This window comes from Apus apus, chromosome 1 (assembly GCF_020740795.1).
Source record: "Apus apus isolate bApuApu2 chromosome 1, bApuApu2.pri.cur, whole genome shotgun sequence".
Classification (NCBI taxonomy): Eukaryota; Metazoa; Chordata; class Aves; order Apodiformes; family Apodidae; genus Apus; species Apus apus.
Genome location: NC_067282.1, coordinates 99,524,966 through 99,596,728, shown reverse-complemented (window position 1 = coordinate 99,596,728; position 71,763 = coordinate 99,524,966). Strand labels below are relative to the sequence as shown.

Genomic DNA, 71,763 nt, shown 5'->3' with positions numbered 1-71,763 from the left:
GTGCAGCTGTAATCGCCTGCATCCTGGTTTCCATGACAAAGCCCCAGGAATGTGGGCTGAAAAGGACCTGTGACATCTCCTGATGTAGCTGGTCTGGGGCACCAGGGTGCAGCCCTGTGGGCTGGAGACATAGTATTACTCACTTTGCAACCAGCCTTGCTTTTTAAACCAAGAATGCTGGCCACCTTGGTGATAATACTGCCTCTGTTCTATTTACAATTGTTAAAATTCGGGTAGAGTGATTCTTGCTGGTGTCTCAACACTCACACATACCGGTTAATAGGCTCAATTCTCAGGAAAGTGAAAATGGCAAACCCTGTTAACTCACAAGTACTTGTCCATGTGTGCAGCACTGGCTTGGAGAAGGGGAGTAGTCTCAAGTCGCAGGCAATCCTTCCATCTTATGAAAGCAAACATGCATTAGAGCATCTGGCATTTCTTGACTTTCCAGTTTTAGGCACCTCAATTCAAGAGAGATATCGAGGTGCTGGAGCGAGTACAGAGGAGGGAAACAAAGCTGGTGAAGGGCCTAGAGAATAAATCTTATGAAGAACGCTTGAAGGAGCTGGGAATGTTTAGTTTGAGGAAGAGGAGGCTGAGGAGAGACCTCATCAGTCTCTACAACTACCTGAAAGGTCATTGTAGCTCTCTACAATGGTGCTGGTCTCCTCTCACAGGTAATTAGGGACAGAACAAGAGGGAATGGCTTTAAACTGCAACAGGGCAGGTTTAGACTGGACATTAGGAAAAATTTCTTCACAGAAAGAGTGGCTAGACACTGGAATAGGCTGCCTAGGGAGGTGGTTGAGTCACCATCCCTGGACGTGTTTAAGGGTCATTTGGATGTGGTGTTGGTGGATATGGTTTAGGGGAGAACTTTGCAGAGTAGGGATGATGGTTGGACTCAGTGATCCCAAGGGTCTTTTACAACCTGAATAGTTCTATGATTCTATGACTTTCCTCTTTTGTCTATTGAGGAAAAAACTCTTTTTCTCCAGCTCTATGTTAGCAATTTTTTAATAATCTGTTCTCTAAAGCACTTGCGATACCTGGCAGGTCCCCAGCTTGATTTCCTGAAGGTCTCCCAGCAGTGCAAACCCATTGCCTCTCCCTGCTCCCTTCTGGGTGTGGAGGAAGCTCAGCCACAAGATTTTCTTTCCATTGCTGCATCAGTTCCTTGGCACAGGCCCTGCAATGTAGTGGCACAGACAATCCTATGTCCTGATTTTGCTAAGACGGCTTTGCATGCATCACCTTCTCAGGTGACTTCTCCCTGCCAGGAGTGAACAGGACCTTGGGTATTGCTGTGCCCTGTGCCATGGTACAGTGTGCTCCCAGATGCCTATGGAGAGCCTTGGCTGCACTCTCTTCCGTGGCAACTTCTCTGCTTGATTTTCAGGCTCCTTCGCTCTCTGCTTTCCATTTTCCACCTCTTCCCTTAATTTCTTACTCCCCTCCCATTTCCATAATCTAGTTATCTCTTCCTAGGCCTTCTTTTAAAGTATCAATGTTAAGCCAAGTGTACCTGAGCACTTTGCAGTCTTACCCTAGGCACTGCTGCATGCAATATGGAGCACATCACACATATATAACCACAGGGACCCCAACTAGCTGCTAACAACACATGCAGTCAGAGTGCTGGATCCCTGGTATAGAGCTTCTGGGAAATCCCATCTATAAAAGCTGTTTTCATAAGGCTATGGAAGAAATTAGCAGACCTGACTGGAACTTTCAAGACCTGATGAGAAAAAAAATAAAGTTAACTGTGTCTGGAGTCACCCGCTAGATCATTCAGCAGGATGATAGCCAAGAAGTGGAAAAGTCAATTCCCTCTACTGTACAAAGTTGGCTCATGCTCTTGGCAGGAAAGACTGAGCGGGGGCTGCAGCCCGTGCTCCCAGATGCGAGGGAAGCATTATATGGCTTGACTGGAAGAAAACCGCCTGGCATTTTATGTGGTGCAGGAAAGTGAAGTTACTTCAGATGCCTGTTTTGGGAGACTGCCATCTGAGCAGCTCAGAGCTGTTTAGTGACTCACCATAAATCAGCTATTTCCATCTTTCTGACAAGCAGACCTCAGACACCCTTAAGTCTTGGCAATCTGAAGATTAATGAAGGGTTGGTCCTACCGGTGCCAGCCCGGCTTAATGTATTCCATGTTATTTCATGAGATGTGGGACCTGGGGGGCATCTGTGCACTTTTGCGCCTGGGCTAAAGACCTGATGTGGGCAGAGCAGGAGGCAATCACCACTGCATCTGTGACTCAACCCTGGGTGCCTCCTCGTTGACACACTGCTGCACATCCCCTCCTTAGGACACTGACCCACCATCACATCAGCAGGAATGGCTACGAAAGGTTTCACCACTTGGGGTGGCTTTTCAGTAAGCCAAGTGCATTGGAAAAGCTCAGGCCCTGTGTGGGAGATCTCACCTCAACTGCATCAGGGTGCTGAGCCATCCCACATAAACTATAGCATTACCTAGAAAGGTTGGACCAGATGATCCTTGAGGTCCCTTCCAACCTGGCATTTTATGGTTCACAGCTGTGTCCCGTAAAAGTCAGAGATAGCCACGTGCATTCCTGGGGGTCAGCATACAGGGACTTTGCATAGCTCTTTGCAGTACCTAAAAAATTAGACCTCGTATTTTAAAATTACTTTTTGAAGTAGAGACCTTTATAGATAGCTAGATAATATCTAAAATGTGTGAGATTTTTTTGTAACATACAAATTTTCTCATATTTGTTCTGTTTGCAGAGATCATCCAGTCCTTTTTCCATTAATGGGCAGAAGCACATGTCCTCAATAAAAGGTTGAGGAGTCTCATCTTTTCGGGTGGGAGGCCAGAACAGAGCTACAGATACTGTGCAAAAAGGATGGAAAAAGCCTCAAGTAGCATTGAAAATGCCCCGTTCACTCCACCAGAATACTGAAGGCTGCCTGAAATAGGGAAATTTTTAACTGTTCTTGCAGTTTCCGAAACCACGTTGAGGTGAGTGATGCTTTTCCCTGAGAGCGTTACCTAGACAATCACCCACCACCCATCTCTCTCCATTAGCATAGTCTCCCTTTCTGAAATTCATAGGTCATGACTGAAGAAACTCAAAGAATTGGAGAGGAAATCATTAGCATCTGCTTTCAAACAACAGATTTGTGCTTTTTCTTTTTACTTGTCTCCTGTTTTCTGAACCTGATTGTTTATCCAGGGCACGTACATCAGCTTTCCTCTACAACTTTGAAAGTGAGAAACTTTCACTAAGGAACAAAATGGAACTGAGATTTCTATGCAATAAGAAGACTCTATTTCCTGAGGAAAATAGTAAATATAATAAATTAACGGTATGGCCAAGAGAAGGGGCAGCGCTGAAGTATTACAGAAAATGAAATGGAAGTAGCTTGGGTGTGGGGAGAGTGTCTCACACAAAACCTGATTTTTTTTTTTAATTTTTTTTTTTTTCAAGTATTTTTCACTACCCTTCCTCCATTCTCCACTGGACTTTGCCCTGCGCAGCCCAAGTTTTCACCACGGTGCTGGGGCTCAGCCTGTAACTCCCTGCCCCTCCTGCACCTTTGCCTTCTTCAATGTGGCCTCAGGCCAACCCTGAGACCAGTAACACTGGTTTTGAGATGTGAATATTCAAGGCCAAGGTACTGCATAGCGATAAAGAAAAGAAGGTTAAGCCAGTGCTTGCCTTCCCAGCTCCGCAGGGAAGGGCCCAACATCACCATGTTGAGGCTAGCTCTACAGCATGTATTTAGCCTCAAAACTGAGGAGAGCACCATCATGAGGGACAACAACCCTTACAGCTGTTCCCAGGGCTCCTGGAATGACAGGTCCTGGCTTTTAGAGGGAAGCTTCTTCCAGAGGGGCTTTGTTAGTGGCTGGATCCCCACCCACAACACAGCTAAAGCCATGTCTCCTTCCTAGTCTTTCATCCTGCTCTTCCTCCTTTCTTTCTTCTTTTTCCTTCTTTGAATGGATTTCACTTGATTCACCTGGATTATGTTTTTTTTAAATCCTTATCCTCCCATGTTCAGCTGCTTCCACACAGCCTGGATGTTGGATGTGAAAGTTTTCTCTTCCTTGGATCAATCTCTCAAGTAACTAATGATAGGACAAGAGGAAATTAAGGGGGTTTAAGTTGTGCCAGGAGAGGTTTAGGTTGGATATCAGGACACAATTCTTTACTGAAAGAGTGGTGAGGCATTGGAACGGGCTGCCTAGGGCGGTGGTGGAGCCACCATTCCTGGAAGTGTTCAAGAAGTGTTTCGATGTGGCACTTGGGGACATAGTTTAGTGGTTGTGATAGTTGGATTATAGTTGGACTCTATGATCTTGAAGGTCTCTTCCAACCTTAATGATTCTATGATTTTATGAAAAAGCATGGTTGGCTCTTAGCCACTATCTAAAAACTTCCCATAGGCAGCAAACAAGATTTTGGACATAAAACTGAGAAGATTGAAGAGAGCATACAGAAATAAACACACAGAAATAAAGTAAAAACCCAGCAGCTCACAACTAAAATGGGCACAATATTGTGCTCACCTCTTCCCTCCAATCTCACACCTTTTCCCTACATTGTTCTCTTTTTTAGTTTCTTCTGTTGCTCTTTCATCATCATCTCCTCTGACCATTGCTCTGCTCCCCACTGCCCCTGTCTCCTCACCCACCACAACTGAAGGGGCTCCACACTTTTCCCCCCACCCCACTTGATCTGAGGGGCACAGCCTCCCTGCCCTTTGCCATCTGGCTGTCCTGCCACCAGTGCAACGAGCTCTGAGCCGTCCCTCTGCCCAAGGAATGGTGCCCACGAGCAGCAGAAAAGCTACAAAGCCAGAAGCACTTACCAATAAAACAGGTTTCCTGCAGAGATGCCAAGTTCTGCTTGCTTTGGAGCATGCAAGTGCTTAACCTTCATGCTTGCTAGGGACAGGGCCAAATGCAACACACTACTTTGTTTCTCTTAATAAAATGCTGCTTTTGGTCTATTTGTCTGCTACGCAACCCTCTCCCCTCCTCCTCCCCAAATGTGCCATGTTCCCAGAGTGAGCAACTGAGACCAGAGTTTTATTTGAAGCACTGTGTGTGTTGCTGAAGAGCTGCTCTTCAGAGTCATGTCTGCTTCTTGTGCACGTCTGTGTGCACATACTTGTCTGTGGATGTATCTATAAATCTTTAAAGGCATCACATGCATTATGAACATGCCTCCCCCCTTGTACACCACTGCCCCCTGCACCTCAAGACGTGTGGTGGCTATCACGATTAAATATTGCTAGAGTGCTATAGCATCATATTGCAATATGCAGAACATCCCAATTGCTAGCTGTTTCTGCATCGCTGAATATTGTTTGTAGGAATGTTCAGGGAGTCCATGAGGATATCCAAATGTCTTATAAGTATGAGACATCCCTCCACTACCTGAGATGAGCTGCATGCTCTTCTCACACCTTTGGAGCTCCATTTCTCCCCAGCGCTGCTGCCCTCTGGGTGCATCTGCTCCGTTGCTTCCTTGGACACCATGACTTGAGAGCCTGTCAGCTTCAGCAAACAGCTGTGCTTCATCTTCTACAGGTGAAGAGGTTTCAGCTCTGCTGAGTCCTCCCAGGACACAAAATCCATCACCATAGATCACTTTCTGAAAGCATCCTGCCCTGGCATCCTGGTTCAGTCACCACATCCCTCTGGAAGTTGCCACAGACAGCCTGAATACCTGCAGGGACAGAGCCCACCAAAGGCTGCACACTGAAACAATCCAGGATTTGATTCTGGATTAATTGAACTGTAAGTCACTAAGTAATTGCTTGGACAAACTTGCTTGAAAATAGCCATGTCACAGAATACTAAACTTGCTGGAAAGTCAAACAGCACCCAAGTGCTTGCTTGATCCTTTTTTTGGCCTAAAAATTAAGACTAGCAGTTGGCGGTTGTTGTTCTCAGCAGAAGACATTGGCCAGTTTTGACAATGCTTGAAAACAGAGACAGCAAAAACAACTTGGAATGCAGTTCCTGGTGTCCACAGGGATGCATAAGGTGAATGTACTGGAGCTGCTAATCACTTACTCTGCTTTTATGGGCCTGGGAAGGCTGAAAAAACCTTATATAGCAGCCAGTCTGCACTTAGGAATAATACTTTCTTTCTGATGATACACAGAAATTACATTTAGATGTTGCTTCAACAGATGCATTATTTTATTAGAGGATTTCAAGCAGACAAATACAGGAGGAGCTTTGTTTTCCCTGCTACTGTATGACTTACATAGTCTGTAACCTTTCTACCAAGAGGTCTGATTTCAAATGACAAAGATGTGAAAATTGTTCTGAGAACTGGATGTGTTTGTTCTGCTTCAGATGTTCAGGTGATTTAATACACTCACCATTTATTTCTAGGTGTTTTGCTGGAGAGGGATTTCATCCTCCTGAGCAAATTATTTGCTGAAATCTGGAATAAGTTTATAGTGATTTTCCTGACAGCAAAGCATATGGCAAATTTGTCTAATGTAGCTGTAACACAGATACCAGGCCTAAAATGCACATTCTCAGGCTTTTCTGCCTGCACCCCAGATTTGTCAGTCAGGTTAGTTCTGCCTTGTTGGTTCCTGCACTAGGGTCACAACAACCCCCCACAACACTACAGGAAAATGCTGGGGAAAAGTGGCTGGAAACCTGTCCAGCTGAAAAGGACCTGGGGGTGTTGGTCGACAGTGGCTGCATATGAACCAGCAGTGTGCCCAGGTGGCCAAGAAGGCCAACAGCATCCTGGCCTGCATCGGGAATATTGCAGAAGTGACTGTCTCCCTGTACTTGGCAGTGGTGAGGCTGCATCTCAAGTACTGTGTTCAGTTGTGGGCCTCTCACGACAAGGAGGACATTGAGGGGTTGGGGTGAGTCCAGAGAAGGGCAACAAAGCTGGTGAAAAGGTCTGGAGAACAAGTATTACAAGGCGTGTTTGAGGGAACTGGGGTTGTTTAGCCTGGAGAAAAGGTGGCTGAAGGGAGACCTCGCCCTCTACAGCTACCTGAAAGGAGGTTGTAGTGAGGTGGGGGTTGGTCTCTTCTCCCAAATAAAAAGCAACAGGACAAGAAGAAATGGCCTCAAGTTGCACCAGGGGAGGTTTAGATTAGATATTAGACAGAATTCCTTCACTGAAAGCGTTATTAAACGCTGTAACAGGCTGTCCGGGGAGGTGATTCAATCACCATCCCTGGTGGTGTTTAGAAGATGTGTAGATGTGGTGCTTGGCACTGGATATGATAGAATTAGGTTAATGGTTGGACTCAATGATCTCAAAGGCCTTTTCCAACCGGAACAATTCTGTGATTCTTTCTGGGCTGGTGACCCCTATTTTGAGAATTGTCAGTGTAAAAATTTGAGCAAGAAAACCAGAAGGTTTTTCACTATTTCTCTGCACTTTCAGGAACCACACCATTTTGCAAGCAGACACCCAGACAGCTGTGGCAGTGGGTTCCCTTCAGTGCCAAGCAAGCTGCAAACTGTACTTCCAAATCCCTAACACAGCCAAGAAGAAAGCGAAGTGCTGGCACAGAGCTGAATGTATGGATGCTTGGCTGGGGTGATGACCACACCAGAACTGGCAACCCTGCACCATGTTTTGGCTCTTTCTTCTATTTGGGAGAAAGAATGTGCTTTTGATACATTTCTGTGACCTCTTCCATTCTTAGGTAACATGCTTTCTCCCTTTCATGTAATTGGAAAGCTGCAGCCAGAGGAAAAGGTGGAGGAAGCTTTATAAAGACTTCTAACAATGATGGCTAAATTGAATCCCCTTGTTACAGCTATCAGTGTGAAACCAAACCTGCCACAGAACGACACAACATTCAGCTGTTTCCTACCAGATGATAGAGCCATTTAATAATAGATTCAAAACCTGCTGTACTTATTAAGCTGAAGTCCCACATGGCCTGTGGCAAAACTGGGTGATTCAGATTAAAACATAATACTCTTGTCCTCTGCAGCAGAAATAACATCACTGTGTTTGGCGGAAGATCCAGAAGAAACCCACTCCTCCCACAAGTTTTGCCTGTACGTCACTCAGCTACAATGGGCGGCCTACACTGACTTGTATCACAAAAGGAGAAGGTGAGAACTCAGAAATCATTTATCATTTTGTTGCCTCGCTTTTGAGCTGGACTCCTCCTCTCTATCGGGCAGTGAAATCCAGCCCTTTCAACTTGTTCTGAATTTGTGCAGCAACTCGTGTGTGTGTGTATACACACACAAACACATCTGTACCCCTCTTGACTTAGAAGATGAACTCGAGACTGCTGCTTTGAGTTCTGACCTCATGGCAGGGAGATGCTGCTGGTTTCTGAATAACCCAAGAAATTCCAGCCACTTGTTAAGGATTTGGGTACCAGATAAACTAAATAACTTTAGTGACCAAGATGGCAAGGACCTAAATAAAAAGGTTTTGGATTCTCCAAGTGCTTGCTCCTGAGCCACACAAGCAAAAGGGCAACCAGTTCCTAGGAGCACTCAGTTCCTGCACCTTCACTGCAGCCTGTGAATACTGTTGCCAAAGTGCCCACAGTTGGGAAAGATTAAACAACTTACCTCACCCCACTTTGCCACAGTTCAACTATCCAATACTGCCTCACCAAGGTTTTGCCTTCTGTGAACGTTCAAGTGAAGAAAACAAAAAAATAACTTGGCCATAAATGGCAGGCCACAAAAAGCCAATTTTCTAACATATATAAAATCTGCATCCTGCAATACTGTGAGAATCCCTACAAATGCAAGGCCAGCTTTATTCAAGAAAGTGATCTGTAGGGTTGAAGAAAAATGAGAACTAAGGTTTAGCTCAAATTTTTCTGTTGTATTCTCAAAAACTCAATATAATGAGAGCAGGAGATTTTATTAGTATGACAGTAATTAAATGCAAATACCAGAGTAATTCAGGTTCTAAGCTGTTTACTTTTGAAGCACTAACTGTAGCACCAGGCCTAGATTCAAATAACTAGAGTAATCTGAAGATGATGAAAGTAATTCAAATTGGGCTGCACAGGGACAAGCCTGCACCTTGCCTAAAAGGATATCCAAAATTTTAGCCCTGTTCAGGTTTTCTACTAGCTGGTCATCCAACCTGCCATCACACAAACAAAGGAACATGCTGATGCCAAAAAGTGAAAAATTAACCCAGTGCTACTGGATGCACAGTCTGCAATGGCTCCTCAGGGACCTCCAGAAGCCCTCAGTCACTACAGCACTGAGAAAGGGTAACACCCCAGCCCTCACCGGTGTTTCTTACAAGCACAGCAACCAATTAGTTCCTGGAGGGAAAAAAATAAAAATAACAATTACAGATGTGAGCACAAAAATGCCAAACTTTACCTGAACCCTCTAGCAACTGAAAAATCGGAAGGCTGTTCAGGCCAAAGCGACTGGTTACCTTACAGGTTATGTGCGCCTAAATAGCACATGGGAAGGGACTCAGCAACTGAGCAGCTCCACACCAGCCACAGCAGGCCCCTCCCCTCAGGATATGTTGCTTTGGGGTCCCAGGCCCTTCTGAGGCCAAGCCTGGTGCCCAGCAGAGAGAACAGCCCGCCTGTTCCAAACTGCAAGCACTGCTCAGCACGCAGGAGCTTTGGGGTGAGGCGGCTCATTCCCTCTCCCTTTTATTATCCCAACACCAGATTTTCGCCTCTCTTGCTAGATTCCAAGTCAATTCAGTCTTTTATGCTTTTCCTTCTTTGCCTTTTTACCACAACTCCCTCCCACATTTCTGTAGCACCCCAATTACACCCAGCATTTTAATTATGCACCATCAGTTGATGTCTTCCTCTTTCTTCTCGTTTCCAAAATGGAACCATCCTTTTTGTCTTTGCACTTCCTTCCTCCACCCATTGCCAGTTTTTCATACACAAAGGCCCTTGCTCTTTTTCAGATGCAATCTGTTATGGCTCTTGACTGCAGCCTTCTGTTGACTTAGGCTATCAGGTACTTTAATTCCCTTTACCTTCTTTGTTTGCTTTAAAACCTCACTTACATGTAGATATGCCTCTTCATGAGGTACCAAAAAAAAAAAAAAAAGAGAAAAAAAAGTCAGACTCATCTGTATTTATTTCCATCTGATTAGTTATTTAACAGCCACAAGCAAGGATGTTCTATGGATGTCTGTAATTACCCTTATTGTATGGCACAGAATACACACATAAATTCACCACCAGAAAGACAGTTCCTTACAATGTGAAGCTGTGGTGCTAAAACATTCATGAGAAGAGCTCTTAGTTGTCTGGTGTATTTAAGTGTTCCAGTGTTTACACTTAGGTGTCAGTAGACATGAAGTCAGTTTAGTGTTCTCTGCCTGAAAGAAACAACTGGACCAAAGAGAGCATTGTGGAAATGTGGTTAAGTATTTGCCAGCTGCTTTTCTAAGAGAACGAGGAAGAGAAACTGTGCCCCCAATATCATCACGAGGTGAAGAAAGCACCCTCAAAATTCTCTAGTTAAGGACAGCATCAAAAGGGACTTTCAACACATATTTCACAGCTAATCTCCTGATGCAGGAAATTAACTGCTTCCTGGAAACATGCTTACAGAAAGTTTGGCTCTTGCAGTCACAATTTACAGAGCTGTGAAAGTTTAATTGCAGCAGAAGGGTAACTGGTATACTACACCAAGAGAGAAATACAGAGGGAAAAAGAAAAAAAAAAAAAGAAAAATAAACCCGAAGTATATGCTGGTGACATTAACTACTTGTCTCCTTTTTGCTAAGTGGAAACTAACCCAAAGAAGGGACCAAAACAGGGAAAACCCAACATTTTACAGCAACTGAGTTTAATAAACACTGAGGCAGCACTGCACATAACACAATGTTTGGGTCACTGAACATGAAGCTGAAGTACACCAGCAGTTAAATCCTCTCCTTTCCCCTCCCCAGCTTTAAAGGATGGCAGCCAGGTTCTTAACTGAGCATAGCAGAAAATGTTACGTCAAGGTTACCAAAGCCCCAGAAGATGCAGAGGCAGACCTCCCACCAAACTGTCTACAGTCCTTCCACAGGCACAGCAAGCTGCACAAGAACCCCAGAGAACGCCACCATTACCAATTCTGCGCCTCGTAATTTGATGGGATTGCAAACAATCCTCAAATCCATTCCATTTGAAGACCAGTAGCCTCCAACAGCTCTGAAAATCCTATGATTTAATTTCTACCACCTTACACCCACCTAATTTTGAGCAGCATTTCTCATTTTAAAAACTCCATGCATTAGTCACTGGAGAATCCTACCAGCAGCAACCAGATTCCCAAGCATAAACATGAGGGCAGCCAAAGCCTGAGGCAGTGTGACTTTGGTACAAACACACATGGAGGATTCCCATTGTTATTCTAAGGGAATTATGCCAGAAACACATGGAACAACCTCCCAAAGCAGACGGCAGAATTCCTTCTGAGATTTCATAACTGGAAAAAAACATACAGGAGTTGGTGTATCTTAGTGCATGGAGCAGGTTAGCAATTTAATTTCCAGACAAAAGAAAATAACCCTGTGAATATGGCACTAACTTCCTTACTACTTATTTCTCACCCTATAAACTCTTCCTACAGACAATGGAGACAAACTTCCACTGCAGCATGTCTGGCAACATGCCCATGAGGGTACAAGTATTCTGCTGGAGGCTTCCGTTCCAAATTGAGCGCAACAAGAACTTGGATCTGAGCCCCTCTTCTTTTATAAGATGCCGCACCTATTATTTGCCTGTTCCTGGGAGGCACATTTTGATCAGAAATTCTGTCCAAGACCCTCAGCCACCTTCTTCTAACTGGAAATTGTCTTCCTTTACAAGCAGTTTTTCCCCAGTCCATCTGTTGTTTTGGACCTTGTCTCTGGTAGAGGCACACAAGCCCCAACAAACATCATAACAGAATCAAGACAGTAAGTGTTCAAGATGATTAGAGGTAGATAGGAAAGACAAAGCTTTTCAATTTCAACTTCACATAAATTGAAGGATGAGTGAAGCAGACAACAAAGAAAGTCAACTTAAAACTCTGCTGTAGGAGCTGGACTCAGTCCCTAACTCAGGTAAGCGACCTCCTTTCCTACTAGACTGAAATAAAGAGGCAGAATATACCCAGCTGATGCAGCTGGTGAGAAATACTGATGATGTACAACCCACAATCCCACAAAATAAAAAAAAAATTACATGTTTAAGTTGCAAAGAGCAGAGTTTTCAAAACAAAAGGTTTTAATTTATTCTCCTAACGAATAATTTTCACTACCCTCACCAGAGACAGGAGCACCGCCCCAGCAGGGACGCCTATCCTGCCAACCAATAAATGGAGCATTTCTTTATGGAGATATAAAAAGATGAATAAACCATTGTTTCTCATTTTAAAGAAGAATGTATTTTTATTCAACACAGGACAGTAAATGAGTAAAATTCACAATAACCCGCATTTAAAAAAAAAACAACTCTCCAGTTATATTTAAATTTGGCTCTACCTACTGGTCACTCACATTTCTACATAAAAAATGTCATCAGTCTGGCTCATTTCCAGACTAATTAATATTGACACTCAATGCTAACAAAACACAGTTTATTCACAACTCAGAGGACCTTTAGGGTTGTTACTAAAGAAAAGCAAATCCTGTTTCCTTCTGTCCAACTAATTTGTAGCTGGGAAGAACCGAAATGCTGCACATCAGCTTGGATGGAGACATCTGCACACCCTGAGTCCTAACTCTCTCCTGCAACTGATGGAAGGAAGGACTCAGGCCTGACACCTCCAACAGTGTCATCACCCCATACCCGAGTCAATGCAGTACAAAAGCTACTCAAATAAATAAATAAATAACAGCAGCAGCCCCAACAAGTAAAACAAAATTCAAAACACAAATATCTTTACAACCTGTAACTGTTAAATACAACTGAAAGCGTTTTAACCTAAGACTTCAGCCCATAAGGAACTGCCTCTCAAAATTTGAGCACAGCAGAGCTTAAGAGTTTTCATTGTTTTGATAAACTAATATGCAGCTCTACATACCTTTTTGTGGGGAAGGGATCAACATCTTCAGCTAAACAAGTCCTACATTCCTCCCTCCTCACACAACCAGTGAAGTTGTGCCAGTACAGCTGTTTTGGGGTTGCAATGCTACTATCCCCCCATCAAAAGCTAGATCAGTCCCTTGGTCCAGCTAACAGTCCTCCAGAGAGTCAGCCTGGCTGAGTGAGGGGCAGTGTGCGCCACGCCACTGGGATGGGAGCCCTTTCAAGTAACACTGCTGCAAAATTCTGTCACATTTAACTACAGCCTGAAGCCCAAACGCAGCACCGATTCACAAAAGCACATGTTGAGTATCCCCGCTGGTCTCAACAGGTTTACTCAAAATGTGTGAAGTTAACCATTCCTCGGGGTAACTGCAGGTTCAGGTCCTACCCAGTCATTTGCAAGGACTTTGGTACCTTCCTTAAGTCTGTGTGGGACTGAGGCCTTCCCTGTATCTTTGTTCAGCAAAACAGTTAAAAATAAAGACATTCTTGTACTGTTCATGTCAAGCATAAAGCATGTGCTGAATCAAACCAGTGAAATAACGATCAAAGGCTGAGCAATTACAAAACAGCTCTGGAAATTAAGAGTTGTGCCAGCACACAGAACACACCACCAGCAGCCAATGAGACATTTATCCGTGTTTTGCAGGACTATTTTAGTGTGTCATTTTCTTCATCAAGTGTAAAGACTACTGCATTGTTTCACAAAACTTAGAGCATAGTTCAGAACAAAAGCTTTAATAAATACAGTTAATACACGTTTTAAATTATCTAGCCTTCTAGATGTTCTAAGTATAAACACCTCATACAAAAAAATCCTCTTTACTTTGTACATTTTAAAAAAAACAACACAAAAACATTTGATTTGCAAACAAGATGTACAAAGAAATGATATGTTCTAAAGACAATAAACCACCTATTTGCTGAGTAACACTAGTTACTAAAATATCCTCTTACAACCTACCACCTAGGTAATTTTTCTTTTCTGATATAAACATATTTTGAAATCAGCCATTTGAAAGATTCCTGGATATTAAGGCCCTAATCTAATGATGACTTTCATGTGCACACACCAGCACTGAAATCAGGAAGCATCCAACAGAGATCACTGTGGCAGTGATCACTAAAGCAGCTCATCTGCTCAATCCTGTAGTGCTGAAGGTGTGACAGCTCACAGTTCTCTGCCACCCCAAAGGGAAAACCTCTCATGTCAACCCAGCCTAGAGTAGCAGCAGAACAACTAGGTGATGTTTGCACAGTCAGTTTATAATGCCCTGAAAAATCCTTAGAGCCCTCCACTGGAAATTCTGACTCATCATCTATTTTGTGCTACTTCAGATTCCTTTTTGCACAATCCTTATTGATGACTAACATCTTTCCAGACAGCCTGTGAAAACTGCTAACCGTGGTACAATGCAACCGTAAATTCCATTTCATTACCTACCGAAAGGCTGGATGTTGTCCTTGGGATTAGAAGTAGTACTGTAGTTAAAAACTAATAATATGGTGAGGTTATTATTGTCTGAGCAGCTTCAAAATATTAATAGTAGTGCATCATAAAACACAGCTGATATTGTCCTCTATAAAGCGATGCCCTCGGTGTGCGTAAGATAACATAAGGGATACATACTTTGCTCACTGACACTGGGACATTTCACTGCTAGACTGCTACAATTTCAACTTCCTTCTGCTCTAGTTTTGACTTGTTTTGTAAAATACACAGTTTGGCATTTAAATTAAAAACATCCTATCAAAAGAAATAAAAAGGCACTTGGTATTTCTCTTTGGCTCAATTGAGGTGCGCCACTAAACCTTCCCAATGTTTCTGTCTCTTCATCTGATGAGTAGTTGCCATCCTGAGGTACTTATTCATGTGCAAAAATAAGAGCTTCAGGGATTTACCAGTTGCATTTCTCACACTGCTTCCAGTACACATGCAAAGTTCTTCACCAAACAGAATCTCTTAAATACAGAACAATGTATTCCATGAAGGTCTTTTTTTCAGGGAAGAACTGTATCACTGGCAGTCCTTTTTCCAAATCTGGTCTTTGCTCAGTGTTCTTTGAACCTGGGAAAGAACAGCAATCAGGCAGGAAAAGCTGAGGTGGGAGGTATAATAGCCACTAACTTCAGAATGCAGGATCCATTCCTTGCCACACGTTTTTCTATTTTCTGTCCATTTTAGTTCTACAAAACTACAGCCAAGAGGCCCAGCTTAGTTTTTGCTTAGGCAAGTATTAACCCCATTGATTCAGCGGATTTCACCCCACTGCCCCTGCCTCAATTTGAAACACTGTAAATTCAGAGTCACCTTTTCCTTTAAGGAGACTTTTTGGAACACGTTATGTTTGAAGCTATTAAAAAACACAGAGCAAACAACTGAGTAGCTTCTTGCTGTCGCTACAGGCTCCATAATGAAAACCAGGAAGATTACATATTTGGGGAAAAAACCAAACAATAACTGAGGGACTGTGATAGAGAAATTTGCCCTCAGACGCTTTTCAAAATAAGATGTTCTAAACTTTTCTTCACTATAAGGGTGGTGAGGAACTGGAATGGGTTGCCCAGGGAGGCTGTTGATGCCCCATCCCTGGAGGCTTTTAAGGCCAGGCTTGATGAGGTCTTGTGCAACCTGATCTAGTGGTAGGGTTCCCTGCTCATGGCAGGGGGGTTGGAACTCGATGATCTTTAAGGTCCCTTCCAACCTTAATGATTGTATGAAACAAAAACCTTCATAATTTGAAAAACATAAAAATCACCCTTTTGAAGCAAAATTAAAACAGAAATGGGCATTCAGAAGCCTTAGTGTATTCAGTCTACATTATGGGGCAATCACCTAGTAACATGTTTTTAAACTGTTATTAAAAAGCAACAAGGCATAAAACACTTACAGGGTATGATCTGTGTAACACCGAAGCTCCTTCTCAATAAGACGGAGTAAGAACTGTAAAAACAGTCACAGTAACTGTGTTAATATCTATACAGATACACAGATAAGTTTCAGGATAAGATGTACATTTATTCTAAGAGATCATAATCTGAAACATTACTGTGCAATGCTGAACTCTGTAAAAGAAAAAAACAAAAGACCTAGTGATATTCAGTCCATGTTTAGAAGAGAAGCTTTCACAAAGAAAATAACTTCCTTTTTGCAACTGAGAGATTAATTTCTTTGTAAAAACCAGAATAGCTTTCCGAAGTTACTATGTGTAACAGACATGTAAAGAAACCAGCAGAGGGAACCCAAGACTTCAAGAAAACATGGCAGATAGATGTTCTGTAGTGTTGAAGTAGTTCAGCTGCTACTCTGAAAAACCAGCTCTGTGTGTGAAAAGCTTTAATCACACAATTAGTCAAGATAAGTGAAGTCAGTCATGTTCACTTGTGTGTGCAGGACGAGGACTTTCAAGTGCACTTTGAACAGTGTACTAAGACAGGACCCATGACAATGACTTCACAAAAAAAATTGTATTACTCTCCCATACATTAAAGACAGAATTAGAATCTCCCAGGTTCCTCACTGTTAAGTTTCCTTATCCTCAGAGTTTCAGTGTTATAGATGGAAGTTTCTTCACTGCTAGAAGTACTGGTGTTTTAAGTTAAACCTGATGTTTCAGAGGCCAAGCATGACAGAACAGAATACTAAGTAAGAGGCTAAAGCCCCTGCAGATATTTTTTAAGAAATTAACAGTTCAACACAAGCATCTATATGCTGTACTGCAATGAACAGGAAAAGCAGAAAAAGAATTGCAAAAACCAGAATTTACTACAACAGCATAGAGTCAATCCTCTCAAAAACAGAGCTTTACAAAGGTATTTTAACTGATGTTGCAAAGAAATGTGGGATTTTTTTCATTTGCTTTTAGTAAGTAACTATAAAAGAAAAAAAAATCAGAGGTTTAAGCCTACTTGGAAAAATTACAACAATCTCGTTAATGTCACTCTGCAGCATGGAATACTTAATATTGAAAACAGCACAAATCAGGATTTATAGAGCCGCCGATTACCAACAGGAACATACTTCAACTATTAACTTACTTAATTTCAAGAGATTTCACAGTCTAAATGTGGAAAAAAATACTTCAAAATTTTGGGTTTAACTTGAACTTAGAATAGCCTCAATCATAACTCAAAGAAAGACCTTCTGCTTCTCTTGTGTCAGGAAAGAGTGACCTGACACACTCAGCATCAGCTCCTCAGCAGGAGCACAGACCTCGGTGCAACACAGTGCAGGCAGTGGGTTTTGTCTGGGCGCAGCCAGTACAGAGGAAGGAATAGTTCTGAAGAGTTTCACAGTCACCCTGCCCTTTCATGAAAGTTCGACCCAGGACTTCAAAAGAAGAGGATTAGCAGGTGATGCTTCGGGACATTTCTGAGGTAGCCACAGCAGCATTCTGCACTGCTAGACAACAAAGCCGGTACAGATGCCTGCCAGGGAAACACGAGGCAAACGTGAAAACACAACGTACAGGCTAACCTACAGGTTGGCGTGGCAAATCAGATTCAAAGGCACAGCAAGACTTGCCTTGCCTCACCTCATGTTCTGCTTGGTGTTTAAAAGCAAAGCTGGGCAAATCAGAAGAAAAAGAAAAAAAAACCAAACATTTTCAGATCTTCCAATCCATCATACAGGACCTCAAACAGCAGAAAAAAGGAAAATGGTTCTCTGGACCAAGCCACCAAGTGTGTCGCACTCGTTTCCCTAAACACCTGTTCCCAGTTACTGTCAGCAGTTACTATGTCAGTTTTCATCTAACCTACTACAGCAGTCTTAGGACCTCTGGAGAATGTGATGTATTAACTTCCAACAGCTTCATTATGGTGGTGATTTTGGCGACACAGCAATGCAGCAAAGCATTTGCTGCTGTTCTGCTAAACCAGCTTTAAAGAAAACAGAAGTAATTCTTCCATGAGTGGAATCTGAGGCACCTTCTAGGTCTCTTTAGGAAGGCTGATACCATTATGCCCACTGCAATCTTCTCAGCCAGCAATTAACAAACGTGTATTTGCTCAGAAATTGAAGTGCATCAGAACTAATCTGCACTTTTGACTAAAATTAGGTGAGATTTTCATATTAGCATCTCTGGTCTTTAATTGAAAATCTCCTACACAACTGGAAGCTTCTTGTAAGATGGAGTATTGAAACTGCAAAAGGAAAATTTGCATTGTAAGATAGTTTAACACAAAGGACACATACAGCAACTAAACAGTATTTTTAGACTTACTAGCAAGGCACACGCATCTGCCACCATGAGCATGTAAAACACGTTGTTCCAACCAGATGGGGAAATAAGACCAGCCAGGAGAGGCCCCAAAGCTGCACCTAAAATATAATATCGATATTGTCAGAACGATGCAGTGCAAAGTTTCCTATGCTGAAAGACAGTTATTCCGAGTTAGAATATAAATTTCTCCAACTAGTGAACTCAGTATCACCTTATGTATTAAAAGGTCCCAGAAAGAGCATAACAATACTGGGACTGCTACAAGTCAACGGGAAACCTAACAGAGGGAAGCTGGGAGACTTTCAGAAATGCCATCCTGTGGCTCAACAAAATACCCATCCAGTATTAAGCTGAATCCTACTCATTTCTCCCTTCCACATGCTAGTCTGAGGGGCTTGATTAATTTATATCCCTGATCTCAGACACAGCCCAATGGCATCCTGTCTGTGCCCAGTACCAGCCTACCACCCTCTTCCTCCCTCCTTCCCTCAAGTGTGGAACCACTACAGAGGTTTACAGCTAAGATTGCTCTGCTCCTCATTTCCAAAGCTGTACCAAGTCCTGGCAAAATGTGAACAAGACAGTATAGTTCCTCACAGATCCATTGTCTTAATGTACCACAGCTAAGGGAGGCTACCTTACAGCTCTGGCTTACCTACAGATCCTGTTCCGTCAATGATCGCTGTCACTGTGGACAAGGCTCTTGCGTTCCCTTTCAGGCTTTTATGGGTACCCTGAAGTGACAAAAACTGCTTATAACCACTCTGAGGTGAACTCGGAAAAAGTCCTTACAGTGGCAATTTAGCTCATACCCCTCCACATTAGATGTACGTTGTGAAGTTGCCCTAAATATCCTATCTTAAACCCTTTTATCACTACTTAAAGAAGTTTTCTATCCTAGCAATCTGTTGCCTATAGCATTCTCCTCTATTAAATCATGTTATTTAACCACAAGAGCCAAGAAGCTTCCTGTTCTGCACACTGTGGATTCAAGCAACAAGGCACTTCAGCTTTGCATTATGCTGCAAGGCTGTTTCCACAGCCGTCTCTTCCTCTGCTAATACAGCAAATCTCTATGGAAATAATTAAAAAAAAAAAAAAAAAAAAAAAAATCACTGCTGTGACAGGAATACTGGAGAACTAGAATTATGGATATAAACTGAAATGCTAATTCAGAGAATTCTCAATTGAAAATAAGCTGTTCAGTCCCAATTTCAGAAGCCAGATCTTCGGAACAAAACAACTGATAAAAGGAGTGAGGAAAAGTGAATAGTTTAGAGAACTGCTAATGAGAGACAGTCCTTTATCTCCAGCACACTGAAGAGAATCCAATCAAGTAATGAGCAATTTACATTTGTTCATGTCAGATTGTTGTGCAATGTCAGGTCCCACTTCCTAGCTAGCAGCCCCTTCAGTGAGGCTAAGGATAAAATTGGCAATGCACGGTAGCTGCATTTGTCTTGCCAAGACCTTCAGACCAAGGATAGGGCTCCAGAGGACATTAGAAGATTTCTGTACTACACTGTTCCCTATATTTAGAGCATTTGTTGTTAGAGGATTTTGCCTCTTGCTCAGTGCTTTAAAGAATGAGGACCTTTGAAAGCAGCCTTCCAAAGCCTGAATGAAAGGCACCAGGGTCAATGTTTTCACATGGCACTTGTGACTGACTGACCTCATCCAGCTGGAACTGCTGGCAACCAGAGTAAATGTACAAGGGCAGAGGGTAGCATGGGCTAAAGTAAAGGTAAGTGGCAGATACAGCTTTCCGTGCTGATGGGAATTAAAGTCTCCAGCTCATCTCTCACTCAGATACAGCTCCTCCCCTAATTTAAAGATGCAAAGTATAAAAGGGAGAAGGCACCTGTACAGAGGCTTGGCCTTGAATGCAACCTTCAAATTCACTCCAGGGTGTCACCTACAAGATTTGGTCTGTCTTGTTAGTAGAAAAGAAAAATTCAGAAGCCTCTCACAAGCATGACACTCAATCATACTAATATACCGACTCTAAAACTACCTTGATGGCCAAGTTCAATGCTGCCTATTCAGGTCCTTATCCTTTTGTTTTGGGACAATGCAGCCTCTTCACTGCGAAGCCTGCAGAAGTCAAAGAGCTCTCTCTGGAGGCCAAAGCTGGAAGCAGAGGGGAAGCCAAACTCACCAAGTCAGCAGAGACAGCAGTGGTGATCAGCGCGTAAGGGCCATTCACCAGGGCACCACTGATAAGCAGCATCACTGTTTCAAGTGGAACAAAATTGGAAAACACCAGTTACTTGAATGACTGTTAACCATAGCAACAGAAGACATCAATCCTGTGGTTCTCAAACAGTTTAACTTTTCTTTGGTGGAAGCATTACAGAATTGGGGAAGGAGGAAAAGCAAAAGATATTTCTATCTCCCTGCAATGCCTACTCCATTATGAGAATTTTCAAATTTCACATAAAGCCAGGCAGAAGTTAACTTAAAAATACTCACCTACAGTAGCCTCAAGGCCCATTTTACTGATTGCAGAGAACATGTACAACTGTGAAGAAAAAAAACCAAACATGTTGAATACCAACATACGTACTAATCTTAGGTTCCCCATTTCCCCCGCGGCCCCAATAACTAAAAATATCTTAGCTGGAATTATATGAAAGCTAGTTCTAGCATTATAGGTTTTACAAAACACTTTTAGACCACAGCAAGTTGGTTTGTTGATTGAACAGAGGAGGAAAATAAGGGGTAAGCTCCTATTGCTCAATATATATACTCTTTTTCAGAAGAAAGGGCTGTGTTATGAGACCACCCAGTTTTAAGTTCTCCAGTTGCAAGCTTAAACATAGCACAGAATACTGTTCACAAAAGAATACAAACCTAAAGAAAAATGCACCTCATATGTCCAACTGCCAGTTTACTAACAGTTACGGCACAGAAATTTTAGCCTTTGAGCAGCTAAGATTCTGGCCAGAACAGACACCAAACAGTGATAAAATTTACACAGTCCTGTAACAAGCGATGCACTAGACTTGTTTGCTTGTTTAGTAAAGGCTGCCCAAATGTCTGTACTCGCTTACATGCTCAACTTTTTATGCCAGCTTTTAGCCTGGCCCAAGTTCTTTATATCCATGTTGGAAGATGCTGTGTGCAGAACTTCACAAGGAATGCTGTCAAAATCTGAGCTGCAGCTGTTAAGAGAGTGGCAAACTCTTACTGTGGGTGCTGCAAGGAGTAACATCATTCCACAGGTTGATGCCCTCTTCTCCAGTCTGTCAGAAATCAGGCCTGCCAAAATTCCACCTGAAAGGAGAGACAGGTGTGTGAGGAAAACAGTCTGTGCACATTTTACACAAAAGACATTAGTCATACTTGATGAAACCTGACCCAGATTAAAACAATAGGATAGGACTTTTAATGTTTGCTTACACACAGCAGCACAGAGCATGAGACAACGTAATTTGCACTTCGCAATATCCTTATTAACCCAACCAGTTTTGACTCAGAAGATAATAGGAGCAGACAGTTGTTCCTCCTCATTTTTTATGCCAACCAAATATCCGAGATGACAAGGCAGGACAAATATGGAAGAAGTATTTAGAAATCGTTGTTCTGCTGCTTTTGAATGCAAAAAGTCTTTTCACCAGGTGCCACGTGGCTCCACTGCTGGAACCCTGGAATCCAGCCATGCCCACTACTCCCTGATCTCAACTCCTAACTCTAACATTGGCTCCTGAGCCCTCTATCCATTTGGCACTGCAACCAGGGGAAATGAGCTATGCTAGATCTTGGGGCAAATGAAATATTTGGTTTTCTCTTCAGGCAGCTACTCCAGGCTCTTTACTGTTCCCTACTTTTTGTATTTGCCAAGGGTTGTATACAGAGGTATTAATCAGAGCGTGTGGCAGGAGGGGACTGGAAGGCCTGAGGGAAAGAGCTGCCAAAATGATGCAAAGGGAGAAGGAAAGGAAGATTTCTGGATTCTCCATATTCATAAATATTGCTGGGCCTGCCTCTACCTTCCCAGCTGCCCATCTCCAAAGTGCTCATATCCTGCTTGAATTGAAATACAAATGCCAAAGGTCCAAGCAGCACATGGCACCTTGGTAAGATTGTATTCACAGTGGAAAAGGATGCTGCTGAAAGAAGTCACTCCCATCTCTTAGGTACAACTAACTCTGGCTTCCAGCTATCTGGGATGAAATACGAAATGGCAGAAGTCACATCCAGCACAAGACTGGAGCAGTAACTGCACCACACCTTGACACTTGCATTTTGAACTATCAGGGTTTACAGAGCTCTTAATCCAGTGAAACTTCTCCAGCATGAGTATCATTTTCCAACCGACTGATAAAGAGCCCATAACGGAACTAGGGAAAGTGGAGGTCACACAAGTCAGGTTGGAATCAAGATGATGATGCTTGTTTTATTGTGAGCTATACTGTCTGCAATGGCATAAAAAATTAACTATTCAGAGGTCACCTCACAAACTACAAAGGAATATTCTCATCCTTAGTATTATTACAAACTCTGAAGTTTATCACATACACTTATACGAGGCATCAAGAAAATAAACCAAAACACCTGTGGCCACTCACCTCTGTGCCCACAAAAAATACAAAACTGTACAAGCTGAGATAGTGTCGTTATGTTAAGAGCAGGAAGGTATTTTGACAGGTGGCGTGACCAAGACACACAAGCCAGAGCTGGTGAAGCTAAAAAATTCCATAGTATTGGGTTCTTAAAATCTGTACTGGAGACTATTGGCTCTGAGAGTTGTTCAATTTGAAGATACTTTGCTGTGTTTTCAACAGCCAGCCTAACTCTCAACTTAGTACCTTTACTGCCACTTTTCTTCAGTGGACATAAGGGATAAGGACTAATACATAAGCTGTGCATACCACAACTTTTCCTAAACTGGTCTGACCAAGTATGAAACATTAATATATAAAACTTACCAAAGATTCCACCCACATCAAACAGTGTAGAAAGGTCCCCAGCTCTTTTGGCATCAAGATGTTCTAGTGAGAAAAGAAAAATATTTGTCTCATTTCCAGACTACACAATGCAGAAATCTCAACACAGTCTTGTCATGCGAGGGGGAAAAGGCATCTTGTACATTAAATTAAGACTAGCAACCATACTTGGCACAACATGTACTGTGCAGTTTATGGGGACTATGAAGGGAAGAGGCAGCCATTTCCATAACTGCACTGTTTGCCAGAGGCAGTGAAGACCATTTTGCACAAACTCACACGTAGTTACCGATAAATGATGGGGTGAGATTTTCAGACGTACACGAGAAGGTTGGGCAACCCAGTCCTATCACGCTAACGGTGAAGTTTCAAAACAAGCTGAATTTCTAAACTCCTTTTTTATTTAATAAAAAAAAAAAAAAAATCTCTGAAATACCGTGTCAGTGGCCCTACAACAACCTCAACCGTAGCAGCACTGTGCTAAATAGCTTTAACCTTTCTATCAAAAACTCACTGATTGCAAGGTACTCAGTCCTGCAGGAGCACTGGTTACCTGGAGCCCACACACAACAAACAGCCTTTAACTATAGGATTTGCATCTCTGTGTTTTTATACAGTGTTCAACCTGCCTCTCTCTGCTGGTTGTTACTGCCATACTTGTCCCGCCCAGCTTTTTTATTAGCTGGGGGTTTAAAGGTCACATCATGGCTCACAAAGACATCAGTTTCTCTGGCTAGGGAGAACTCCATTCTCTGCACTCTACAGCCCAAAACAAAAAAAGCAGTACTGAATAGATAAAGAAGCTTTTTTTAGACGTTTTTATTTGTATATATTTTAATAAGGTATTTCTATAATGTAAAAACAATTTTAGAAAGCAAACCTTTTTGATTGATTCGCAAGAGCCAAAGACAACATTTAAACTCAAAATTACTGAGGATATGCCATATTCATTTTTTGTTCATTTGTTTTGAAAATGCCTTTTCAAATACTGAATTAATAAAACTGAGAAATATGTCAGTTGCAACTTATAATTTTCCTGCCACTGTAGCAAAGATAGACTACTTCAGAAGTAGTAATGTTTCTTATTTCTTTCAAGATCTTATTTCCAGACACTTTGTAGTCATAATTCTGTGTTTGCTTACTGTTGTACTTACCCACATTTGTGATATAGAGGGGAAGCCAGAAGAGGAAAGTATAGCTCACCAGCTTTGCAAACAGAAGACAAAGGGAGAACTCTATGACTCCCTGAGAGAATAAAGAAAATAGGAAATTAGTATATTGAAAGAGACTGCTATTTGCTTTCAAACACCATTATGAAAATTGTTTCTAAGAAGCATTTAGGCTTTTATTTTTCTCTCAGAAATTTCCAAGATGCACTCTTCCCCCGAGAGCACAAAGCTTACAATCAGAGCAGACTGTGGTATTTTACTCATATGCTTTCTCTACTCTTGAATTGTACTGAATTGACAAAAGAGAGAACACTAAAATAAACTGGAAGGATCTGACACTGTTTGGGACACCTGCATCACTTATTTTCTTCATGCAAAATTTTTTTATACAGCATGACAGCAGGTTTGGAGTGTATTCCCAAAATATTGGTGTATGTCCTTTAAATCTTTCCTTCACATGGGTCTACAATTATTATTTAACTCTTTACAAAAAGCCAGTTAACCAGTAATACACAGTTCAAATCAGTATGTGGTAAAAGCACATTACACACAGGGCATAATGACTATACAAAATACTAATTTGTTCCATCCTCTTTCCTGCCAGAGGAAAATAAAAATAAATGAGAATTACACTTACTGAATAGAGCTGCAACTATACTGCCAAATTAACCTATCTTCATTGCCATCACCATCTGATATAATTTTGTTTGAAACCAGATTTCTGAAATCCCTGGTACAGAGTACTGCAGTTATCTGCATGGACAACATACATACACACCTGGCTCTATTTCACATAGAATTGTGACCCTTTACAACAACAGTCAGGAAAAAAGCCAGAGAGCAACAGCGATTCCAGGTGGCAGCAGCAGCAATTTTTCTACCCATTACTTCCACTTTGCCATGGGAAACAGTTGAGGCAGAAGATGAGACTGAACAGGATGAGAAGATGAAGGAACACAGTGGTTGGGTGCTGGGGATTTCCTCTCCTTATCTTTACACCTGGTCCAAATCAATTTGCATCTAATTCTACTTTGAACAACCCACCAAAGCTACTAGGCGTCAAGCTGAGAGGACAATCAAGGATCATAGTTCCTCATTTAAAGGAAACTTCCTTTCCTTTCACCAGTAGTCCAAGCATTTGGGCTGTCTGAAACTTCTCAATGCAAGCCATACAAGACATTTTAAAATTAAAGCTTTTAAAGCCAGCTTTGAGCAGTGTAAAATGGAAGCCATGGAGGGAAGTTCTGACACAGAGAAGTGCTTAGAGACTCAACCTGCTATTCCACCCTTAATATCCACGTGTCATTAACTAAGACCAGTAAACTTTTAAAACAGACTTCAGAATAGAACAGCCAATTCCAGTTGAAAAGGATATATAATGATCATCTAGTCCAACTGCTTGACCAAAACTTAAAGCGTGTTATTAGGGGCGCTGTCCAAATGCCTCAAATGCTGACAGACTTGGGGCATCAACCACCTCTAGAGGGAGCTTGTTCCAGAGTTTGACCATCTCAGTAAAGAAATGCTTCCTAACGTCCAGTATAAAGCTCCCCTGGTACAACTCAGAACCGTTTCCACATGTCCTATCACTGGATAGATACCAAGGCAAAGAGTTCAGCACCTCCCTCTCCACTAATCCTCTTCAGGAAGCTGTAGAAAGCAACGAGGTCACCCCTCGGCTTCCTTTTCTCCAACCTAGACAAACCCAAAGTCCTCAGCCGCTCCTCAGAGGACATTCCTTCCAAACTTTTCACCAGCTTTGTTACCCTTCTCCAGATGCAGAGATCTTGACATCCTTCCTAAATGGTGGGACACAGAATGGCACACAGTACTATGCTAATGGTGCATTCAGCTCCTTTACCCAGGTCATTGATAAATATATGGAACAGAACTGGCTCTACAACTGATCCCTGAGGAACACTACTGGTGACTGGTCACCAGCCGTGTAGCCCCACTCTCTGCAACCCTTTGAGCTCTGCCATCCAGCCAGTTCTTCACCCAAGCACACCATGAACTCTCTCATCCTGCAGCTGGACAACTTTTCCAGAAGGATGCTGTGAGGGACAGTATCAAAAACCTTACTAAAATCCAGTGAAACTACAACCCCTGCCTTCCCTTCACCCACTAGACTGGCAACTTTACCATAGAAGGAGATCAAATTAGCTAAACAAGACTTTCCCTTTCTGATACCATGTTGACTGTGCCTGGTGACTGCATTATTCTTTAAATGCCTTTCCACAGTACTCGGTATAATCTTTTCCATAATTTTGCCAAGAAGTGAGGTTAAACTAACAGGCCTGCAGTTCCCTGGGCCTTTCCTCACACCCCCTCTGTAGACTGGAATAAGGTTGGCCAGCTTCCAGTCAGCAGGGACCTCCCAAGACACTTGGTAAGATGATTCAGAGGGGTCTTGCTGTAACATCTGCTAGCTCCTTCATTACTCTGGGATGATTCCCATCAGGCCCCATGGACTTGTGAACACTCAGCTGACACAGCTCGTCTCTTACAGTTTCAGCGTCCACAAATGGAAAGTCACTGTTCCCACACTCACAGTCCTCTGATTCAGTGGAGTGGGCAACCCAAGATCTATCAATATTATTAAAGACTCAGATAAAAAACCATGTTTTACATTACAGGCTGCTTTAGTGTTAGTCATAATCAGATGGAAAAAAACCCCAATGGTTTATATGGGAACTGGAGCCTAAATGCTTGTAGTTTCTAAGATGCAACCAATGAGCTTATGCCATCTGCTTACTGGGGAACAGAGTACTCCAGTATTGATTTTCACTCCACCTCCGAGAGGAGCCCACCTTGTCTTGTATACCAAAATCAGCTTTAGCCTATAGACACCTGAGTTGCCAATCAAAGCTTGTGATGCAAAGCTAATGACATTCTACCACTCCGCCTAGAACTTCATGGAAATATGAATTCCAAGGCAAAACTTAATTTCTAAAGAAACAGGCATGAATAGCACATGTACTCACAGGTATTCGCAAGGCTCCAAGGAAGCTGATAGCTGATGTCCCATGTCTGCCCTCCCCAGTGGCTGCAACAGTGCTGGAGTTCAGCAACACACTGCAGTTTTCACTGTCAGTGAGTAAATGCTGCATCTCTGGATCCTGCCAATTCCCACAGCAACAATATATGGAAAAAAAAAAGAACAATGCATTACAAGTCATACTAAGGACTGAAATAAGTCCAAAATTTTTTTTTTAATTATATATTTTATCACAGAAATTTGCAGCTTTTCAAAAGCTTCTTATTTGGATATACAGAGTATAAGTAGAGAGTACACACAGCATATTGGGTGAAATAAGCTTGGTTGTTCAAGTCTGAGTACAAGGAATCAAATTTCTCTTCTATTGTGGAACAATTCCAAGTTGCAAAAAACATGTATTAGAGTACAATTCAATAGAACAAAACCATATCCAGTCTTCCCTTAACTCACTATATAAATATGGTCTAATTAAAATTGACAATCTACACAGTACCACATTTCTGTATAAAAGCACATTATTATCTTCTCTCTGTACAAATATTAAGCCTATTTTTCAGATTCTGTAACATCATCTTACTCACCAATTTAAATATAGGTCATCTTTCCAATTGAATTATTCATACTGGGTGCTGTATGTTAAGCAATCACTTCTATTTTCTGTATCTGTTTCATTTGAGCATTGCAATCCACAAATTATAAAAATCAGGAGTTTACCAATATTACCTAAGTTGTGAATTCTGAGTTCTTTTCCAGCATTAGGAAGGATTTTACTCTAATAATTCCAGTGGCTGCTAAGAATACTTGTGAAATAAGTTATCACTTAACAAGGACAAGTAATTCCAGTCTATCATGAGTCATTCCAGACATCATGAGGATATCTTGTTATTTTTATCCATGCACCACACTGAAGTGAACTCTTGGAATAGAACTGGAAATTTACATCTTACAGCTGTACATAAAAAAAGAAATTTCAGGTATAAATACTCCTCAGTACTTCTTTTCCAACTCAGAAAAAGGACAGGATGTAGCTGTCTTCACTTTCACCTGCTCACTGAGAAGTTTACCCAGCTGTTTACTTTTATCAGCTCTGGATGTATTCTGCATACTGCTTTATTTCTCCCAATTCTTGTGCATTTGAATAAAGCCTTAGTGAAGAATTAAGTCTGGGTAAAACGGCAGATTATTCCACTTCTTGTAGTTATTACAAAGCTGACAACTTTCTGATTAATATTTGGTAAGCTGATGGAGGAAGAAAGAAAAAAACAATCAAGTGTTGAGCAAACTTAATTCTGCTGTTTTACAGTCGGTGATTCTAAAGAAATTCTGGTTTTAAAGAACATAATTTAGGAGAAGACACTAGGAAACTATCTGGTCATCTGAGTCCAGACACCTCCTATAATTTTAGAAGCCACCATGCAGCATCCAAAATGTTTACATAGGATTGATAGATAGGATGCAGGATTTACCTACACCCTGATGGATCATTAACTAGAAGACAGGAAAAGCATTTTGGGACCTCCGACATGGCACTGTAATGGCACATACGGCACATGGGTCACTCCGTCATCATCGTTAATATTGATTTTCTGCATTACTGGACCAACTTTAAAATCTGAACTACTTTAACAATAGCAACTCAAACCACAAGCTATAAACACTGAAAAAAAACCCAAACAAACAAACCAAAAGGGCTTATGCAGTGAAGCTCCCCACTGGATTCAATGGAAGATACAAGATACGTCTAGATAGTGTCTTAAACAAGTATCTTTTTGCACATAATTGTGCATAATTTGTGCATAATTTGCAGAGCAACCCTAACCAGGATTATGTGAGGTAGTGCTACTCATTTCTCAGACAGGTAGCTCCAAGCCTATTTAAGCAGGGAGGGTTAAATATTGAAGTGGAAGTGACCAAAGTCCAAATAACTTATTTAGCGACTCATGCTGGAAAATGTTATCAACAATATGGGACTTGTATACTGCACATAGCTAAATAATAAATAAAACCCGCAGTTTATGCTTGGCAGAGAGAACATTTTTCAGCCTTGCCAGCTTGTCATAGAGTGTGATTACACATATGGCAGACTTTTGATCTCTGAGGGAGGATTCATTATCCCTCAATTTTGTGCAATTTTTAAGGGCCAACTGATACAAAAGTGGTATTGAACACACAGAAGTATTCAGGTCATGCAGCCAAAACCACATTCTGTTTCCAATCATTGCATATCCTGAATATTTCCTTCCTTCTTACAGTAATTGTAGAGGTCATTGAAAAATCAGTAAAAACTGATATTCCACGGGGTTTGGAGGAGACCAGCTCATAAATCCAAAACATCTGTTGCTTTTACAGGCACAAAGCTCACTGTGACAATCAGCTCAGTATAACTGTAACACAACCACTGTAAAAAGGAAAAATGTTCAGCTATACTTTGACAGGAATACGATTATGTTTTGTCACTGGCAGAAAATAAGGGGGTGCCAAAGATTTTTTTTTTTTATTAATTTCTTTTTAAAGACTTGTTAGTATTCCATACTACAAATGTAAAACCCAGCTGGAAGGATGGATGGAGGAGGAAAAAGGGAAAAAAAAAAAAAGAACACTGACAGGATTGACAGCAACAGCAAGTGCCCTCATGCTTTGTTGTCCATGTTGAGCCGCTGTCCTGCTCACACGGGAACACCAGTCAGTAGCAGAGAGGGGTATACCCTCTTGCTCACTCGCTGTGCAGACCCTTTGCACATGCTGGCAGTAGAGGTAGAAACAGAGTTAGAAGTGAAATCTTTGTCTACTGTTTTGCTGACTATAGTTATGATCCTGCTCTGGCAGGGGGGTTGGACTAGATGATCTTTCGAGGTCCCTTCCAACCCCTAGGATTCTGTGATTCTGTGGTCTCTGACTTTATGACTTGTCTAAAGACACCTACTGATATCCATACAACTTCTCCCCTTATTTTCCAGCTGGTTGTGAAACAACATTGACAAGTGGCTTCTGGGCTGGAAACTGTTCTTGGGCAGCTCAAAATGAACATGAATAAACTGAATACAGAATGGGTTTAAGTTGGACAGATCAAAATTACGAGTAAAGTCTTTCCTTAGCAAAAATTTCAAAACTTTTTCATCAACATTGATTATTATACTCAGTGAATGCTGATTATTATTCTAAGGGAAAAGGATGAAAAGAACAGGAAGCTTCTATATTCCTGTAAAAGCCTGAAAGAAGTTAAAGAAAAAAGTTATCCTCTCAGGATGCAGTGTGCCAAGTGTACTGAATACAAATACAACACTGCTAATGGAAATTTTCAGTTAATGTCCCTCACAAGACAAAAAGTCTTTTTGCCCCCAAGTGGGGAAATTCAGAAGTAACTTCCCAGTGAGAATTACTAGCACTTAGAATTACAAGTTTTAAGCAGGATTCCTGTGAATAACTGCTCATGTTTAGAATTCTCTGTCTCCATGTATAACCTTGGAAGTACACACATCTGTTACATTAAAAAGGCAGAGAGGTGAGACTGCAAAGAGGGGATAAACATCGTATAAGTAGTTTTAAGATTTCAAATGGGATACTTCAAAAAATATTTTGCAGTACATTACTTTTGCTGCCTTTGTACAAAGGTTACAAATTAAGACCAAGTAAACATGCTTACTCAGCTCAGTTTGCAGTAATGCCTGTTTCCCTTGTCTGAAATTACATTTGGCTACGTGTGTGTGAAAAGGGAAGTAGATTTCAGCATTATAAAAGGAAGAACAAACTTTAACAATAGTAAATGTACTTTAAACATTCCATGTGAGCTTTAGGAAGTCTTCATACAATTAAAATAATGTTATATTTTACCTGGAGCTTGCTGGTTTCCTTAGCATTTAAGGTCGACATCTGGACTCTGAATCGAGATGCACCATTCAGGAAGGTTTTAGAAATCTAAAAAATAAAACCAAAGATAAAAAAAAACACCATACTTTTGTTGCTTGTTTTCTAAAGGATTACAGTAGTGAAAATAATTTCTCTACAACTAAAGTCTTTGTGCATTGCAACAAACATATGGAGCATCTTTAATTACTGTGAATTTTGGGTTTTTTTAAGTTCTTATGCAGACCTATGGCAATGTAAGTAAAATGCAATAAAAAATTCATTTGAAGCCTAACTTCATACTGTCTTTATACAGAAGCCACATACTGAATTCAGAGCACAGTCATACCATTCTTAACATTTTCAGCTGCTTTTTCCTCTGCAGAACTTTCATTGATGTTGCAAACTTCATTTTTCCTCAAATGCAGATGATCCTAGTAGTAGCTACAGAAGTTGATTTGTTTCTGGAAAACCTTGATTCTTTATTTCCTTATCCTTTTAAAGTTCACCACTTAAGTTTATGCTCACTCTGTTCTTCTAACACAGGAACAGACTGTGGTCTTGGGGGCAGGAGGGTTAATGGAGGGTCTGAGCACTTCCAGCCTGCTCAGTACAGAAACTGAGGCAACAAGGATGGACCTGCTTTTTATACTTATTTATTAACATGCATCAGTGTATTGGTTCATATCAAATTGCATTAATTGGAAAACACAGTTTTGAGATCTCTGGTCTAAAAAGATTTGCTAGGGAAATTAAGGTTTGTCTTCCAAATTAAATACACAGCTTTATAATAAGTGTGCAGTCAGGTAGGGACAACCTATTGCTAAGGCCACTAAGAGGCAGTGTACATTCCTCAGGGATGGGATGTTTGCTTAAGTGTCTAATCACACACTGAATGCCACATCAAAAAACCCAGAAAACCCACAAAAAAACCCCAAGCAAGCAAACAAACAAAAAACCTGCCTTAAATAAAACTCCTCAAAATCACCACCATAAATTTAAAAAACTCAAACATGTCCCTCCTCACTGAACATTTTAATTAAAAATAAATCACTAGGTATTTTTTTCCCAACAAAAATACAAGGACATGTATTGCAGTATTTTATAGACAAACTACTATGCATTAACCAAATCCTTCTAAGACAGCAAAAAAATTCTACGGGGCAAGGATGGCTGCTCAATGCAGAACTGAGGTGCAAGCAGCACTGGGCATGCATTCCCCAAAATAAACAAACACCACTCAAACCCCCCAGGGTCTAATAAAACAGATTTAAAATTTTATCTTACAGAAGATCAGGCACTTGTCAAGAAAGTGATTTAAAATAAATCTGTGGGGAAGAAAAAAAGCCCCTAAAATACTAAATTTTTTTTGAAAATACCATAGCAAGTAGATAATGAATATCAGGGTTTTTTCATACCAGCCCCTTGAGACATATGGGCAACAAATTGCACTGGAGTCTTTAGCTATGCTTTCCAGTAAAAGTGTATTTGAAACAAATAAGAAACCTTTACTTCCATAAAACTTAACAGCAAATTTTGTAAACATTATTTTCCTAGGTATTATAAACAGCAGCTGATATGTTCACAGGAACATTTCCGAACTTCATAAAAGCTAAGGTTAGAAGTGCCTCCTGTGAGACATCTCTAGGAGTCACTTTAAAATATTCTCTTACTTGACATATATTACCTTCAGAGAATTTAATGAAAAATAGAGTGCATTGTGAGCACAACTTAGCTCACAGTAACATATTAAAACCAGGAGTTTCACAAACCATTCAAAGTTTTCAGAAGCTTTATCAGGAGTACTCCATATGAGGGGGAAAAAAAAAATCCCTTAACTGGTAAAGAAGAGATACCACAGACTAGAAAAGTCACCTCTAGTTACTATTCATAAAAAAACCCAAACATTTAAAATGTAAAAAGCCATCAGTTTGAAACAACTGGAGGATGTGGGTAAATAAACAGCAATTATCCCTGCACAAGCTACCAGTGAAACTTGCAACTGGAAAGTGAAGTTCACATATACCTACACATGCAGACAGTGTTCATGTATCACACTTTTCCTAGTACAGGAAAAGATAAGTGGGATTTGCATTGGGACTTTCCTTCTGGCACCTTCCCTAATAGCCCCAATTTGCCCTCACACATGGGAAACCTTAAGACCTTCTTTGCCAATCTTCCCCTAGTATTCTTCCAAATAACTAGTTAAAAATGTGGCAGAACTGGTTGCCTCCTGCCTTTTGGGCCACAGCTACATGAGGCAAGAAAGGAATATTCTTCTCTGGAGCACCTCTGCTATGAAGACAGGCTGAGAGAGTTGGGGCTGTTCAGCCTGGAGAAGAGAAGGATCCAGGGAGACCTTACAGTGGCCTTCCAGTACCTGAACGGGCCTACAGGAAAGCTGGGGAGGGACTTTTCACAATAGTGATAGGACAGCGGGTAATGGTTTTAAGATTAAAGACTGCAGATTTAGATAAGATATAAGGAAGAAATTATTTAGTGTGAAGGTGATGAGACACTGGAACAGGTTACCCAGAAATGCTGTGGATGCCCCACCCCTGGAACTGTTCCAAGGCCAGGCTAGACAGGGTTTGGAACAATCTACTCTAGTGGAAGGTGTCCTTGCCCATGCACGGGTGTTGGAGCCAGATGATCTTCATGGTCCCTTCCAACCCAAACATTTAAAGGTTATGAGTTTTACTTCCACCATGGCACAAGGAAGTATACACTCAATGTTCAGCAACCCAAAGAAAGCTTAGACATTTTGCACAAAGAGACACACTTCACTCAAAGAGTAGTAGTCAATGGCTCAATGTCCATTATGGAGAACAGTGACGAGTGGTGCTCCTCAGGGACCAGTGTTGTTTAACATCTCGTGAGTGACACAGAGAGTGGCATTGAGTGCACTCTCAGCAAGTGTGCTGATGACACCAAAGTGTGTGGTGTGGCTAACACACTGGACGGAAGGAATGCCATCCAGAGGGACCTTGACAGGCTTGAGAGGTGGGCCCATGCCATCTTATGAAGTTCAACAAGGTCCTGCACCTGGATTGGGGCAATCCCTTGCACGGATACAGACTGGGAAGAGAATGGATTGAGAACAGCCTTGAGGAGAAGGATGTGGGGGTGCTGATTAATGAAAAACTCAACATGAGCTGGCAATGTGCACTCGCAGCCCAGAAAGCCAGCTGTGTCCTGGACTGCATCAAAAGAAGCATGGCCAGAAGTTAAAGGGAGGTTATTCTGCCCCTCTGCTCTGCACTCATGAGGCCCCACCTGGAGTACTGTGTTCAGTTTTGGAGCCCTCAACACAGAAAGGACACAGAGCTCTCAAAGCAAGTCCAGAGGAGGGCCATGAACATGATCAGAGGGCAGAGCACCTCTCCTATGAAGACAAGGCTGAGAGAGTTGGGGCTGTTCAGCCAGGAGAAGAGAAGGATCCAGGGAGACCTTACAGTGGCCTTCCAGTACCTGAAAGGGCCTACAGGAAAGCTGGGGAGGGACTTTTTACCAGAGTGGGTAGTGATAGGACGAGGGATAATGTTTTTAAGCTAGAAGAGGGTAGATTCAGGTTAGACATTAGGAAGAAATTCTTTACTGTGAGGACGGTGACATTGGAACAGGTTGCGCAGGGAGGTTGTGAATGCCCCTCCCTGGAAGTGTTCAAGGCCAGGCTGGACAGGGCTTTGAGCAATGTGGTCTAGTGGAAGGTGCCCATTCTGGGAGGTTGGAATGATGATCTTAAAGGTCCCTTCCAACCCAAACCATTCTAGGATATGATTCTATGATCCTGCTTCAACAATACCTTTAGCAGGTAATCTCTGGTGCTGGCTTTTCCAACTCGTGTCAAAAGAGCTGCATTTTCCCTCATGATCCAGGCAGTATGCATTCTGCAGTTTGTGTGTGTAAGCGTATTTACAGGTTAGAGAACTTCCCTTCCTTGCCAAAATGTAAGCCCTTGAAGCATTAGCTGTCATACTATAGTGAGATCCAATGCCTCAACACCAGTAAAACATATGATCAATGCATTCTAAAAACTCACTATATTTTTAAAAGCATTGATGTATAAACAGTATCTCCATCCTTGAGGATTTCAAAATTTTACAGGGAAGCCCTAAGCTTTTTGATCCTAGTTCAGACCTACTACACACAGAGGGTTGGATACAATATCCAGAGATCCTGTCCCTTCCAACCCAAATTACTCTGTGATGTCAGAAAAATGAAAGCATTGATTTCTCATGTCCATTACCACTAAGCACAGAGTATTTCGCTCATCTTTTCACAGCTCTTCATTAATGTCAGTTCTGGTTAAATAAAGGCCATATTTTATCATGACTAAAACTCACTGTCACAAACAGACTGTATGCTCCAACCTCTTCACCTCAGCTTCAGATCCACACCTTGCTTCCTCTTTTCCCTAGCCGTATGCTCCTATTGTCCTTCCCTCTATCTAACCTTCCATCCCCAAGCCCACAGATGCATGGTTCACTGATACTATAGCAACAGAAGGGCTGTTTGCTTTTTCTTCTACAATGCCTAATTCAGGGTTCTCAAACATTATATGGTTGGTAGCTACTTCATTATGCCATAACTAAGCAAGGAAGACAAGAGCAGGGGACAGGTCAAAATGCTTTGAAGGTGGCCAGGATGATTGGAAGAAGAAAAAAAAAAACACACCCAAATATAAATCAACAACTTTCACTTGGTTTAGTGTAACAAGATCATCTGTTCCAAAACTTGAGTTAAAGCAAATCGATTCACTTCTTGATTCACATTGCTTTGACATAAAGTAAGCTACAAGTTTACCAGTGAAACACAGAAGATCAATCATTCCCTAAAGTATAGGGTCAGTTGCAACACCCTGGCACAAAAGGGTGTGCAGATTATCTGCTTTCCAGAACTATCATAACAAACATGTGCATTAGGAGGCAAAAAACAAAAAAGAAAAAGCATTCACTTACACTGGATGGTTTGCAGGAACAACTTACATCTTTAGGATCTGAAATAAAATACAACACATTGTTAATAATGAAAACAAGCATAATGAGTATCTCTTAAAACACTCTTAGTGTAATTTACTAACAATAAACCAACAATACGGAAACCACAGATACAGTCCTGGTAGAAAAGTGCAACTGTAACTCTATGGAAAAAGAAAAGGGTGCTCCATGGTACCCCTCCCATCCTATGACCACATTAAGTGCTATTCTGGCAGTCCAGCCGATTACAGCATTCTAGTTATATCTGCTGAGATAGGACATTTACAGTAAAATCAGCATTTATACTTGTGTGTTTCTGAGTCTACGTAAGGACAAAATGGGGACACTCCTTCTACTTTAAAAGTGACAAAACGTGCTCTATCAGCTGATGTCTGTATTTCATAGCATTGCATACAATGGCATGGGTTGAACGACAGCACAGAACATACACTGCAGCCAGGTGGGATATTCTGCTAAGATACACTTGAACAATTTATAAAGACAGGGAAGTAATGACAGGGCAGTGCACTGAATTCTGAAGTGTTACTCTCTCATGTATGCCAGAGTCTGAGCATATAAACTCTTTAGATATCCATAGGCTCTTCTCCATCTAGTGTTCTAGGAAGAAGTTCTTAAAGTATTGGCATAGCTTGGGGAATATACATTACACTGGGTCATTTAGCTTAAATAGCTGGTGTTCTTCACCCGTAATGAGCCCTCCATGATTCTATCCAATTAAACCACTTACGTTCAATAAGAAACAGGAAACAAACAATCCCCATCACAGCAATGATCACACCAGGCACCACGAAGGAGAGACCCCAGCATGCAGACACCCAATAAGCAGCAATTAAGGATCCCAAGATATTTCCCACTGAAGTGTGTGAATTCCAGATTCCCATAATCAAACCTCTCCTGCATTAGAAAAAAAACCACAACACAACACAACCACTTATTATTATTTCAACAATACCCATTACTATTTGAGAAAAGTGTATAAAAGTAACTGTTCATCTGGGGTGTTAGTGAAATATTTGGAATTTTGCTGTTCTTTAACTGACTGCTTCTTTATGCTACAGTCTTTCACCTGGTAACTTGAATGCACCGAAGTAATAATAGAAATGTTCTAAATACTCCTCTGTTTATGACAGAACTCATTCTACATTTGATGGCATTTGAAGGCACCACTAGGGCTTGCATATTTCTGGATAGAATTTCTTTGATAAAAACAAGTATGCAGATGTTGCATAGCATTTGCACACTAAGTCCAATGCTTTTAGGAACAAAAGACCTCCTGCAAACACATTGCACTGATAATCTGATGCTTTCAGGATATGCTTACCATGCAGAAAAGTATCTGTTCAGGATAGGTAGAGCAAACTCAGTATTTTCTCATCACATTCTCAACATGCTAGGCATTAGTAGAAGATAACACCTGCACAAGCTCGGCTAACAAACACATCAAACTGCTGTCTGTCTGCAAATCCCAGATTAGAGCTGTTGTAGAATAGCTCCAGCTGAGCTAATGTAAACCACAAAAATCCTACTGTTAGCAGGCATTTTTTTCCCTTTTAAGTCAGGGGAAAACTGTCTTGCCCTCAGCAGACGTTTACCTGGAGGAACATAATTTGAACTAAACCAAATCTTTTCCTTTGGCTGAAGACAAGACTTAAGAGGTCTGCTCGTATTTCACAAATTTGTAGCAAAATGAAAAAAAAAAAAAAGAACCAGCCCACTGACATTCAGACCAGAGCCCTATCCACCAGTCCACTATGCAGCTTCCTAAAAGTAAAGGCAGTTGCTTTTGCACACAGCAAAATCTGAATAAGTGTATTTGTTTTGCATAGACTTAGCACTTTTGTTCAGTATTGTATGATGGTTTTAATTTTCTGCATTTTTGTAATGTTGGCCAAAAAGACTGCAGGGACTATGGAAAACATAGTCTACATCTTCCTAACTACCTCATGATTTTATACAGAAAGCATATACTTAATTTTCATAGAGTCCTTCTCTTGAACCAATTGACAATAATGTTCATTCAATGGTATGTATCTACAATGGATGGCACTATAGTAGCATTACTTTATGCTACATGCATCAAACATTATCAGAGCCAATGGATTTAGCATGCAGGTATTGTAACATTTATGTAAAACTCCTGTACAGTGTGACAAAATAAAGATTATGAGTGATCTCTATGCAGGATTAAGGGGAAAAAATATTTAAAGAGAGTGACAAGAAGGTTAAAAAAGTCATATGTATTTTCTTTTTAAAATACATTTTCAGGTTTCTGCATGTTAGAAAAGAAGACATGAGACAAAAAGATACTTTTAGAGTTATACCTTGACAACTAGTTTGAAACACAAATGAAAACATGGGAAATTCCACGTTAAAATGGCATAATAACAGTCTTTATTAAAAGTGATTTTAGATTGTTAATCTTTGCAAGAATTATTTTTAATTCAATTATGAAATATGTCATTTGAAAAAGAAAACATCAGACTAAAGGGCTACCAGAGAAGGCTGTTATGGCACAAGAGATAATATTTCAAACCGATATAAACTAAGCAGTGTAACAAAGGAAACTTTTCTCAAAGATCTACCTAACTGCTTGTTTCATCCCAAAAGAAACCCCACTGAACCAAAAAAAGGTATTTAAATTTACTATAATGTGACAGCCCAGAATGTACTGATTTGTACTTCCAGACTTTGGGTTACATATTATTTACCTTCCTTTTCCAAACCAGTTGCCAATACATGTAACGACACTCGGCCAGCCAGTAGTTTGCACCAAACCATTAGCTATCTGAAAGCATATAAAAATAATAATAAACAAACATACCCTACAGTACGTCAGGTTCCTACACAACTCCTGCCGAGTGCTGCATTGGGAAAAGGAAGCCTACACAAATGCCTTGAATTTAGAAATTTAGTGATGGGTTTGAAAAACATTCTTTTCCAAGAATAAACAAGTTACAATGTTTTGCAGAGATTCTTCTCTTCTTAAATTATTTTGTAATTTAAACCACAAAAGAATTGTAATTCAATCATGTGCTTACCAAAAATCACATTGCACTGAACTGAACAGAGAAATTAATCCCCATGCTCAAACAGCAACATGATACTTATTCCAATTTGAACATCCAGCAAAGCATGTTTGCAATGAAAGAGGAAGAAAAGTAAAACTCTAGGGAAGACTCGGTAACTTTGCACATTAATTTTAAAATGCTTAACACACACCTGTAAATAAACCTGAGAGGAGAAACTTCACTTCCTGTATTTAGGCTGAAGAAAACTATTTCAGCCTCCATGTTGCACAGATCATAACCCTTTGTTATCTCAACTCCTAAAAAACTTCCTATCTAGAATTACAGATTAACACAAAGATCACAATACAATTCACATGTACAATAAGCATTTGAACATGCAACAAAACAACCTCACTCTAGCCAACTAAATCCAATGAGGTTGGTGGTGTGAGACCACCCTTGCTATTATAGGATTTGCTGACCCCCTCAGGCAGTGGAGCATTGGTAGAGATAATTAGCTTAACCCTAAAAGGAGCCAGCTCCTGTCTTGGAAACCACATAAGCCAAGAGTGCCAGGGCAGTGATATGGTTAAATGGATGACTTGGTGAAAGGGTTAAAAAGGCTTGTGGTAGCCAAGTTAGTATCGCTGCACAATGCCATGCAAACGTGCCAGTGGTGAAAATGCTACTGCAATAACATAAAGAAAGCAGCCGTGCAAGGTGCAGACCTGTCCAAACTGACTCAGAAGTGCTAACCATATCCTGGCCCTGACCTAAATTCCATTTTAGGTCAATGGGAAATATTCTTGTGATGCCTGATTACATTTACAAGTGCTCTGAAAAATCCCACACAATGAATTTTGTTACAGGAGCTGTCTGTTCTCAGCCACATCAACGTGGGAGACTGTTCATCATTAGCAGGATAATGTAATTTTTCTGCAGAGAAAGCCAGGATGCATCACTCGGGTCTTGGCAGACTGACAAAAGTAAATACAGTTGTTTTAAAACTCGCCCACATTTAAGCTTCCAAATATATGATCACTGATTTTACACAGATTGAAACACTTTAACTTGTTTTCAAAGACTTCTTTCACTAAAAAAACCCAAACATTTTTCAAAAATAGACCCTGGGGTTATCCATTGCCATTTCTGCCTGTCATCAACAACTATGTATGCCAGCATTTACATCCTCCTATCGAACCACTAATCACGGTTTGCAACTGAAAAAAAGCCCAGTACAACACTAAACAGCACCATGGAAACTTGAAGAGTATCTAGGTAACATTATGCCTACCTGAGCCATTATGTAAAACCACAGATTGTGTACATTATAGAAATAACCCAATCCAAACATTGCAGTGAAGAGTCCGCTAGCAAGCATCCCGACTGTCAGATAGTACCGGATAGGGAGCCGCTCTCCTATAATTCCACTTGGAATGTAGAAGGAAATAAAAAGAAAGGCAATAATTAAAAATGAGATCATGCCCCAAGCCTTCATAGAGAAAGGATATTTGGTATTGTTCAATTTGGGTTGAGGAGAAACTTCACTGGGAACTGCTGTTTCCCTTCACAGCAGCAAATGAACAATTTTAAGCATTTGACAGAAAAAACAAACAAACATTAAATGTTTGCTAATTGCCAAGTGCTGACATCTGCACAACCATATTTAAGGAGATACTCACCTGGAACACACTGGAATTCATTTACTTACAGAGTCATTTTCCAGACGACCCATAAGGTGGGATGTGTCAGCAACCATTTAAAGTGAAGACTCGTCTCCCTTACTAATGATTCCAGAACCTTACGAAGGTTCTGGTTTTAGTCAATAAAAAGAAGCATCTCCAAACAACAGCTAATAATCCACATTTTAAGATGGGATCAATATTACTTTTTAGGAGGTGCCTGCTTCTGTCCTGACTAGAAAGAGAAAGGACAATCAGTTTAGTCCACATGGACATGCTGGAGACTGACAAAGTTTGAGGACACCTATTCCAGCATATATTCCTTCCTACTCCATATGAAGGAAAGACAGGCTAGACTGCAAGTCAGAAAGCATTCCTGCACAAGGCAGGATGGGTGCAGGTAAGAAGCTTTCTATATACTAACACATAAGATACCACTGGGGACTCAGGATGACGTGGTGTTTTTTTTTCCTCAGCAAGCAAGTTCTCACTCTTTTCACCAGAAACTTTAGTGAAGGGACAATATCTCAGAAGCAGCAGAGCCTCATAACTTAACAGTAAGTGATAACGTAGGTTTCCAAGAAAGAGAGGTTTACCTTAAATACATTCCAACTGCATATGCACACAGAAATGAATAATCCAGCGCTCCCAGTAACTGTTTGTAGTTGTTCTTATCTAAGAATAATTTTCAAAGCAAATCATCAGTTTACATGTAACGAGAACTTCCCAGCCATTTTTACATATTAGAAGAAAAATGCTAGTGAAAATGTACTGACACTTAATTTTCAATAGGCACTTCTAGACTTAAGCATACATTTTGCAAAACATTTTATTTACCAAAAACAATCCCTTCTACAACTGACACTTTTGCCTGTAATATATTTGGAAAATATTGGTAGGCCTATTCTTAATTCCCCCTTCATTTAAACCAGCATTTTAGAAGAGAAGAAACATCAGTTATTAACAAGCTGCCCTTTTCTTATAGGTCACTAGACAAAAGAAAAAACAAACTTGTAACAGTTTTATTAAAAGTGGAAAGATGTGTTGCAAATGTGTGAGTGCCTAACAGTCAAAATGGCTAAAAAAAATCCATCATCACATAGACTTTTAAGGGAGCAGCTTAATTTTTGTTTTAAATGGTTGAAGCCTTTTGCATTTAATTTTCCAACTACTCACAAGACACAGAGATGGAAATCTTGCTTAAAAAAACCAACACAACAAAACCAAAAATGTTCTGCTCTGTACAGCAAATGACTAATCACAAATAAATGCGATTTGCAGGCAGGATGGAGGGAGCAGGAGGGACTCCACCCAGATAGAAATGCAAAGTCTAGTCTTCAAAGATATGCGCTCATACGAAGAAAGATAGTTTGTGTATTTTGCAAGAAGCCAAAATTCCCACTGACTATGAGAATGAAGTCACAGTTATTGAAACATTCCTTCTTTGAGTGTTAGTCCCAGTTTTCCAGCTACATTGCCGGAAAAACAAGAGCTGAAAGGACAAGTCTAGAGTGCCATCAAAAAGGGGTAGCTTTGCAATAAACTGTGTGTTCATGGAAAAAGGAGGACACCAGAGCTCAGAAGTCTCCATTAAGAAAGCTAACAAGTGTCTTAGATAAGCACATTCAGTCTCCCCTTGGTCCAGGGACAAGAAATATCAACCAAGTTTAACTACACCACCATACACTCGGAAACTTGTGGGATTAAATAATTTCAGTAGACTGCTTACTTTGCAGAGGGCAGTTAATACATCTTGTCCACAAAAACCCAGAGCTCAGATCTTTAATTATCTTTGAACAGAGTAGGACTTTTTTTTTTTAATTGCTTATTAAAGAATAATTAGAATGGATAGCTAGATAGACTGGAGTGGACTGGCACACTGACAGAATGGACTATTCTACTTCATTGATGTTCTTGGTAATGATGAAAGGGTCAAGAAATTATTCAAAACCCCTATTAAATTAAAAAATATTACATTCACATTTAATTGTAAGTAGCCGAATATTTTTTCTAATTAAGTGAAAGGCCAGGTTCATAAGCTATTCAGTAACTTGTGAACTCTATTCTACAATGACGTCTCCCATTTTTCTCCATTAAAACTGAGAGAAAAATACTCTCTCAGGCACATAAGAACTGAAAAGTTCCAATTTAGATAAACACCAAGTAATTCCACTTAAATGATTACTGGGCCTTGAATTAAACCAGCAGAAAATTATGATTTATTTTATTCTTCACCCTTTTTTTCTTAATAGACAAATCCCATTTTCTGACTTAAAACTGATGTAGTGAAACCATCTCATAGCTGTAACAGGTAAAAGAATGTCAGTTAAGTGACTTTCAGTAGGAAAGACACAATGAGGTAAGTCACAACTTAACTTCGAAAAAATCAACAAGAACATGGATAACAAAACACCCGTCCCACACATACCTCCTGAATCCCTCCACACATGAAAAAGAAATAGCAAGAGGCAAATAATCTAATTATGAGTATCAGCTCATTATTATGAAAGAAAAAGACTAAACAATTTTAAAAATCAACCCTTACCAAATGGCTCCCAACCACACTGAGACATGTTAGATGTTTTTCTGACAGGCTGAATCTGGGCAGCATATTCTTTGTAGGAGCCGAGTTCAACTTCATGTGAAGCAGCACAATGCTTATGCAGCTCTCCCTGATACAGAAAGGAAATTTGAAAATGGAAAACTCACTTGTAACTGTTAATCCCCATGCAGCAACAAATTTAACAATTCTAGCTCTATATGAACCTGTGTCAAACCCACCAAAATGAGTACAATTGCTTGGTATTTTTGCTGGGTGAAATCATCACTACATGAAAGAGTAGTTACGTCATTAGAAACAACATGGTATAGTGGTGTTTCAGATACTACAGAAGTTCAAAATTCTTCACTAACATCAAACTACATTACCCATTGTCACTCGTCAGCTATACACAATACAGCCCTGGGGCTTTGATGTGTGTTTGGGAGGTTATACAGGCCAAAGATGAAACTAACAAACCAAGAATTATATAGTATTTTGCCACCAGCTTCACTGGGAACAGAGTCCCAAGTGTACAGGCAGCTATAACTCTCATGCTCAACAGTACTTGGAACAAGCCTTGTAGAATTTCATCATGTCTGATCCATCACTTATGAGCAACTTTTCTCAAACATAGGAATGTAAACTTGTAAACTCTTACATATGTATAATTATATTAATTCACACAAATTAAGCGTAGGCATAGCTGTTTCAAGCCTCAACGCCAGAGATAACACATATATGCAATATTCTAGGTGTGGTCTCACTAAAATTTATCGAGTAAATGTAACAGCATACTAGCTTGATCAGTTTCTCATCTTTTAAAGCACTGCGAGTTAAAGTTTAACATTGCCTTTCACAACAGGAAATACTTAAAAAGGTCACTACTTCCATGTTTGACAGGATTAGAAGGATGTTTAAACAAGGATGCAACCTCACTTACCTTAACTATACTAATAGGTTTCCTTGATAAATGGAAGCTGGCATACAACAAGAAAGTGAGAGCGAAAATGAAGGCTCTATACCTACAAATACAAAAATATTATAAGAGACTGTTTGAAAAATATTTTATTCAGATTTATTTTTAGGATTAAGTTACATAAAAACCTTACACAAGTCATTTGTAATCTTAGAATAGTGCAAGACTACTTTTTTCATGTTCTCTAACAGCCTGAAGAACCACTCCAGCAGTTACACTGCTTTACAACATTTGCTCTGATTTGGCTTTGGGAAGGAGTTTGGTAGCACAGAGCTATGAGCAGGACAAGACAGCAGTGTTCTGGAGTCCATAGAGCTGATCTGCCTTGTTTACAATCTTCCCTTGAGGGAGATTAAAAAGCAGTTCAAAATTAAACATACTGACAGTCAGACTGCACATTTCACTGTCTTGTCTGGTTTTCTGGTACAACTAGGACATAAATAGTGGCTCTGTGAATTGTCAGTTTGACTATTCTGGGTTACTTATTTCTTTCCTTACTGCTTTTAGGATCAGCCATTTCTAGAGATGGACATAGGGAATGAACCTGACTCTGTGTGCTGTCAGCGACACCACAGGAACATAACTACCCAGCTTTGGGGCTCAGAAGCAATTTTCCCTTGTACCTCACTGACATCCTTGGGTCTTTCTCTGTGGTTCACCTGAATTAAAAGGGCATCTCAAACTCCCTGTCGCTGCAAGCTTTAAACAAAGACAACCATCTGATCTCTTCTATTCACTACCTGCAGCACAGTTCAGTTATTAAAGGAGAGCATTTTGTGGATTTGTGCTTTCAACAATACACAGAGACCAGAGTGTATCTACTAGTTCCTTCTAGCCTTGATTTTAAAGTTAACACCTGTAAACAAATGTATACAACAAAGATCTGATATCCCACAGCCTACTATGATCCTTAATTTTTAATTGACACTTTTCAATAATTTTCTGCCTTTTAAATTTTAAATAACAAGGGACATGATTTATAGTTCTGGCATATTCACAGGGATTTTAAAATGAGAGCAAGTTATCCAGCAGGTTGAGTTTTTCAGCCCCATAACTGAAACCATCCTCACAGAGATAAAACTGCAATGACTTTGCTCTTGCTGCTCTACTAGAAAAAACATGTGATAAAATTGCTCAAATGGGAAGTGCTTGGTCTTTCGTTTGTTATTTTTTTGTTATTCACACACAACTGACTCACTATTATATCTCAGAAAGCACAAGAACTGATGGCATCCAACTTGCAGGATTAGTTTTCCTAAAGCAAAGAGCTTTTGATTTTGTTTTGTTTTACACAGCAGCAAGAACTAAAACTAATTCTACAAGTCTACATTACACATCAAATTATGGAGGAGAAAACACACTTCTGGTTAAGAAAAGAATGCTACCCTTGAGCACGTCTCCCACCCACTAATATGAAAATCTGATTTATCCATACTTTGCAAAGAAAAGGACAAAAAGCTTTACTCTTTAGCACACTTGACTAGTAAGGGTCTCTCTGAGTTCCTCCCCAAAAAAATCTCACTTTTTAAATGTCAGTAATATTTACTTATTATACAACTGACTATATTTTCTTGCTGTATATATTAGGCAATGAAAAAGCAAAAATAGAGCAAGGCAACAGTATCACCTTCCCCAGATACAAACTCACATTGTCCAAAACAAAGATGACCACCGTCCTTCAAGACTTACCACTGATCTCGTGAAAATGAAGTGATAAAGCGAATCCCAGGAGGAAGCCGAGCCATCTACTCTACAGCTGGTATCAAATTTTAGGCAACACAATTATGTACTTGTGACAGCGTTATCTGTTCTTCAGAAGGCACAGCAAAAATCCTCCCAAAACCATGCAATGACAGCCTGTTGACAAAGGTGGAGCATACACTGCTGAGTTGATCTCCCTGTAGGTTTTTTTCCTTGTACCTTCAGTTACAACGTGGCACTTTCTTCACTCTGCTTTCCTTCACTGCTGATCTTCAAATAAGAGAAGCTGTAAGTAAACAGTCTTATCAAGTTATAGTAATATTTTCTAATCATACCATTTGAACCAGCAATTATCAGAGACAAGTAATTACCATAACTAACTGTCTAGACATAAAAAAGTAATGGAGGATTTTAAGCCAATATCAATTGCAGTCTCTTCTGAATTTTATCATGTATAATCTATTTTGAGAAGTTAGCACAGGATAAAGCAGTGGGGACACAAGGCAAAGATGCACTTACAACATGATTCAAAGCCAGCTGACATCAGAACACACTGCTTTTGTCCCAGAAACACTACAAATAGGCAATTCCCCACCTTACAAAATTCTGTTTTAACACATCAGAAACACTCATAAGGTCAAAATTTGTTCATAAACTACTATTGTGGTTTCAGCCCAGAACAGAGACTCCTCCCACTTGAGAGCAGGTGCAGCTGAGCATTGCTGCCAGCAAGACTTTTCCAGCACTCCCTTTTCCAGCCTGACTTCCCTGTCCCAGTATCAGTGCTGCACAAAGCACCACATCATCACAATAAGAAAAAAAACAAGTTTTTTCACCACTTGAGCTCCCTATACCAGCTCATCCAGCACATGGGAGAAGGCAGACTCTTGTGTGTACCTGACATACACAGAAGAGTGAGACTTCAGCAGCATCAGTTCCGTTTGGTTTGAAACCCTATAGAGTTTCTCCTGGTTCTTCACATTTGGGCCGAAGCCACCCCACAGAAACAGATGCACAGTTCTCTTTATTACACGTACCGCAAGAGGAACTAGCTGCACTGCTGTTTCACAGCAAGTCTGAGCCAACTGTTGAGTAAGGTGACAAAAGGCACTGTAGGCAAAAGGTGTGACTGCAACTCACGCGTGCAGGCCAAGCCGCCCTGTGTGCTAACAGCAGAGCTTCCCCAGCAGGATGCCAAATAACACACCAGGGTCTGCAACATAAGCCCTACCTTCCTGGTAGCCCAGCTAGTAGGCTTAATGCCAGTATCAGCCAGCGACTGCTATGCTCCTGATAGGAAGTTGGCAGGATACAGGACTACTTTCCTGATACACAACAGGAGGAGAGCTACAGCAAAATTTCCTTTGAGGAAAATACACCAGCCAAGACCAAGAGTTTGTCATAACCTGGGAACTTTAGGTGCTGCCACAGGGCAGGCAAAGGTGTGAGACTCTCTCCTCTCACCTTTATTCCCTCATCTTACTATAGAAATCAAAACTACTACTCCTCAGCCAGCTGAATAACCACACCAAACAGTATCTTTTGTGTCAAAACTGGCAACTTGAAAGCTTCACTATTCACACAAGGTTTTTCCACAGGAATGGAGGAAAACTACCACCCCTTTGCATAGCAGAGTATCCCACCAAAAGATCAAGAGTCTTCTCCCTTATGCCAATACATGTTTGTCATACCTTTAGTTTTTCCACAGAGGTCTGGTTTGGCTTGACACCACCCTCCCCCAAAATTGAGTTGACTTGCTAATCTTGTTTGGCATGTTCCACCTCCACCCCCTGAATCAGATAACTTGGTGTGCAATTCATCAGCAAACCCCATAATCACTCCCATCCAACATGAGTTCCTACCTTCTCTCTGAGCCTGCAGGGGTTAGAGAAAGAGCAACCCTCCTCCCCTCTGCCACCTCCAGCTGCAAGTCCCTGCCTCCCTCTGTGTCAGACCTCGTAGTTCTACCGTGATGGTTCAGGTGACTGATGCATCAGAAATCCTGCCCTGAAAAACAGCAAATCCAACAGGGAATATTAACTCACTCTGTGGCCACAAAACTACTATGTAGGATGAATCTGAAGCACCAGGAGCATAAAGGTAGGGACTAAAGGTGGGACTGCTCCTTGCAACTATGGCTAGCTAGCTGGGTCACCTGAACTCTAATTTGAAAACAACAACTACTTGTTAGTCATTTTGTATTTGGTTGAAATGAGCTGTGATAGCTCTGGTGGGAGAAGAAAAAGAGGTGGACACAAAGAGACAAGAAGAAGAGTGAGTTTTTTTTCCAGCACAACAGATCTGCTTCAGGGTGATCCCAAACCCTACTTCCCCCCCCATCATAATTATTCCAAACACCAAAACTATTCTTTAACTGACCATACTTCAAGTGAGGTGATAGAAATACCTACTGGAAAAAAAGTGAGAGGCCAGCAAACAACAAAAATCTGAGGTCATAAACATCTTTAAATGGCTCCCTTAGAATAGAATGGAACAAAGCAATTGTCATCACATAAAAGTAATTGTTTAGCAGGCTACCATTTAACAGCTTTAGTGTAAGCAGAGAGACTTGACACATCTCACAAAAGGTTTCAATGCCAAGTGGTCACACAGGGTGGCACATCTGTGCACCAGCTACACAGATCAGACTCACACCACCCCCTAACAGCGTATCCTTGCTGTAAATCCAGAGTCAGACAACTGGACTACCAGCAGCACTTAACTGCACCCTAACTGTATTTAACAGGGGCTGATTTAATTTTACCTACTGCAGGCAGAGAGACCTGAATACTCCATTTACTCATCAACAACTTATCTCTTGTCCCCATATATCCTTAAGTTCCTCTGACCTTCATGTGCTTTTAATAAACAAATAGAACTTCCCTCACAAAAAGCAAAGAAACTTGTGGCAATAACATGTGTGATAAAAAGATTTTCGACTGCATCCTGTTGTAGATAAAAACAGATTTTAAAACTAAGCCATTCTTCAGAAATTACATTAATAGCCTACAACACACAGCTGATGGCTTACCAACATGTCCTTACTACTCTCACTTTACTCACAAAGCCCAAGGACAACTTCCAGCTCAAACACTTGATCACGTTTTCTGTTCTTTCCTCTTCAGCAACTATTTTACCTGATGAGGAAAACAAACTTACTTTGAATCCATTATTACCTTCCCAACTTTGTATTGCTCCTTCAGGCTTCCCACTGCGCTGGCTGAAACACAGCTCCCTCGGGGACACAGTCAGCCCCGACTGGCCTTTACCACTGCAAATGCCGCAGACCTTGCCTCAGCTGTGCTGTGTGCTGGAAGGACAGCATGAAGCTCCTCTTTGCCTCTTGCCTGCTTGTGGCACAGCTCCCTGGAGGGCAGGCGTTAATTCTGTGCATGCAGAAACAGTGAGCAGTGCAGGTCCGCATCAGGGTGTCCTTCAGGGCTCCAAAGGCCTTTAGACACACGCAGATCAAAGGCACCCTGCCTTTTAACATCCCAGCAGCTCAGCACCTGAGCCATAAATTGCCAACTCCATCCGCTTTGGACCTTACGTGACCGTAGTTCTGGCGTTTAATAAAGCGGGAAGCAGTTATGCCTGCCTTAACAACGGGGGGGGAGGGCAGCAGTGCTTGTGAGCACCCCGCCAACCCACGCCTGCCTCCCGGGGACCCGCACCACCAACAACCGCATCGCCCCGGGAGCTGCTGCAACACCAGGGGCTCCGCCGCGGGGTGCCGGGGCAGCCGCACAGCCCCCCGAGACGTCCGAGGGCAGGGCAGGGCAGGGCAGGGCAGGGCAGCACAGCCTGACCCTGCGGCCCCGCGGGCAGGGCCGGGAGCCCAGCGAGGCGAAGGCGGCGGGCACACGCCTCCGCCCTGCCCCGGCGGGCCCGGCCCCGCCGTGCGAGCCGCCAAGGCCTCCAGGAGCCCCGGCCCGGAGGGCTCCGGCACGTCAGTGCCAACCCAGGGCTGGTCTCTCTGCCTCTGGGGTGCAAGTGCTGGGCGGGCTCCTGCCCGCAGCCACCGGGGGTGACCCCAGAGCCGCCCTGCCCGGCTCCGGCGCCCGGCCCCGCCGGCTGGAGCGCAGCCAGGGGGTCTCGCAGCAAGCGCAGTCTCGAAGCGATTAACGGGGGTTGGGAGGGGAAGCAAGACAAAAAAGGTTAAAGAAAGAAAGAAAGAAAGAAAGAACGAGGGGGTAAACGCCGGAGCCCCGGCAGCACCGCACCGCCTTCCCGCCGCCTCCGGCGGAGCCCCGCCATGCCCCGCCTGCCCCCCGCCGCGGGCCCGGCAGGTGCACGGCCCCCCCGCCCGCTGCCCTCTCCGCTGCTCTCACCCTCCCGCCGCCGCCGGTAGCTTCCTGCTTCCTGCCTGGCCTGCGCCGAGCCCGGCGGCCCGGCGGCGATCCGCAGCCGCGCCCGGCCGCGGGAGCTGCGCGGCGGGACCGGCCGGCTTGGGCCCCTCCCCGCGGGACCGGGAGGCGGAGGGGCGCCCCGCGGCGCGGCCGAGCTGGGCGGGGGGGCCGGGCACTGCCGCCGGGGCGGATCGGGCCGCGGTGGCCCGTAGGAGCCTGGCCGGGGGCCCGTCCGTGCCGGCAGCGCGCCCCACGGCGGCTCCGGGCCGCCTGAAGCCTGCGAGGGCAGCTGCTGCCCCTGCCTGCCCGCCCCCCGGGGCTGAGGCGGCCGCGGCTCCTCGGCGCGTCCTGCCGGGGCGAGGAGAAGCCGCTCCCGGCGCCGGTGCTGCCCGCCCGGCCTCCCTGCCCACCCACCCACACACCTGTCACAGCCGCGGCCGCTCCTGCTCCCGCAGCCCCCGGCCATGCCCGGCACCGGCGGCGCGGGCCCCGGGCGGGGCGCGGGAGCTTCGCGGCAGCGCGGTCCTCTGGCCGCCTGAGGCAGGCGGAGGCGTTCCTGGTTATCGCCTGGAAGCTGGCGGGAAAACTCGGTGGCTCTTCTTTACAAACGAAATCATATTTTTGTTTGGCTTCTGGCTTCCTGATCCTGCAGCGGGTGTTCATTTTCAACAAACACGTGTATATATATATATATATAAAGAAGCTCAGTTATTGATACAAATCACAGAACCACAGAATGCCAGGTTGGAAGGGACCTCAAGGATCATCTGGTCCAACCTTTACAGGTAATACTATAGCTTATATGGGATGGCTCAGCACCCTGCCAAGCTGAGACTTGAAACTGTCCGGTGTGGGGGAATCTACCACTTCCCTCGGGAGAGGGGAACTTCCTTACAGCTGCAGGTGCATTTCTTTATTGGGACCTCCTCACCAGGGCTAGTAACGCAATGCTGTTCATGTCTTTATATATTATTTATATTCAAAGCTAAATAGCTGCTAACGTTTACCTTCTGCAGGTTTTAATTTATCTGTATAACCTACTTGTCCCTTGTAGCGTGCCTTGCCTGGCACAAGCAACCCGCTTCAGGCACTCAACCAAAACGTTCAGTTTTATTTTCACTTCCCTTTCATCTTGCACTGGCTATGCTGCTAATAGCACTAAAATAAACTTTTTGACTCCCACTGCATAACTTAGGGCCCGCGTTTCAAACACTTACACAATTGCTCCGCTCTGCTCCACAATCCCTGTGGCATCTTTCCTTCACTTTCTCCCGGTCAGTAAACAAGCCCTTCTCCCTTACAGTAACATTTGCAGAGCCAGGGTCTCAGAGTTGCACCAGACCATCGCAGATGCAGATGGGTGTTGCACCGTTTCCTGCTTTGCAGCTTAACACTGGCAGATGTTGGTTCCTGCTCAGGCTCACATCCTCCTAGGTGGGATTTTATACTACAGAGTTCCTACTTGAAAAGCTAGTGCGCTGCTCTTGACTAGCTTCAATCTTACTTCTAAGGAGATGACTTTGGTTCACAGATAAAAGCCACTACTCGGCACCAAAGGTCTCGCATTAGCACAGCTTTTGCTGAACTGTCCTGCAGTTTAAGACTAGCTTCGCTTTCATCCAGTGTCTCAGGGAAAGGACAGTGCATAGTTGCTTTTTGACAATACAGTCCAGAGCCCCTTGTGAATCCAAAAGAAGAATCATCTGCCCCAACCCCGCATCAGCTCAGCTGAAATGGCTGATGCCCTGGGCAGTAGCACAAATGGGCAGGTGACAGAGCTGCTTTAGTTCCCCACCTTTGCTGTCCCCTGTATGATGGTGCAAGAACCTGACAAGGAAAGACTTTTAACCTCTTTATTCTTCTGATTAGGCATATAATGGAAATGCTATTGTCTTATGGAGAAGACATTTGTTCCCTGGGGTAAAAAAGCACACGCTAACATCAGATATAGATGGGATAATTACAGCTAGAGCAGAGCATATATGTTGATGCTTGTCATTTCTGCTGTAACAATCATTTCACAGAGATAAACCTCAACAGGGAATGCCCATCCAAGAGCAGTGGTCTGCAGGAATCATGTGGCTGCGTTTCTGCACCAGCACGGGAAGCCAACCAGGCTGTGTCTGTTCTGACTGGCGCACACACACACGCACACACACAAATGAGGATTTGTCTTTTCACAGTAGAAAAGGTCAGACCTATCACAGTGTGTTTGGTCATGTGCATGATTACCCATCCAAAATTATCACAACAATCACCATCATGCAGGATGCTCAGATTTTAAAAATTGGTGTTTTCTTGGCCTTTTTAAAGTTTCTTTAAAAATTTAACCTTGCTTGAGTATCTATCTTCAGTTACAAGCCACTTGCAAAAAGCATGAGCCAAAGAGCCACCAAAAAACCTGGTATTTTTCCTACTTAAAGTAGGAACTGCATCTCCCAATAATATAAAGGTTCCTCCTAATCCATTCCTGTAACATCACTGAAACCTGGTTGCCACACTTGGCACAGCTGCTCTCCCTGCTGTGCAGTGCTGGTCACCAGCAGCTACAGTTGCCAGAAGCCATCAAATAACTAATGCAGAGAGGAGGAGGAACAGCATGAGCTTGCCCTGCTGGTTGCACAACAGCTTGCTGGTATAGGATGTCAAAGAAGGGCCAGAAGTCTTTTGCAGATAAAAGAAGGTCAACAGCCTAACATTACAGGAATAAATGGTTAAAAACCAGAACACAATTATTATTTTTTTTTAAACAACATATGTCATCTAGAGCCTCACCAAAAATAATAGAAAGGACATTTTGCCAGTTCCTTTCTAGAAGGAAATAGAAATTAAGGATACGGCCCAGGAAATGGTTGTATTGGGTAGCAGGTGTGGCAGCAGCTTGACTTTCTGGGCCTCTGGCAACTTTCATACTAGAGGAAGTAGAAAAGGGTGTGTTCTTGTCTGCAAAATCAAACAGAAATAAAGATATATGAGTCCACAAATGCTTGCCTATGCTTCTGCTGGTGCTTCTCAGAAAAGATAACTCTAATTTCCTGGTCTACAGTTAAATTTTGCTTCCACTGAAAAGACTGGTGCTCTTAACTCCTCAAGTCCTGATGTAGCAGAACATTTCAAAGTCAATGGATGTCAGTGTAGTCTTTCCTTTGCTGAACAGGTGATGCTCCCTGAACAGAGGTCTGAATGCAAACTGTTGCGTCCTTTAGCTGATTAATGTACTGGTTTTATTTCCAGTAAATTGCACAAGTTTATTTTATGATTCATAATTGCACAGATGGAAAAGGCTAGTCTGTTTAGCCACTGAGTGATCTCTTTGTCTTAGGGGATTAAAAAATTTCAGAACTTATTTACATAATAAAGGACTTTTGAATAACATTTTTCTATTTAAAAATCAATATTTACTTAGACTGTATTTCACTCAAGTACCAGGATTCTCAGGACTGATATAACCACGGCTTTTAGTTACCTTCATTAGTTTTATGTTTGATTTTCCCAACTGAGCAGCTGGGATATTGTATATGCTCTTCACGTTAACACTGGGTGCAATCCAAAGAAAACTTGCTTTCGAGCTTTGGCAGACAGAAAAAAAAAAAAACCAACATTCAAAAGAGCCAAAAAAAAGAAAGAGGCTTTGAAGGAGATGTCCACGTGGCTGGCAGTAGACAGGTGTGGCCCTGCTGCAGCCACTCTCAGAAAAGGCTGGAGGTAAGCCAGCTGTGGTCTGGAAGTTATTTAACTAAGTTAGCACAGTATGTCCCATCTTTTGATGGGAAATTTTAGTGCCGGCACAGCACCACACTAATATGACTACATAGTTTCCAGACTGGTACTTTCATCACATCTAGCTTGCCAGAAAGCTGGTGAGAATCACCAGTCCATAGTTTTAGGTAAACAGACCAGCTGACAAGACCACTGTCCCAGCACAGCCTTTTCCCCAAGCAGAGCAGGATGGTACCTGAGGCTGCCTAGGAAGAAAAAATAACATAGCAAGTGGGATATTGGGAGGGGAAGGGGGAAGGAGCGAGAGGGAGTAAAACTGCCTCCCAGCCTCCTGTATAAATATAGATATTGCTATGAGTGTAGGAGACATTTAGGAATAATGGCATTTATTTGAACCTTGTGAGTTGCCTATCAGTCTCCTGTTCCATTCAGAAAAATGGGATCAGCGGTGCTGACAGTAGCCCCTAGGTTGCAGGTTCCCTGGCTAGAGACCCAGATCAGCTCTCATTCCTTCAAGCTACCTGCTCACAGAAAAATGAACAATAATGTACTGAGAACACAGAATTTAAAATTAAACAAACAAAAAACCCCAAGCCCCCACAAAATACAACCAAGCTGTATAATTACAAATGGAATCTGTAAACAATATATAGACCATCTTTTGTCATAGAAGAAGAAAATCTACTTTAAGGAACTTATCTTGAAAAATTTAATTCTGCTTCCAGCAGGAAATGGCAGAGTTCATCTTGTTACTTTGCCCTTATTTCTATTCCTGTTAAATTGTCTGGGGCTGCAGTAGAAGTGCAAGAAATGGCTGCAGAAACAACTGCTGAGGAACAAACAGACTGAAATAGAGAGTCTGGCTACTGATAGGCTTCATTTCTTCATGCTTGCAGACTTTATTGCTGGAAAGTAGTTATATAAGAAGGGAGAACTGAGGCATATTTTAAGAGAAATCAAATACCAGAACAGTTATAAATACCATGATAAAACACAAAGCAGACCAGAAGAAAGACCTTACACTAGAGCAATGGCCTTGCAAGTCATGTATAAGAAGATGAAGTACAAAGGTATTCAAGACGACAGAAATGAGGAGACAGCAAATTAGTCCCATCTACCAGTGTTGTTTAATTCTTCCCTACTGAACTTATTCTGAGCTACCAAGTTAGGACTTTAGATGGTAATGTGCAGAAGGACTGGGGTGCTTTAGCTTTATGTTATTACAAGCTATGCGTAAATAAAGAAGCTTAGGTCTGGGGTTTTGTTTATGTGATGAAACAAAAACCCACCTCCAGAAAGAAGCAGAGACAAAATGTGATATTAACACTGTTTTATTCTTATAAATAAGAATGGTTATGGTCTTATTCTGACCATAACATTTTTTTTCATCCCATGAATGCCAACTGCTTTCTTGATAGCTGTAGTAATGCTGTCATAAAAGTCTTGAGAAAATACATTAGCAACAGTTTCCCAAATGGAAGAGAATGAACCTGTATATGTTCCTGTTGCACTTCAGTGGAAAGGGAGATCCCTTATCTAAAAGAGAAACTTGACCATTTTCCCTTATATCTGAAGAATAGAATGCGCTTGTACTTCAAAATCAGCAGTAAGGTCAGAGAAATGGGAGGCCAGGTATAAACACCAGATAATGCTTTCACTTGGACTTTTTTTTTAGGGAGGAAACCAAATGGTTATATTTAGCCAAGAAAGGTATTGCTGGTATTTCAAGAACAGCTTTCATACAGCCTTTTCTTTCCTAATCATCCAGCCTTCAGGGTATCCCAATGTTACTTGGAGGAGGCAGTTGTGAACTTGAGTGGCAGGGAAGGTAATTTATATGTTTTCTGGCTGGCTTCTGAGCACAAAAAGAAGCTATCTTTACTTGGCATACAAACATACTAAGCAGCTACCATTTTGCCTGTAAAGAGCTTTAGAAGAGCTGTGTGGAGAGAAGTTCCAGTTTTGCAAAGGATTTTGACATTCTAGAGTCTGGCTTAATTATGATTTGGAGGTGAAAAACCCCAATGTATCTAAGTTACTGACAGTAACTGACAGTTACTAATGGTTTTACTAATAGTAAATTCTGACAGTTTTACCAACAGTAAGTTCTGCTTTGTCCATTGTTTGCTCCCATAATCTAAGAAAACATTCTGTTCAAAGTATTTTGAATTATTTAAGTGTGCCTGATAATATATGTAAAAAATGTTTATTCCCAAAATGAAATGTTTATTCCCAAAAAACAACTCCCCTTTAGATATATCTTTAATTTCTTAACCCCACAATTTTCCTCCAAAAGGCTAGTGAAATCAACCTGGTTTATATTTAAGTTTCAGGAGGAAGAGAGCTGACTTCATTAAGGTGTTTTTTTTCTGACAACTCCAGTTTAAACTTTGCTAGTATCTGATACTGAGCATGCAGTACATGTGGCTGTGGTTTTAGCTCTTAGAAGGAGAAAGTTGTAAATTATTCTCTTCCAAGAGGTTACAAAATATTTCACTGCAGATTTTTGCTATGTAAATACCTGTCAAAAGACATAATGCTGCCCAGGCCTCCCCTATCAAAAGCAATAAATGGTCATTTGCATCTCTAATTTAGCCTAGAGCAAAACTTAAACTGGCTTGATTGCTCAAGGTCTGGCCCTTGCAAAATAACAAGCTCTGCCAGTTACGTGAAGAAAGGAAACCAACCCCTGAATCAAGTAAATTACCTCCACTCTCCCAATTATTTTGGTGCCAGGATTTGAAAAGGCAGCTCCCTAAGGCCACATTGTGTGCCAGGTGGAGAAAAGCCGGTTTTCAAGGGCATCATTGCCTCTGGGAGGAGGATGCATGGCAGGACAAAGCTCCTCTGTCCTGCAGGGCAGGAATGCCAAAGCACAGCTACTGTGAATTAAGCAGCAAACCATGTCAGACATAAGTGTGCACCCTGTTGTATTTTTAGCACCCCTTGGAAGCAAGATGCTAATTGTAATGTAGAGATGAACAAGTAGTACTGTAATTTCTGATGTTCATCTTGCAATGTGAGTTTTCAAAGCTCAGTTGGTGCTGGAAGGAGGCCCCAAAGCCCGACCTGATGCAGCAGCATTTTCCCTGCAAAACCTTTGCACTGCCAAAAGCCTTCCCCTAAGCTAGGACTCCTAACACAGGGTAAAGTCCAAAGAGAGCTGGGAGCACAGTGGGCATTAGAAGTGGCTTTTGGCCATTCCTCCCAACAAAGCACTCTCTTGCTAAATTCAGAGTGAGAGCCAGGGCTGTCCTTTCCTGCAGGAGATATCTTACGGGGTTGTGTGCCTAGCAGCCTTTTGCTTGCCTGTGTCACTGTCCTTTCCTGTTTGTAAGCACCTCCAGCAGCAACAGCAGGGTTTTTTTTTCTCAGGAGTTCTCTCTCTGTATGGGGCTTCTGCTCAAACTGCAAACCAGGAGCTTTTCCAGGGCAGCTCACAGCTATGGCAGCTTCTGCCCTCACCTGGCAAGGTGACTGAGCCAGCAGTAAAATCAGAGCAGATCATCAGCACACCCACTAACCCCCTCGAGCCTTTTGCCAAAGGAAAGTCATATACTAGTTCAGCAGGACTTTAAGAATATTTATGGTGTTATGTTGGTCCTTTGGTGGAAAAGGAAAAAGAACAGGAAAGTAAGGATGATAATAGCCCTTCTTTCAATACTAACATACTTAAAACTTAACTTTAATTGGACTATGAGACACACCCAAATGTAGCTTGAAAACCAGAAACTACAAAATACATCCTCCTTGTCAGTAATATGCATCCATATAAGACAGTTTCTTGGTATAGAAAACTTTAAATGATGCCTCCCTCATTTTGGTCAAACTACATTATTGCAACATGCAGACGTTTGTGCTGTCTGCCATTTCTAGGCACAGAGCGGTTTAAAGTTTATAAGGGAGTAGTTACTGTTTCCCAAGAAAAATTAACTGTTCCTCCTTCAGAGCCTTTCCTCCCTCAGAACTCTGACAAAGTAGAGCAAAAGCAGTAGTGATCATTAGGGGGAGTGTCTCTGATGGCTTGTCACTGTCCTGTTTGTGTCGGGGCTGTGCCCTGGGCTACATCCACGTGGAATTCAGAAGATACATCCGGTTACTTTTGTTATCGAGTTGAACAGGAAGGACCTCTATATGCATCCTGAACGTATTTTCCCTTACAGCTCTTAGCTGCAGTATTTGCTTACAACTAACATGCCACTCACAGACTAAGGAACTAGTTATATAATTAGACACTACCGTATCAGAGATAAAATAATTTAGCTATCCTTAGGTGAAAGAAGAAACTAAGGCATTATCGAGTGAGAAAAGAGGAAATGAACAGCCTATGCTTCAGATAAAGTGCACTCATAGCCAGTTCAGCCACCGGAGCAGTAGTTTGCATACTCTGCAAACTGTTACTCATTAACAGTAATGGCCATTATGCAAGTCAGGCTTCCCTGGTCAAATGCTGGGGACCTGCAGGAAAGAGAAATAAGCATACAATTTTGAGCTGGTAAGTATATAGCTTCTTAATGCTCTGCCAGCTAATAAAAAGTCATTTTAGTGTTCCTAAATGTCTCAAGCAGGAAGCACTCTCAAATTAGTAATGTTAACTTGTTACTAATTTGGGTGTTAACTCCAAAGCCCAAAGGGATCCTATGAGCTAAGAACATCATGGGATTTAGCTATAGTTCTCCTTTTTCATCTTTGCCCAACTGAAAACAAAAAGACACATATGCCATATAAGCAACACATCTTAGTAAAGAAATACTATTTATTTATTATCTAAATACTAGCCAGTTAGATTCCCACCTATGAAAACAAATAAAACTACCTGACTATATGGTGTATCTTTGTATAGAGATGACCTTGTTTTTCTTCTGGTTTGGGTGGTAAAGCTTTGACCTAGAGTTAAGGTGTCCTTCCCCACGTTTTTCAACCACTTGCCACTCCTTTTGCTGCCTCAGAAGCACCACCTCCTCTGCCCAGTGCGTATTTTGATAACTGCTTTTCAGCACACATATCATTGCATGGCTCCTCTTGTGAAACCTTGGCCATTAAATGACTGTGCAAAGCAATAGCGAGGTGATTTGCCTGACTCCTGCTTCACTGGCAGGCCCTGAGTCCTGCCAAGCTCCTGCAAGGACTTTGAAGCTGCTGCTTTGCAGAGAAGTGGGGTGACACTTGCATTCAGCAACACAGCTCATCCCCAACATCTCTGCAGGAGGTGGCATGAGCTGTAATGCAAGCACCACCAACTCCCTTAGCCAAGGTAGATTTTTAGGGCATTTCCCTTTGTAAAGAATAACAAAGCACTACCTTCCATCAAGACAAATAAGATCATTTAAAAGAGTGATTGATTTTTGATACTGTAGCTCACATACAAAACATTTTTTAAAAAAGCAACACAAAATGCAAAACAGGTTTTTTCCCTATGTGATATTATTGCTGAACATGGACTAAGGGGTGGCTGCGATGTACTATCCTCATTATGTTCCTTGTGAGCTATTCTCTTCCACTTTTGGCATTTTGAGAAAGGAGAGCCCTCTTCTTGCCTCCCAGAATGATTTAGCTGTCATCATATTAGTATGGGAGGATCTTAACTGGCTGAGGTGACAGAGCTTGTCATCAGAGTTACGTGGATTGCTACTGAGGTTAACTGAGGGGTTTGGAGAAAAGTCAGCATACAGAGAATTTCCCACGTATTAAGATAATTGAGAATTATAGTTACTAAAAGGAGAAGAAAAAAAAGTAGAAGTAAAAGCAATTGTGTGAAAGCAGGAGATGCTTATATGATGTCAAAACCTGGCTGACTCATCCTTCTGCTATCTCACCAGCAACTGTCAGAACTGCACTGGGCCCTTGTCACCACAGCAGTTGCTGCAACTTAGGAAAAGTAATGGGAGAGGTAACTTGTACTCCCTTCATTTATGCAGAAACACAGGATTTTCCAGGCCAGATCACACAGTGGTTTGATGCTGCCCTATGCCTGAGATCCAGCAGTGATTAATGCCAGAGCATTTCCCTGACTCTATCCTGACCCCCGAACTATCCACACAGACCACTCTGCTGCACCTTGCACAAGAAACAATGGAATCTCTCCAGAGAGCCCCAAAACACAGAGCCTGACCCCTGAGAGCACAGCAGTATCCCCGGGATGCTGCAGGGATCCAAAGCACGTTCCTGTGATGCCTCTTGAGGGCTGCGCGTGGGTCCTCCCTCTCTGCCTGTGCCATCAGATGTGCACCACCAAGCTAGCAGCGGGAATCCCGTGGGATTTCAGGCTCTGGAGCCGACAGTGCTTGGCCTTCCTGCTCCGACTTCTACCGGGGTTCCCCGGGCTGTGCCAAGGCAACGTGCTGGGTCTGCTGAGCGGGTGTATGAGGCTCATCACCGTCAGGCTGAAACCGTCAGGCAGAAAACCTAAGATCCAGGGGCTGGAGTTTCTGAACGTCATTAAACCTGACAGAAAAACAAACAAATAAATAAACAAACAAACGCTGTTCACAGGCCAAACTCCCGGGAGCTCCCGGGAAACTGCGCGGTGCCAGGTCCCACCTGAAGAGCCCCCAGCCTGCTTCACGACGCTGACGGCACCGGCCGGGACAAGCTACGCGGGGATCCGTGCCGGCTGCCGGCGGCGTCCCGCACCCGCCCGGCCCCTGCTCACGCCACGGCCCCCTGCCGGCTGCCGCTCCCGCGCCGGGAGCCGCCGGGCGGCCCTGCTGGCCAGGCGGGGCTCCCGCTGCCGCTGCCGCCTGCACCCGAGGGGCGACCCGTGGCGGGGGAGCGGCGGGACGGGCCGGGCCGGGACAGACCCGCACCGCCCCCCCCACCCCGCACCCCGCCCCGCCCCGCTCCGCCCCCGCCGCGCTCAGCACCCGGGACAGCAGCGCGCGCCCCCGCCGGGCGCGCCCCCGCCGCGCGCCGCCGCGGTTGCCAGGGGGGACGGCGGCGCCGCCGCCGCCATGTCGGACCTGGACTCCGAGGAGGCCGAGGAGGCCGAGCCCGATCTGGGGGTCTGTCGGGGTCTGCCGGGGCGCTGCTGTCGGCTCAGCCGCACGGGGGGAGGGGGGGGGCCCGGCCCGGCCCGGCCTCCCGGCCCTTGCCGTGGCGAGGGGCCCGTCCCCGCCGCCCTGGCGAGGGCGCTGGGGAGGAGCGGGGCAGGAAGGGGCTGAGGGGCCCAGGGGCCTCGGGCAGCGGGTGGGGGAGCGGCAGCAGCAGGGAAGGGGAGAGCCAACCTGAGCCAGCAGGGGGTCTTACGTGCTGCATGGAGGCCGTGGGAAGCCCGGGAGGGCTCCCGAGGCGCTTCTCCGGTGGGCCAGGGAGTCTTGGAAGTGGGGCTGCACCATCTGCGTCGGGGCATTTCCAGCTTGCTCCAAGGGATGGAAACAAGTCATCCATGCTCTCCAGCGGTGCGTCAGGAAGGGAGAAAAGCCTCTGATGACAGTGTCTGCACAAGCAGGGTATCTGTTGGCAAGGTGCTCCTGCAGTCACCGCTTCAAGTCAAATTGGAGCAGCTTTGAGCAAACGCCTCTTTTCCTGTTTCGTGAGGTTGGATTCAGTCAGGTCTAGCCCTATAAAACTTCTTCGTTTTCACATGTTGTCAGGAGTACGAAGGCGAACGCAATGCAGAAGGTGAGAGACATGGGCGTGGAAAAGCACGTCTGCCCAATGGTGACACATACGAGGGAGAGTATGAGCATGGTTTGAGAAGTGGGCAGGTAAGACAGCAGCAGTAGCCAGTGGATGTGCTCATGTTTCGGTGGTTCTGTTAGTGTGGGCACTCTATTGAAACAAGAGTGAGAACTGACAAGTATTTTATCTCTACCGAATACGTTTCAGGGGACCTACAGATTTAAAAATGGTGCTTTCTACACTGGAGGATATCTTCAAAACAAAAAGCATGGCCATGGTGTTTTTTATTATCCAGATGGGTCAAAATACGAAGGTAAACCACTGAACACAGTTGCAAGGATTTCTGTGGCTGAAAAGATGCACTCCCCCCTCACTCACTGAATTGGAGAATGTATTATTTTAAGAAGACAAATTTTCTCTGATTTTTTTTTCCTTTTATTCCTTTTTTACTACAAGCTCTGAAAAGTGTGGGGTTTATTTATGGGAATTTATGTCAATTATTGTGAGAAATGTGGTATTTAGTAGTGTTTTTTTCTTGTCATATCCCCCTTTCAAGTGGGGTGTTCCAAGTCCTGAGAAATATTAAGTGTCTTAAAAATCAGTACATTCTTGGTAGAAGTGAGTAGTTACTTATTTCTGAATGATTATTAGAGCCACAGATATGTTCAGGATAAAGTATTTTAGGACTTAATGAGGTCCTTCCTTAAAAAATAGTCTGCTGATTAGAGCACTCAAGGATTGGAATGCCTCTGAAGTTTGAAGAAGTTGAAACTTGCATTGTTTCTCTTCTTCCAGGAGAGTACCCAAAACACTGAATATCAGTTAAGCTTTAAGGTACAATATTTCCGCCCCTCCTTTCTATGCTAGGCAAGAAGGAACATTTGCATTCTGAGGGCTAGAAGCACAGCAACAAGAGCAGCCCAATCTTGGCTTACAGGAGCATATGCACCTGTAATTTATTATTACTTTAAAAATTCCTTTGAAGTATGAATAGAAGAGTAATTAAGACATGCAATCTAGCATCCTTTTGAGTATATATGTCCCCTGTCTAACAGGACAATTTCAGCAAATGAGTCAGACTCAATTTGTCCCTCTTTTATTTGAGTGGAAATGTGACATTATCTAATGCAACTGTAATACATTATAAAATTTTAAGACAGGAGCAGGATGTTACATGGCTTCTTCTGTTCATCCTGATAATGGAGAGTGATAATGGAGACAGATCATGACAGGCAAAATGAAAGGGAGGTCAGGCAGCTGCATAAATATTTGGGGGGGAAAGGGACAGACAGAAGAAAAAAGAGCAAGGGCTTAGAGTTAGTAATGATGTAAGGAATGGTTAGGAATCACAGCCGTGTAATAGCTTTCATTTCCTTTTCTAAGAATTCATGTATGTCAGCAACACAAACTGACCACCTCTCACTCTGCTTTTATCATATTCTCATTAAAGGATCCTGGGTGAATGACCAGAGACATGGCTATGGAAAGTACACGTATCCAAATGGAGACACCTATTCTGGAGAATGGTTAAACCACAATAGGTTTGTTTCATTTGTATAGTCATGTTTCAAGTCATTCAGTGGCATTAAAATGCAAAGGTTATTTTCAAAGGAGGGCTGACTGGAGCAAATCAAGTGCTACTGGATGATCTTGATCAACTTAAGCCATTTCAGCTACTTAAATAGTACAGTTTTAATACCTTAAGTGAAGCAACATCCTAATTTCTTAATATTCAGTAGTGTAAAGCAAAATTATTTTCTCCCTAGGCACGGGCAAGGCACATATCTCTATAATGACACAAGATCTAAGTATGTTGGTGGCTGGGTAGATGGAAACCAGGAAGGAGAAGCTGAACTTATCCACCTAAACCATAGATATCTCGGCATGTTTTTGAATGGAAATGTAAGTGTACTGGGAAACTCATTTCTTCTGAACAGTCAGCATGGAACATCCTGTTAAGCATGTCTTAATAGGATCTGTTTCCACTTAAAATAAGAAGCTAGGCTTCTGATCTTTTGTAGTATTTCTTGTGCCATAAATGTAACATAGGAAACTGAATTATTCCACAGGACAGAATACCAAGTTTCTCTGCAACTCTGCTTTCAAACTAATTTGTTATTTACTATTGTTTGAATTTTGTAGTAAAGCATATTTTACATTTATATGCTTAGAATGTACTAACTTCACAGTTCTGCTAACTTTTTTGTATCTTTCAACAGCCTGTAGGTTATGGCAAATACATCTTTGATATTGGATGTGAACAGCATGGTGAATACATACAACCAGAACAGGTAAAAGAAATAGTGCAAATCAGAGATCAGAGAACTCAGTAAATCAAATCTATTGTTGAGTAATTCATAAAATACCTTAGACATTCTGATGCTAACGTAGATCTAGTGAAAAAAGGGTAGAAACTTGGGCCTTCTTAATAACTGAATGAAATTTTGGTTTGCTTTTTGCTTTAGCTTCTCTACTGCATAAACTTTGACAAGTGCAAGGTGTGATTTTGCAGATAGGAGTCTTTCCTGCTTAAAGTTTAGAAGAATCAAGACCTTCCCAAAACATTAGATGTTTCAAGCCACACAATATAGATATATCTGTCTGTATGTTTAGCCTGTATTCCACTTTGTTCTGACCACCAGAAAACAATGAACAATATTTCTTCTTATGTTTCTGAATTGCTTGATGCAATGTGTACAAATGGTAATTGACAGCAGATTTATGTTTTGGAAATGTGTCCCATTGTTGTCCTTGTCCTGTTAGGAGCTCCTAATAATTGCAGGGAACAGCTGGCACCAGGACCTGTTTTTTCTTCTCCTTTGTGCATGAATGCTCTGAACTGTGTCTGATTAATGTGGTGCAAAATAGCCAGATAAATAAGAAATACATCACAATATTACTGTTCTGCTTTCAAGAACATGTGCCACATTTTAGCTTAGAGTTTGTGACCTCTGTTGTCTGACACATAAGTTCCCATTACACACTCTTTGAAAAGTCTCTAAGGCAGCAATTGTTTCTTAAGATAAGAATAAGATAATAATAAAAATTCCTATCATTAGCGATAGAGATATACAAAACATGAAAACTCTTTTGCTTTTTTGGCAAAAAGCAAAAGATCCTCAAATTAAGTATCAGATTCATATGAGTATTCAAAGTTATTTGTATCTAGTATCCTCAGTTCAGTTGGGGATTGTTGGATGTGCTTATTTTGGAATATTAGGCTATTGATGTGGGAGTTAAAACATGAATTTAAGAACCCCAGGTTAAGCACTTGACTTCTGAAAATTGCTCTCAGGAACAATAATTTCTTATGTGAATGCTGTAGTGACAGTGTAAAACAATGGACAGTGCTGTCACTAAATCTTGCCTCTTTACTTTATTTGAAGTAATTGCAGAACTAGACGCATTAAAAAAATAAAACAGCTTGCAATGCAGATAATTACTCCATTACTGAGACTCCTTTATTTTTGGATAAAATAAAGTATGTTTAAAAAAGAAAATCTTCAAATTTTGGAAACATAAACTTTGTGCAGTACCTTATTGCTTCCTAGATCTATTCCAAGGTCTTCCCTAAGAAAAGATTGAGGCAGAAGGGGGCTGTTTTGTCACTGTTCCTCTGTGAGATGGACAGTATAGCATCGACCAGATAGAGAGATTCAGGTCTTAACTGGCATTGTTGTACTGCAGACAGGCATAGAAGAGGAAATATACATAGGCCCCTTAAAGCTGTTCTGTTTGAGGGAGAGACTTTTACCTTAAACGAAGCAAGCTGGCAAGCACTGATCCTTAGTAATATAGTCAACTGACTTCATCAAGGTTCAAAGTGTAGTTCTCTTTCAAGACTTGTGGCTGCTAAAGTTCCTCCACCTGGAAATTCTTTAAAAAGCCATGCCAATGCCATTTTGAGCCCAGATAAAGAGGACTGAGTACAAAACCCCATCATCTTACTTACTCCCTTAATACTGATGAGATGCTGGACTTAATGGTTTGTCTTCTAGGATAGAGGAGAGGAAGAAGAAGAGGAAGTACCGTTATTACTGGTTGCACCAAAATGGAAAGCATCAACAATTGCCAAATTAGCACTCTGGGCTCCTCAGGGGGAAAATCTACCTTCTCGCAAAGAACCTCCCCCAGTGGCGGTAGTAACAGCAGAAGCAGTGGAAGAAGGAGGAGCAACAGCAGCAGTAATTGAAGAAACAGCACCAGTAACTGAAGAAACAGCACCAGTAACTGAAGAGGAGAAAATACCAGGTTTGTTCTGCTGGACAGCTGGAAACTTCATGCTTTGATTCTCGGCTAAAACTGTGCTTTTCAAGTTTAACAGCAAGTGTTCTGAGAAGTTTTTTGTTTGTTTGTTTGTTTTCCTATAATTTACCACATATTGATGGTTTGGAAATTCCAAGGCTGTTCATGCACAATATGTATGTGTCTGCCTAATCTCACATAGCATAATGAGAGACAACTGTCGCTGGAAGCCCATGAATCATTTTAGTCTATATCATGGACTGTTAAAAACCTGATTATAAAAAATTACAAAAGTTTTTGTAGGATTTCTCATGTGAGTGAAAACTGTAGACTTCAGTAGGAGTTGTTAGCTATTGCATGAAAACAATGGTTGAGTGCAAATTTGTAAAATTAATTTTGTTTGGTATTTCTAATTTCTTATGTTTCAGTCACTGACGAGCCTGCTGAGGTTAAGGCTGATGAGCCGCCTCCTATTAATGAAGTACCCAGTGAAGATTTTAGCCCAGCACAGGATGCAGGAGAGGAAGATAAGAAAGGTATAGAGGCAGATGAGGGAAGCAGAGAGGAAGAAGAACAAAAAGATCAGGAGGATGAAGGTGAGGGATGGGACATGCATGCTTATTCTTTCATTAGCAATCAGGGTTTCCAATTACATACATCAATCAGCCAAAGTTATGTTGCTCAGGTACATTATCAAGCTAAAGAGACCATGGAAATTACCACATTTCATAAGGGAGGCAGTCCTCTCTAGATATAAACAGAGTAGTCAAGTCCATATACTGTAGCAGTACAAATTAGAAGTGACACATCTGTCCATATACAGCATTTACAAAGCTGAGTTTGTCAGTGATTGCATTTTCAAACTTTTCTTTCTTTTTTGTACAAAAATGAGAGAGAAGATTTCAGACCCTGGGAAATGCAGGGGGGGTTGTGCACTCCACCTCCTTCTCATGAATGGAACTGTGTATTCTTATTCTGTCAGCTGAAGTTAAAAAGCAGGCAAAACAAATCTGAAGAAACAAATTTTAGGTATTGTTATGCATTGTGGTTTGAACTTCTGGGTTTGAGTCTCTGGTTGTTTAATTTCTCTTACAAACCAAAGAGCTTTGGAATTTAGATGCTTAAGTTTTCTTCCAGGCAGTTCAGAAGCCTGTTTTAAATACAAAATTACGAAGGAGCAACAAAAGGATGCATCTGTGTTTACTCATATTTAGCCACAATTGGGATCTTTGGGGTTGGATTAGACCTGGCAGACATCTAAGTGGTTTTCCTGCATAGCTCTGCTTTGGATTTGGCAAAATTTCATCGACCCTAGTTTGTCTCAAAGTCTCTTGGATTCAGAGAATCATTTTTTACTGAACTTGATTTTAACAAATTATCTGGCCTATCACAATGAAGCAGTTAGGTTATTCCAATGGGGTTTTTTTGTGTTATTCAAAAAAACCCAAACAAATGGACCCAAGTATCTCTCAGAGACAGCATATATGCAGATTACAACACATGAAAACATAAGAAGGTGATAGGTGTTCTCAAAGTTCCTTCCAGCTCTTTATGTCTATAATCAAATAGTTATACATTTTTCAGCATAGGTCTATGTCCATAATTGATTAGGCAACATATTCCCCTTGTCTCTATATTTAGCAAGATTAAGTTATAGCAAGAGGAAACATTTTTAAGAGAGTATGCATACTATGAAGAGCAGGTGTAACAAAATCTGGTTTCTTGCAGCTTTGTATTCTTTGTCCCATTACCATAATTTTTTTCCACACAGGAATTCCATCCTTCTTGGTCCATGTTTCTTATGATGCTTGTTCAAATTGGAAACATTCTTTGGCTGGCAGTCAATATGTGTGTACTTTGTCTGGCAACAGACAAACAACACAGAACAGTTAAATTCAAGTATTGGCAGTGAAAAGCAACGGGAAAGATGACTGACGTAGAGAGCATAGTTCTACAGTTATGCTTTAGGCTACTAAAATTACTTTCCAGTATTTTATAATAAAATACATCTCTATGTTCTATCTTTCCTTTGTCTCCACAGGAACTTCTACTTGAGGATACTACTAGTGTAGACAATAAGGAGGATGAATCAAACGCCAAGTAATGGAATACAACTAAAGACAAAGAGCCATATAAAGGAAATTTAAGAGTGAATTATTTTTTATGGTAAACCATTTTTGATGGTAAATTTTTATTCATAAAAGGCTAAGTTACAATGCTTTGAATAAACCTTTTGGTCACTGTTCTGTCTGAAATAACTGTCTCTGAAGCTTTTATGATCTCATAATGTGCAGTCTCAAAACAACCTTATTCTAAGTTGCAGGTAGCCAGTTGATGAAATCAGTGCAGGATTATTCTGGATTCATGAAACTGTGTCCTCACAAGTATGCAGAAGCAAACTTAATGTTCTCCCACTACTGCTAGTGGTCTTCCTAGAACCCTGCCTCTGGGCTTAGAGGCCTGGGAGTTGGGAGTCTTGCTTGTGAAGATGAAGACAAAGGCAGCATTTGGCTTACTAGCTCTATTTGTATCCCCTATCACTGTATAGGCCTACATTTTCATTGTTAACTTTTCTATTGTTCATGTAGCTGTAAAAGCTCTTCTTGTTGCCCTAAGTCTCTCCTTGCCAGTTTAAAGTCAAACTGAATTTTGCTTTCCTAAAACATTGGTGCAGTGTTTTTAAATTTTCCTTTGTTGTCTGGTTTTGCTTCCATTTTCACAGATTCGTAGAATCATTTTGGTTGTAAAGGACCTTTAAAATCATCAAGTCCAACCATTAACCTAACACTAAGTCCACCACTAAACCTTTTCCCTAAGAACCACAGCTACACATCTTTTAAATTCCTCCAGGGATGGGGACTCCACCACTTTCCTGGGCAGCCTGTTCCAGTGCATGACAACCCTTTCAGTGAAGAAATTTTTCCTAACATCCAATATAAACCTCTCCTGGCACAACTTGAGCCCTTTTTCTCTTGTTCTGTCACTTGTTACTAGGGAGAAGAGACCAACCCCACCTCACTATAACCTCCTTTCAGGCAGTTGTAGAGAGTGAGAAGGTCTGTCCTCAGCCTCCTTTTCTCCAGGCTAAACAGCCCCAGCTCCCTCAGCTGTTCCTCGTAAGACTTGTACTCCAGGCCCAGTAGCCTTTTGCTTTTGAAGTAAAATAAATGGTTTTGGCCCAGTTGGGATAAGAGATGTTGTATTGATATTGCTGAAACCGGACCTATTTTTTATATTCTTCACCTCAGAGCAGGAAATTTGTACTAAAATTTTAGTTTAGGGGAAAAGGTAAAAACATTTTAACAAGTTCTCGACAACTCACAGTTTCAGTAAAAATATGCCCAGAAGTTTCAAGGTAGTGATAAAAATGGATTAACGGAGAGTAGAGATAAGGAAACAAGTCATATAAGTAGAATTTATCACTTCTTCCTTCAATTTTTCTCCCATCAGATATGTCATGGTGAAAAAATTCCCATGCAGTCTTTCCCTTCCTATCTTACATGTAATTTTGTCTGCAGTTTCTTGTGACATCGATTGTGACTTCAGTGAGCTTTCTTAGAGGTGGCTACCTTTTGCTCTCTTTGCTTTCTTTGGCAAAGAAAAGTGATGTGTTTCAATTATTTTTGTAGCTAGGTCAAAGCAAACTTAGCTTGCTGATGCTGGGATTTTTTATCCTTTAATAAAAAACTAAAAATAATTTACTTGCTAGTTTTAATATATTCTACTGTAAATTTGAGAAATAACCACACAGGGTATTTTCCAACTCATTTCCATTTTGAACTAATTTTCAGTTCAAGATGTGTTCAGTGTTGGATGATTTATGAAATTCCCTTCTCTACAGCCAGTACCACCCTGTTTATTAGTACATGAGTGACCTCCAGTGGTGTACCTGCAAAAAGCGCATCCTCTCCGGCAGGTCAACCGTCCTGCCTAGCTTGGTGCTATCTGCAGATTTTCTGAGGGTGCACTCAATCGCCTCATCCATTGATAAACATATTCAAGAGAATTCACCCCAGAACTGAGTCCTGGTGCACACCACATGTGATGGGCCACTAACAGGATTTAACTCCATTCACCACAACACTTTGGGCCTGGCAATCCAGCCCTTTTTTTTACCCAGCAAAGTGTACTCCTGTCCAAACCATGAGCAGCCAGATTCTCCAAATGAGTGTTGTGGGAAACTGTTTTTTACTGAAGTTTAGGCAGACAACATCCATAACCTTTCCCTCATCCACTAAGAGGGTCACCTTGTCATAGAAGGAGATCAGGTTAGTCAAGCAAGACCTGCCACTGTCTGAGCCTGATCACCTGCTTGTCCTGCTTGTGCTGCATAGTGGCACTCAAGATAATCTGCTCCATAACTTTCCCTGGCACCAAGACTGACAGGCCTGTAGTTCCCTGGACCCTCCGTCCAGCCCTTCCTGTAGTTGGGTGTCACATTTGCTAACCTGCAATCTATTGACACCTCCCTAGTTAGCCAAGACTGCTGAAAAATGATGGAAAGTGGCTTCATGAGCATTTCTGACAGCTCCCTCAGTACTCTTGGGTGGATCCCATCCAGCACAACAGACTTTTGTGGGTCTAAGTGGTGTAGTAGGTTTCTAACCACTTCCCCTTGGATTACAGGGGGTCCATTCTGCTCCCTGTCCCTGTCTTCCAGCTCAGGGAACTGGGTACCCAGAGAACAACTGGTGCAACTACTAAAGACTGAGGCAAATAAAGCATTAAGTACCTCAGCCTTTTCCTCATCCCTTGTCACTGTATTTCCCCCCATGCTGAATAAAGGATGGAGATTCTCCTTAGCCCTCCTTTTGTTGCTAATGTACTTTTAGAAACATCTTTTTATTGTCTTTTACAGCAGTAGCCAGATTAAGTTCCAATTCAGCTTTGGCCCTTCTAATTTTCTCCTTGCACAGCCAAATGACACTTTTCTAGTCCTCCTGAGTTGCCTGCCCATTCTTTTGAAGGCATAAACTCTTCTCTCTTTCTGAGTTCCAGCAAATGCTCTCTGTTCAGCTAGGCCAGTCTACTTCCCTGCCAGCTCATCTTTTGGCAAACAGGGACAGCCTGCTCCTGCATCTTTAAGATGTCCTTCTTGAAGATTATCCAGTCTTCCTGGACTCCTTTGCCCTTCAGGACTCCTTCCCATGGGACTATCAAAAAGTCTCATAAACAGACCTCAGTCTGCTTTCCGCAAGTCCAAGGTAACAGTTCTGCTGACTCTTCTCCTTACTTCTCTGAGAAATGAAAACTGTCATTTTGTGATTGCTATGCCAAATATGGCCTCTAGCCCTCACATTACAAGTTCTTCACTGTTGACAAAGAGCAGGCCTAGTGCGCACCTTCCCTGGTTGGCTACCTCACCAGCTGTGTCAGAAAGTTTTCTTCCACACATTCCAGGAACCTCCTAGGCTGTTTTCTTTCTGCTGTGTTGTATTTCCAGTAGACATTTGGGAAGCTGAAGTCCCCCACGAGAGCAAGGGAAAGCAATCGTGAGACTTTTCCCAGCTGCTTATAGAATATTTAATCCATCTCTTCATCCTAGTTGACTGGTCTATAACAGACTCCCATCATGATAACTGCTTTGTTGGTCTTCCCCCTGATTCTTACCCATGAACACCCAACTCTATCATCACCAGCATTATGTTCTAGGCAATCAAAACACTCCCTAACATACCGAGTCACCCCACCACCCCTCCTTCCTTGCATATCTCTTCTGAAGGGT

At 42.0% G+C, this 71,763-nt stretch overlaps 2 protein-coding genes and 1 long non-coding RNA gene across 13 annotated transcripts; 1 reads left to right on the top strand and 2 right to left on the bottom strand.

Annotated features, from left to right (window-relative positions):
• Positions 1-12,341: 12,341 nt before the first annotated feature.
• Positions 12,342-50,589, bottom strand: SLC37A1 (solute carrier family 37 member 1). Of its 10 annotated transcripts, none has more exons than XM_051618811.1 (19): positions 50,436-50,589; positions 46,093-46,390; positions 44,368-44,449; positions 43,431-43,557; positions 41,482-41,560; positions 40,498-40,633; positions 38,904-38,980; positions 36,923-37,089; positions 36,157-36,194; positions 31,184-31,267; positions 27,339-27,473; positions 24,340-24,430; positions 23,168-23,230; positions 21,427-21,512; positions 20,709-20,757; positions 20,395-20,468; positions 18,237-18,334; positions 15,903-15,955; positions 12,342-15,079 (listed from the first exon to the last, which is right to left on the bottom strand). In XM_051618811.1, exons 2-19 carry the CDS (start codon positions 46,146-46,148, stop codon positions 14,958-14,960), a joined length of 1,617 nt encoding a protein of 538 aa, XP_051474771.1. In that variant the 5' UTR covers positions 46,149-46,390; positions 50,436-50,589; the 3' UTR covers positions 12,342-14,957. The 10 variants fall into 10 exon arrangements, with proteins under 10 accessions (XP_051474771.1, XP_051474805.1, XP_051474845.1 ...); XM_051618845.1 differs by having other exon boundaries at positions 46,093-46,369; XM_051618885.1 differs by having other exon boundaries at positions 46,093-46,260.
• An 8,320-nt stretch (positions 50,590-58,909) lies between these two features.
• LOC127384536 (uncharacterized) lies at positions 58,910-60,992 on the bottom strand. The gene is made up of 2 exons (XR_007889443.1): positions 60,714-60,992; positions 58,910-60,617 (listed from the first exon to the last, which is right to left on the bottom strand). It is a non-coding gene; the product is annotated as an uncharacterized LOC127384536 (long non-coding RNA).
• A 65-nt stretch (positions 60,993-61,057) lies between these two features.
• Positions 61,058-68,296, top strand: RSPH1 (radial spoke head component 1). 2 transcript variants are annotated; one of them, XM_051619066.1, is made up of 9 exons: positions 61,058-61,174; positions 61,766-61,879; positions 62,001-62,106; positions 63,244-63,334; positions 63,560-63,695; positions 64,013-64,084; positions 65,792-66,044; positions 66,467-66,634; positions 68,080-68,296. In XM_051619066.1, exons 1-9 carry the CDS (start codon positions 61,124-61,126, stop codon positions 68,091-68,093), a joined length of 1,005 nt encoding a protein of 334 aa, XP_051475026.1. In that variant the 5' UTR covers positions 61,058-61,123; the 3' UTR covers positions 68,094-68,296. The 2 variants fall into 2 exon arrangements, with proteins under 2 accessions (XP_051475026.1, XP_051475036.1); XM_051619076.1 differs by lacking the exon at positions 66,467-66,634.
• Positions 68,297-71,763: the final 3,467 nt, after the last annotated feature.

Coding starts and splice junctions, on each gene's coding strand:
- SLC37A1 (XM_051618811.1), bottom strand. CDS start 46,148: ATGGCTCGGCTTCCTCCTGGGATTCGCTTTATCACTTCATTTTCACGA. Junction 36,195..36,922: donor TTTCCTGTTTCTTATTGAAC/GTAAGTGGTTTA, acceptor ATTTTATTTCAG/ATCCTAAAGATGTAAGTTGT. Junction 27,474..31,183: donor AGGAAACCAGCAAGCTCCAG/GTAAAATATAAC, acceptor GGGAATTGGCAG/GATCCAGAGATGCAGCATTT.
- RSPH1 (XM_051619066.1), top strand. CDS start 61,124: ATGTCGGACCTGGACTCCGAGGAGGCCGAGGAGGCCGAGCCCGATCTG. Junction 61,880..62,000: donor ATGGTTTGAGAAGTGGGCAG/GTAAGACAGCAG, acceptor AATACGTTTCAG/GGGACCTACAGATTTAAAAA. Junction 66,045..66,466: donor TGAAGAGGAGAAAATACCAG/GTTTGTTCTGCT, acceptor CTTATGTTTCAG/TCACTGACGAGCCTGCTGAG.